This window comes from Rhinoraja longicauda, chromosome 16 (assembly GCF_053455715.1).
Source record: "Rhinoraja longicauda isolate Sanriku21f chromosome 16, sRhiLon1.1, whole genome shotgun sequence".
Classification (NCBI taxonomy): Eukaryota; Metazoa; Chordata; class Chondrichthyes; order Rajiformes; family Arhynchobatidae; genus Rhinoraja; species Rhinoraja longicauda.
In genome coordinates, this window is record NC_135968.1 from 44,838,119 (window position 1) to 44,910,207 (window position 72,089).

Here is a 72,089-nt window from a genome sequence, read left to right on the forward strand (position 1 = left end):
AGGGGGGCGGGACAAAGGAAGGATATAGGTGGAGACAGGAAGATAGAGGGAGATCTGGGAAGGAGGAGGGGAAGAGAGGGACAGAGGAACTATCTAAAGTTGGAGAAGTCGCTGTTCATACCACTGGGCTGCAAGCTGCCAAAGCGAAATATGAGGTGCTGTTCCTCCAATTTCCGGTGGGCCTCACTATGGCACTGGAGGAGGCCCATGACAGAAAGGTCAGAATGGGAGGGGGAGTTGAAGTGCTCGGAGATTCTCAATCTTGAGCAATGCACAGAATGCTGGAGGAACGCGGCATGTCAGGCAGCATCTGTGGAGGGAATAGACAGACAATGTTTTGGGTTGGGATGCTTCTTCAACCCAAAGCGTCACCTATCCCTTCCCTCCACAGATGCTGCCTGACCCACTGAGTTCCATTAACACTTCGTATTGAGATCACTTTGTATAGTGTCGATCAGTGCTTATGGTGTGATAGGTGTTCAACATTAAGTGTGAAGCAGAGGACGGATATCAGAGCTATCTGACTAAACCTTTGGGAGAGGGAACATTGGGAAGCTGATCTTTATACTCCTAACATGACATGCTACCGCAAGTTGTACTTTTGAACATCATTTCTCCTGCTTTGGATGCTGTGGTCTTTTGTTGATGGATTAATGTGGTAACATTTGTCTCAATTTATTTAGCAGATATGAAACACTAAAAATGTGGTTCATTTATTTTGCAGAATCAAAGATACCAACAAAAAAAACATTATATTTTCTCAGTTCAGAAAAAATGACCGTGATAAACAGAAACTAATCGAGACAGTCGTGAAGCAACTACGCAGTTTGGTCAATGGCATGTCCCAACACACATAGCCTGTTGCCCTGGTTATTTTGTTCCTGCCCTGTGATTCTTCAGCCAGCATTTGTGTACAACAGAATGTAAAAGAATGTCAAGTACCAACAGAGCAAACCAATTAGGAATGTAAAGGGTGTACTGGTATAAAATAAAAGGGAAATATTTTGTATGTATTTTTCAAATCATGCAGAATTTGGTGTTTTGAGACTTTCTGAATATGTGCAATGGTCTGTACTCCACGCTGCAGATGTTCATAGTTAATTTGTTTAAGGACACTGGAAAACTAAATACATTACAAAATCGAATGATGGATAGGCAGTCGATATGAAGTTAGGTGTGCGTGTTAAAACATTTCACAGATTTGCAAGTTACAGTTGCAATGTAATTTTTTTGTTTAGTCGTTGCACTGCTAACTTTTGTGGAGTGACTGTGACATAACTTTGTAAATAAAAAAAGAAAGGCATGATGTTCCAATCTTGCATAGAGTTGGCTGTTGTTTAATTTTCACTTTATCGACCACAGTTTGGTATGTGTTGCCTGCTTTGTTCCGTCTAATTTTGTTTTCGCTATTCTTGTTCTGGAGGAGATGTTTGGGAATGTTTTACCTTCACGTTACAGATATGATTGCACGTACATTTGTATTTTTTTATGTTTTTACTCAGGGCTGCACTATTGTGAATTTTGATTTTTTGCTAAAATATTAAAACTAACTAGAAGCACTTCTCACTCATCAGAAGGAATATAACTTTTGGTCTACTTCAACCCATTTTCTCCTTTCAGATACAGTTTTCACCTTGATTCAAAAACAATTGGAGAAAAATGATAGTAGTTTCATTCTGATTTTCAGATCGGATCTTTCTTTGCACAATCAATAGGAAATGTGGTGTATAGTTCCATTATCTTACTGTTTGACCTCCCAGTTTGTTGACTCTTGTTTATAAGACAGACATTAATGAAGGATATTAAATTCTGTACATTGATGTATTGCAGTACTTTATTTCTACTCTGCAATAAAAGTAACCCTGAGCACTTTTTAATTGTTACTTTCAATGTCTTGATTTTATTTTGCTGGATAATGTTTATCAATGGCTATAATTTTGCATGAGATTTAGAAATGATTGTTGTATTTTGGAATTATACATTTCATATTAGTATCTTTCAAGGTACTATCAATATCTATTATTCCAATTTAAGATTTCCCAAAAGGTTACTCATTAATGTTTTAATTTGTATCATTCATTAATTCTTCATTATGTGAGTCACCTTCATTATTGCACTAATGAGGGTCACTCCCAATAATGTTTCAACATGAAGGTTTCTGTCATTAATCTTTCCGAGTGAAGTCATTAATGTTTTAATATGAGAATAACTCTTTATCCTTCCACGTGAATGCCACTCTCGTTAATCTCTCCTTAAATCTTCAATTTATGGGTCATTCATGAAGCCTTCATGCAAACATATTCACTTCTATAAAGTACCACATTGACAGCGGGTATTGGAATAAAACCGACAGGTTTTAGCACATTTTATAACAATAAAAGGATATTACAGCATGATCATAAGATGGAAAATTAAGACCAAGATTCATGACTGAGGTGCCAAAGAGAATGATGTCTTTCTGAAGGGGAGACATTAGAGCCTTCTTAATGGTTTAATGGGTCAAAGCAACTCCTGATGTGAGCCATTTGCTATGCTAGATCAACGAAGCATTGGTTTTGCTGCTTGATACCATCAAATATTTTGATTGTTATTATATTAGTCACTCTCTGGCATTCTTTACACTCCAAAAATATTTTTCATTGCTGACGTTATTTTGGCCATTTTCACCTGACTCATCAATTTTCTCTAATTGAGATATTGTATATTGACTTCCCAAAAGGTCTGATTGTATTGTCATATTTGTAACTAGTGCAGGATTATTATTTTTAAATGACTTTTGCACTACTTGCCTTGGTTTGGGACACAGTGCTGGAGTAACTCGGTGGGTCAGGTAGCACATCTTGAGAACATAGATAGGTGATGTTTTGCATTGGGACCCTTCTTCAGACTGAATGTGGTGGGGGGAAAGAGGGGAAGAAAGCTGGAAGAGAGGAGGAACTGGTCAAAGCCTGGCAAGTAAGAGGTAGGTACTGGTGAGGGGTAAGGGTCTGATAGGCAGATGGTTGAACAAAGGCTAGAGATGAAAAGATAGGTGTGAGACAAAAGGATTGAAGAGCTGCAAATTGTGAAGCAAGATGAAGGAATGTAGATGGATGGGGAAGGGAGTAATAAGTGCGAGACCAGGTGGGACATAGGTTGGAGGGGGAGGGGAAGAGATAGGTGCAGAGAATGAAGGTGGGCGGGAGCAGGGGGGCTTGAAGTGATCTAAAATTGGAGAATTCAATATTCATGCTGTTGGATTGCAAGCTACCCGAGCAGAATATGAGGTGCTGTGCGTCCAGTTTGTGTGTGGTGGCCTTCTGGCTTTGGAGGAGGCCCAAGACAGGAAGGTCAGTATGGAAATGGGATGAGCAGTTAAAGTGGTTAGCAACCGGGAGATCCAGTAGGCCTTGGTTGCTGAAATGGTCGCAGAGTTGATGCTTGGCCTCACTGCTGGACATGTGGCCACACCGGGAACACTGGATGCAGTAAATCAGGTTAGACGAGGTCAACGTAAACCTCTGTCTCACCTGGAAGGAATGCGGGGGTCCCTGGATGGAGGTGAGAATAAAGGTAGGGGGACACTCCTCTTCCAAGTGCACATGGGAACTATCCCCCAACTCCACTACATCGACGACTGCATTGGGGCTGCCTCCTGCACTCACACATTGATTTCATTTACTGGACCACTAACTCTTCCACCCGGCCCTCGCATTAATTTGGATCATCTCTGACATCGCCCTCCTCTTTCTTGTTCTCACGGTCTCCCTCAGGGGAAAACTAGGGACTGATGTTTACTGCAAACAAACCTATCGACTCCCTGTTATCTGGACTACACTTCTTCCCACCCAGTATTTTGTAAAAATGCTATTCCCTACTCTGAATCTCTCCTCCTCCACTGCACCTGTTCCCAAGATGAGGCTTCGCATTCTAGGGCACCCGAGATGTCCTCTGTCGTTTGTAAACATGGTTTTCCTCCACTGCTGTCATAGATGAATCCCTCACCTATTACTTGCCAATGCTTTGTCCTGCCCCTTCTCGTCCAGCTTTTTTCTCCCCCCTTCCACCCTCCCCCCCCCAAACAGTCTGAAGAAGGGTCCCTACCCAAACTGCCACCTAACTGTTCTCCAGAGATGCTGCCTAATCCGCTGAGTTACTCCAGCACTTTTCTTTCTTTTTCCATAAACCAGCAGTTCTTTGTTCCTACATTGCCTTGTTTTGATTTGACAATTTTACTATCTACATCTAAATATTTCATGTCCCTTTGCCCAAAATCTCATTCCTTTGGAAAATAATCACTGACCATGGGCAAAAACAGAACACTGGAAAAAATCGTTTTTGTGCGTTCAATTATATGGTGGCGTTTATTTGTTCCACATTTCAACTTTACTGAAGTGATGAGGGTGCAGACAATGTTAGAACCTGCAGGAAAGTAGGTGAAGGTGGCAATAGTATTGGGCAAGGAACACAGGAAGCTCTTCAAGCTCTTGAAAAGTGGGCAGCAGTCGTACATGAAAAGCAAGTACAGGAATAGCTTGAGTCAGCGGCAGCACCACAACACAACAATGGGGAAAATAAATGGCTTCCCCTTCCTACTCTCGACGCGGGGGCCCCTCTCGCCACTCCAGACACTTATTTTGAACAGTATTCAATAGAGCACTATTACCAAAATGTCGTCCCCCCCCCACCTATCCCTTTATGACAGATTAGATTATGGGTTTTATGCTTTAATTTTCTTTAACTCTGAATGGCATTATTGGCAACGGGAGATTTATACAGATTTCAAGGAGTTTCAATCTACAATTTGCCTCATGGAGAATTTAGTGTGGCTGCAGCGTTTACATTATGTAAATATTAACATTATTAGTTTTTAAAATGTACATTTTCTGTTATAAAGAAGCAAAACCAATGAAAAAAGTTCAAGATGAAAGCCTTTTACATTATCACCATTTCGGGAGTTATTTCTGAATAAAGTAACTAAGTTATTGTTTACTGATTATTTTTACATTTTCTTTCTGACAAATCACTGCAGCAACAAAAGACCCACTCGGTTGATTGCCAGTATTTATTTATTTTTAATTTAGTTGTGAAGAGATTAAACTTTAAAGGTGCCCACGATTAGTTTTATTTGCATCACCACTAAAAATCAGTAGTTTCCTCTCCTTCCTGTTTGTTTGTTTGTTTTTTTTGTTTTCTTTATTGTTCAACTAAATGTGATGTTGGTTTCATGTGAATTGTCTTTACACTGGTTCAATGGTTGTTTCCCTAAAGTAGCTCTTTGACTTAAAAGCTTATAAGCATCTATTTTCGGCTAAGCTTATACGAATGCACCAAAAAAAAATCAACTATGAAGCAAAAGTAGCCTTATATTAAGCACCAGAAGAAAAAAAAGTACAAGCTGAAATAACTCTTTGGCAATGAGTTTTGAAAGCATTGACTGGGAAGAACATGCGTTTTGGAACGCGGATAGTTTCATTTGCACGACACATAAACCTACATTAGAAAACAATCTAGACGCTCCGTGCACACTAATACTCCTATCGTGCCGGCCTTTGGGTTTCTCTATAACCCACACAAAACAAAACTGACAGATGTCTTCGGATGTGTGCTCCTACATTACCGATTAAAAAGGCTGCCTTCGGATGTGCGATTGAACGAAGGATGGGTTTGTTTTTTTAATAACACGAGGTTTTGTCTACAAAACTGCTCAGAACCTTGATGAAAGGACTGATTTTGTTTCCGTAAACAAGTTTTAAATGTCTCCCAGAAAGCAGAGAATCGTATGATGTGTTCCGTCTCACTCCGGGCGAATCCGTGTTGTGTTTCTCCTGCGGACGCGGGGCATGTGTCGGTGTGTGTGGCCCGAATCATATCGGGGAGAGGTTTGCTGCAAAGGACAAACTCCATAAAGAAAACACCCAATGAACACTCGTGGACTGTTTGTTGTTGTCGAATTACAACTCATGTCCGGTAGATATCGAGAGAAACGGGGGAGTGCGGACGAGCCGGTCTTTAAAATTCGGATTATGAAATGGGGGTGAATGAATTTCTGATGCAGAGACCCTAGTGGTTTATCAAAAGATGAAACAAACCGTCCCCTAATTGTGTTGAAAGGAAACCTGGAAAGAAGCGGTATTTCTCAACTAGCGAGATCGAATGCAATAAAGGCATTTCACTTATCCCTCTCCTAGCGCTCTGCCTCTGCTTGTAAACTAAGCCTCTTCTGCCGCAGTGGATTAGGCTGAAAAAGCCTTGATCTTTGCCATTTTTCAGACCACGGCGTGCTGCTTTGTGAAGAAGCACACGGGGTTTTTGTTGCCCTTCGTAACTTTTAAGCAATATCTTTTATTGTTAAAGTTGTTTCTAAAAATACACTTGCATTGCAAAAACAAGTAATCAAAACAAGACACCAAACTAAAGAATATAAACAAGTTTGCACCTTGAAAATTCTTAAAGGTAAAAGCAATCTTCTTAAAGATTGTGTTTGTAGTCATTAACATGTAAGGATGTTCACATCTAAATTTCGCCTCAAAAGTAGAACAGCCTTTGTACCTGACTGCCTCGTAAACTCCTGTTAAACTCTGAAAGACTCAATCTCACTCTTTTTAGAATTTCACCACGTGGAATATAATTCCAGTGAAGTGCCAGACCGACTTTAAGAAGTCCTTAACAGTAAGAATCCTGTACAGATCCGGGCACTGCTTGTTCTTGGAGATGGCGTTTCTACAGTCAGGACTTACCGTGCCTCCATTTCCAAAGATCGATGCTTTGGAGAATGCAGGCAGGCGGAAACAAGCGGGTCATGTTTACAGGTAGGCATGCGCAAAAAGCTAACCCCGAGGACCGTGGGTGTTTGAATAGAAGACCGACCCGAGTTAAAAGCAAGGCGATGCTTGGCTGGAGATTCCACCATGGCTTTTGTCAAAATGATTCCACTGGAAGATTTAAAACCACCTGACGTAATGGGGCATAAAGTGGTCAAACCTGAAATTGTGCACATGACGTTTTGTGTGCTGACTTGCACGTTTTTTTTCTGCCTTTTCTGCAAATGCTTTCCTGGGTAACGATCACGAAATCTTGGATGCATGCGCGAATTTCAAAATATTTTGCTTATAGTAAGAAACAGGTTAAGATGGCGTCGGCCAAGTCATGCCTCTGAATAGAAAGTTGGGGATTCAAGATTCACTTGATCACCAAATAAAAAATTAGGTGAATTCTCCAAAGTGGTAATTCTCCAAATCGCTACTCATTGAGACCATATTATAAACCAAGGTAGTAGCATCGAGTGCCATGGATCCTGCGACATTCGTTGAGTGTGTGTGTTATCCCCAATGTCCTGGCTAATTTCTATCCCTAACGAAACAGCACACACGAAACGAAACAGATTATCTGGTCGTTACCGCACTGTGGAAGCTGTCAAATTTGCTGCCGCATTCCTACACAAGGGAACACCATCAAAAAGTGTAATGAAGAACTTCAAAAACATTCTCACGGGAGTGCCAAAAAATGCTATGTAAACGCAAGTGTTTTTAAATTGCCAGTTAACTCGAGAATGTATTCATATTTTAATGTACATTTACTGCCATTTTAATCCCCAGGACAATGTATATCAATCAATTGTGTTATATAGCGTGAAGTTGTAAAATCTCTTCGTATGCAATATTTCAAATGTTAATGTGAACATATATTTTCAATATTGAAGCAGAGAAGTAAAATATATATATTTCACGATTGGGCTAAATGTTTCAAGTTGCCGCGAGAGTCGTGCAACTATGATATCTGGTCACATCAGGTACAAGAAAGCCAGGTATAACTTCGAGCCTTGGAAGGAGATTGATTCCATATTGAGGCGAAGCACATTTCCTAGCGACATTCAAAGAAACGGAATGACAGCAACTTCAATAGTCTTAATTGATTTGGGAAAAAGCTGACCAAGCAAAACAAAAAACACAAGAGGATTGTCAGGATGGGCTTCTGGAGCCGAGTGCGAAAGACCCCTTCCCTCGGGAGACTGGATGTTTCTTGTTACTGGTAAAGGGGACACACACAATTATAAACCACACCAACAAATTCCAACAGGTGTTTTCAATAACTGGCGGCTGGAAATGAGACAATGCACCTGGAACTGGGCGATGAACTGCAGATGATAAATTCAAAATGAGATATGAAGGGACAAAATCAGCTAAGTGAAGATTGATCACCTCTTTGGGAAAGAAAAAGCCGAATGTAACACAGAACTAAAACCAGAAAATACTCGAACGCCCACACTCTGAGCTTTATATAACCACGTATGTTTAAAGGTAAAAACAAATGAAAAAGGAATTGAATGAGAATTTGACTTTTAAAAATCCGTCGTAAGAAAATAACCTTCTCCCCCCCCCCCCAATAGCAACCAGCTTTCAAGTGGTGTTTTTTCTTTCTCTGCTTTCAAGTGGTATTTTCAAGGATTCGAATGAAGCATCCTCTCACAGTTGGTGGTCTGCGTTAAGGAGGAAAGACAAACCCCATTGCGGATAATTAAATCCAAAACCACTCAAATCTCTGCTGAGAGGAAAATAAATATGGAGGAGAGGAACTATTTTAAAGGCGTCCAGAGTATTCTGGTGACCGGGAAACCTTGGGCATACGTTAAAAAAATATCGACTGCATCAGAGACCAGGTTAGTAATATTGTGTTGTGGACCGTAAAGCGCGTTGGAGAAAAATCGAGGTTGGACAGAAAATGCAGCGAATGCGAGAAGGGACTATCACATTACAGTGTCCGGCAGCGAGCAGCAAGTTACTCAACCAGCAATTCGGTATCATATGTGATAAGCATCTGCTTTTAGGATTTGCACGTTGAAGCATTAATAGACTGTAAATTATCAAACAATCTATTACTCCGATTTGCACTCGCGGTGTTTCTGCATCCTTCCCGATTGCCAACGTGTTAAAACTGATTGTCAGATTGGTTTAGATCTCTCCACCTGTAAGTGTTCATCATATTCTCGTTTCAATTTAATTAAGGTGAGACATACACAATCAAACATTTATATACCTTGTGTCTGCTAATAATTTATCTTGGGGTGTTTTGAAATGTAAAGTTAAAACTGCATATTTGATGCTGGTATTAATTATTTAAAGTCGTTAATAATTTTTAGTTCTGATTACTTTTGAGCAGCATAATTATCTGTTTCAGCGGTAGAGAAGACATTACAGCTGTGTGAGTGGTTAGGGAACAGCCCTCACTAAAAGTGAAGGCTGACAAACAACGTACGGCTTGAAAGGTTAACTGTGCGGCTGTGTACGAGTCAACGCCGCACATAATTGTTTCAAATCAATTGTCATTCTTATTGTTGAGTTTTTTTGGGGGGGAAATTAAGTGGATACTTTATTTGTGGACCTCAAAATAAGGCGCCCTACTTTGAGTCAACTTTGCGCGCCCGATAACTCAGGGTGATTCTGGCTGGGGTGGAGTGTCCAGGTCATACATAGCGAGAGACACATGCACCGATGATACATAAACCCCTGGTGTAGGGAGCTCTGTCTCAATGGCTTGTACTCGGTACCTCATGGTTGAAAAGGTGCGGAGAGACTGCGCGAATCTCTTGAAACAGGCGTTCGTTCACCCAGCGCAGAGCACCGGCCACGAAAAAGGAGCCTCTCTTAATCGGCATCGTAGATTTTTGATAAAACAGGTGTCCTCTCCTCCCAGATATTAAACAGATGCAGATTTACAGAAAAGACTGGTTGTGTTTCTGCCCGGCGTTCGTTCAATCAGTGAATCGATTTCCTTTTTTTGTGAACCATCTTAAAATTGACATGGATTGGGATCGCCTCCAGCTGCCGACTTTACTCCAGGGTTAAACTGTCTGGTTAAGATTACCAAGTGTTCAACCTTCGGCACAACAGCAGAAAAAAAAGTAGGCGATCGGGTTGCCTTTGGGACGGAGGGAGAGGGGAGGAGGGGAGGGGGTGAGGAGGAGGAGGAGGAGGAGGAGGAGGAGGGTGGGGGAGGAGGGGGGCTGAGGGGAGAAGGGGGGGTGAAGAGGGGAGGTGAGGAGGAGGTGGGGGTGGTGAGGGGGGGTGAAGAGGGGAGGTGGGGGGGAGGAGAGGGGGAGGAGGAGGAGGAGGGGGGGGGGGGGGGGGAGGAGGAGGGGAGGTGAGGAGGGGGGGAGGGGGAGGAGGAGGAGGAGGGGGGGGGGGTGAGGAGGAGGGGGGGTGAGGAGGGGAGGTGAGGAGGAGGAGGGTGGGGGATGAGGGGGGTGAGGGGAGGAGGGGGTGGTGAGGGGAGTGAAGAGGGGAGGTGAGGAGGAGGAGGGGGGGAGGAGAGGGGGGAGGAGGAGGGGGGGAGGAGAGGGGGGAGGAGGGGGGGAGGAGGAGGGGGTGGGGAGGTGAGGAGGAGGGGAGGGGAGGAGGGGGGGGGAGACAAGGGGGGGGGGGGGAGGGGTGAGGGCGTGGCCCAGTTTTCTTTGGGGGTTACTGACTGGACTCTGTTGGAATCTGTAGCAGCGGCTGCCTGTGCAGATATGGAGTTGGCAATTCCTGCGACTGGTTACCTGTTCTCTCATTGAGTCACCCGCGAGTCCCGACAGCTTCAGTCATCTGATACACTGTCTGCTCTCCCCACTCGGTCTTTCTCGCCTCCTTCCATTGTAATCACTGCGATCAATTCCACCCAAACCCCTCTCATTCGCCATGGATAATCACAACCTGGTTGTTGCAACTTTACAAAGTATTTAAATTGTCCAACGACGTCACCCGAGGACGTGGATGGCGAATATCTACAAAACCGCTGTCCACAGAAACACGCCGATACTCACGCGGAACAGGGTTATGGTGGGATTGTAATGGAGAACTACTGCGCTATCTGGTAAAGCCGACCGACTCACCCGAGCTCCTAGTTTGCACGATCATCAACAGAGTAAGTTTTTTTTCCCCCCAGATGGTTTCTCTCGTTAGCGAATCTATTATTTGTTTCCACTCTTTCGCTGACACGTGTGAAATAAGGACTGCAAACGTGTTGCCGCCGGAATTGGAGCAAGGTCTTGTCTGGGATTGAGCGAAGATGTAGGTGATCGTGGAGAACTGGCCGGCAGGTCCACACGGCCCCATTCACTCAAAACACTATCATATTCACTCCATTTGCAAATGTCAATGTCCAAATTAAACCAAAATATTAGAATTAAACCAACTAATAACGAATCTGTTAATGGAAGAACTGTTTCAACACACGGTCTTTTTGGTAATCATCTCTTTAACACGTATTGTTATCCCATGTTAACCACCCTCCTGCCCAGCTTAGATAAGTGAGCGTTTGTTCACTGTTTTGTATAAAGCATCTTGCGTATGTGCGTTGAATTGTTGAATTATATAACGCGCGGCGCCGTTGTCATTAGTGGTAATGGGTTAATCCTACTCCCAAAATGACCGGGACAAACAGAAGATGATTTCCAACAATAATATCCAGTCTTTAAAAAATATTACATCCCTGCGCTTCACTGAATCAAATAAACCTCGTGTAGTTGCTCTGTTGAACAAATTCTGGGATACGTGTGGGTCACCAGATTTTATTATTGCATTCTAATGTTCTGGAATCATAGCTATAAAGTGAGTTGTTTCTGTAAATGTTGATAGAGAACATACGAGCTGTGGATTCTCATTGGCAATCGCCACCCAATTGAACCGTAGCACAAAGTGAATGTATTCTTTAAAATAATTGTCTTTATAAAACTTGTTTTCCAGTTTTTCTCCTTTAAAGGTCAAACAAACAATTAAAACAGTTCCAACGGATTGTATTTGTTTGCAGGGTAAGTTTTAATAAACAACCATTTCAATCTCTGTCATTCTAATGGACATTTTCAGGAACGTTCTTCGGCGGTTCTGGTAGTTGATACTTTTCTGAGAGTAATTAATCTTCTGTGTGTAGGATACAAGAGGAGGTTGCAGTTCGGCAGAAGGTAGCCCCACTCGTTGCTTGTCACCAACGTTGCCTTGATACTGGGAGAGAAAGAAGCGTCGTTTTAATAATAAAACCTTGTTGCAGACACTAAGTTCTCGAGGACGAGACAGAGACAGACATTTGCACAGTGTGAAACTATGTTTCTGTTGGGGATTGACTACCTCTCGGCGCTGGCTACGGCTGTCGCCTCGTTGCTCTCCGCCCTGCTTCTGCTCGCCGTGTCCAGACAGATATGGACCCTCGCCTGGAATGTGACCCGAGACAGGGACAGCAAGCTGCCGCTTCCCAAAGGCTCCATGGGCTGGCCGCTACTCGGAGAGACGCTGCACTGGATGGTACAGGTATGGAGGAGGAGGCACTAGAGTCGGCAGCGAAGCGGATAAAATCCTGCCAGAGAGGGGTGGGGCAGCTAACGCGTCCGCCCTGCTCAATTACTGTTCGCTTTTGGTGGTTTCACTTGTACTTTTATATTGTAAATGCAGCGAGATGAAATCGCCAGTGTTGCCTTCCGCGCGTCCCGTCCACATTGGCAGGTTTGTATCGCCCTGGCACAGTTACTGCTCCCGAGAAAGTCCCCAGAAAGTCCAAACACCGCAGTGTCACAATGTGACCATAACATCGCTCCAAAAAATTTGCCCATTTTAAATAAAAATCTTAATAAACTCGTGGGAGAATCCGTTTAGTTGAGTTTCCTTCAGTGTCGAGCTTGGCTTCCGAAAGGAAAAGATCCCATCTCCACGGCCACTCGTAGACTGGAGCTGGGATCTATGTCGGCAGATTATTCGCACAGATATTATACAGTAATCAATGTGTAGGAAAGAACTGCAGACGCAGGTTTACACTGAAGACAGACACAAAATGCTGGAGTAACTTAGCGGGTCAGGCAGCATCTCTGGAGAGAAGGAATGAAGAAGGGTCTCGACCCCAAACGTCACTCCAGAGACGATGCCTGTCCCGCTGAGTTACTCCAGCATTTTATGTCTGTTTAGAGAGAAGTGAAAGGGATTGATTTGGAATATTGAAGGTGAGGGGAGGGCAAGGAAGTGGCGAATAGCAAGGAAGTCACAACGTGCAGACGGGGTACACCTGTGTCTGGGTTTGTGAACCGTCGCACGCAGAGTCCGCCCGGTAAAGCGAGCGATTACGGGGAGAAATAACAAGTAAACTGTGCTAAATAACAAGTAAACTGTGCTAAATGCAGCTGCGGCAGACTATAGTGCCCTCGCTGCCGACTGGGACCGAGAATGGGGTTTGTTTTCTCAGCGGCGAGGAGTGATTGAAGGTTGAGTCCCAAGCATTCGGAAGCACTCAGTGCTAATTACAGGTGTCTTCAGACGTCGGAAGCAGCTCAGATAGGGGCAGTTAGACTTATTCCCAGCCCTCGATCCCCGGTGACTTCTCTCTCCCTTGCGGGCAGGGTGCCAACTTCCACGCTTCCAGGAGAGAGAAGTACGGGAACGTGTTCAAGACCCATCTGCTGGGCAGGCCGGTGATCCGAGTGACGGGGGCGGAGAATGTGCGCAAGATCCTAATGGGAGAGCACATTCTGGTGAGCGCACAGTGGCCGCTCAGCACTAGGATCCTGCTGGGTACCAACACGCTAGCCAACTCCAGCGGGGAGCTGCACCGCCACAGGAGGAGGGTAAGTAACTGTACTGGCGCCGAGCAACCCCCTCACCTCCCTCACTTACACCCCGCCGGCTGGTAGTGGCCACAACACAAGCACATGCTGGCATCTGGGGCAAAAACAAAACGCAAACTGCTGGAACAACTCAGCATCTAGATACAGTGTGTGTCTCCACCCAAATCCGCAACCTCGTCTATTTAGCAGAAACAGCGAATACTACATCAATCCAGGGCCATGGTATAAATCCGTTTCAAGCTCATCATCAGCTGTTTACATTTATTGCACTGAACAACAATTTTCTAGAAACTGCTGGAAATGGAGAGGGGTATAGTTTCACTTCAATAGTTGCCCACCGTATATTTCTGATTGGGAAACATATAAAAGGTACTGCAGCGTAGGAAGGAACTGCAGATGCTGGTTTAAATCGAAGATACGCACACGCACACAGCACACACACCACACATACAGCCACACACACACACACACACACACACACACACACGGGGACACACACACACGGACACACACACGGGGACACACACACACGCACACATACAGACACGCACACATACAGACACACACCACACATACAGACACACACGCACACACACACACACGGGGACACACACACACCACACACATACAGACACATACACACCACACAAAAACACGCACACACACACGGACATGCACACACACACACACACACACACACAAAATGCTGGAGTAACTCAGCGGGACAGGCAGCATCTCTGAGGACAAGGGTAATGATGTTTCGGGTCGCGATGCTTCTTCAAGTCTCGACCCGAAACATCATCCGTTCCTGATCTCCAGAGACGCTGCCTGTCCCGCTGAGTTACTCCAGCATTGTGGACGTCAGTCAGCATCTGCAGTCAATAGACAATAGGTGCAGGAGGAGGCCATTCGGCCCTTCGAGCCAGCACCGCCATTCAATGTGATCATGGCTGATCATTCTCAATCAGTACCCCGTTCCTGCCTTCTCCCCATACCCCCTGACCCCGCTATCCTTAAAAGCTCTATCTAGCTCTCTCTTGAATGCATTCAGTTCCTCCCCAATCCCTTTCCTTCCACGGACTCTGCTCAACTCGCTAAGTTCCTCCAGTAATTCGAGTGGGGGGTTGTTTTGCACGAAGTGGCGGGGAGGGCTCTTGCATGTTTTTTAACCAGCCTGGATTAATTGAATGGATGTAGACGGCAGGCCGGTGGGTGGGTGGATGGATGGTTGTCTGGTTCATGATGTTTGAGCCTGTGACCAGGTGTCTGACTGACTGCGGACTGCTCTCTGTGGCTGACTGCTCTCTGTGTTTGCAGATGCTGGCCGGTGGGTGGGTGGATGGATGGATGGTTGTCTGGGTCTTGTTTGGTTCATGATGTTTGAGCCTGTGACCAGGTCTCGGGGCGGCTGTGTGCCGTGCCTGGCTGCTCTCTGTGCCTGACTGCTCTCTCTGTGTCTGCAGATGCTGGCCCGGGTGTTCAGTCACACTGCACTGGACAGCTACATCCCCGGCACCCAGCGCCTGGTCCGCTCCCGGGTACAGGCATGGTGCCAACAACGCGCCCCGCTCGCTGTCTACCCCGCCGCCAAGGCGCTGACCTTCGGCATCGCCATCCGCATCCTGCTCGGGCTGCGGGCGGCCGACCAGCAGCTCGACCATCTCTCCTGTATATTCGAGCAGCTGATGGAAAATATCTTCTCGCTGCCTTTGGACATTCCCTTCAGCGGCCTGCGTAAGGTACCCACCCAGTTTGTGCAACGACGCCATCCCATTCCTTCGCTGCAGTTTGCTCCTGTTAAGCGGGCCTCAACATATGATCTGTTTGTGTAGACAAGACTACAGACAATAGGTGCAGGAGCAGGCCATTCGGCCCTTCGAGCCAGCACCGTGATCAATGTGATCATGGCTGATCATTCTCAATCAGTACCCCGTTCCTGCCTTCTCCCCATACCCCCTGACTCCGCTATCCTTAAGAGCTCTATCCAGCTCTCTCTCTTGAATGCATTCAGAGAATTGGCCTCCACTGCCTTCTGAGGCAGAGAATTCCACAGATTTACAACTCTCTGACTGAAAAAGTTTTTCCTCATCTCCGTTCTAAATGGCCTACCCCTTATTCTTAAACTGTGGCCCCTGGTTCTGGACTCCCCCAACATTGGGAACATGTTTCCTGCCTCTAACGTGTCCAACCCCTTAATAATCTTATAAGTTTCGATAAGATCCCCTCTCATCCTTCTAAATCCTGTAGTTCTGTAGTTGGGGTGCTCAGTCAGCACTGTGTTTATTTTCCACCAGTCTGCCTTCTAACCCGGCCCAATAATCTGCCCCGCAAACCAGTCCAGGGTTCCTATTAACCCCGACGTGAATGCGGATCACGCTCCCCTGCCTTCCTATTTTCCACAGAGGTGCTGCACTGCGTTATCAGGATGGACACAAGATGCTGGAGTGACTCAGCGGGTCAGGCAACATCTCTGGAGAGGAGGAATGGGATGACATTTCGGGTCGAGACCCTTCTCCAGGGTTTGGCCGCTTCACTACAGAGAGGAGCAGAATTGATGTTTACAATTCTTAAATGCTGCAACCCTTTCTCCGCCGGTTTTATGTTTCTATATAATTGTGTGAGCCGCAACATATTAAATGGCAGTGGAGTTTTAAAGAAGCGGGTCCTGTTAAGTAGCCTGTGTGTTGCACAGAGCATTCATTCTGTTTGTAAGTGCTGTCATTGAAAGCGAGAAGGTATCAGGTTTAAACTGGTGTTATCTCATGGTGTAGCATCTTTTACAATCCGCGACTAAAAGCCGCATTCATTGTCGTGTCCAGACAGCCCCATCTCGATAAGCCTTCGCTCCAAAGCGAACTCAAATTCGGAGCAATCTGATTGCAATATTGGGGGGTTATTATTATTATTTTTTTTTAAAAGGGCATCAAAGCGAGGAACGCGTTGCACGACTACCTGGAAAAAGCGATCACTGAAAAGCTGCAAGAGACCAACCCCAGCGCCTGTCCCGACGCCTTGGATCTCATGCTGACTGGTGCCAGGGAGAACGGGAAGGAGCCGAGTCTCCAGGAACTCAAGGTAATCTGATCCCCGGCCTGGCAATCACATTAATCCCCCCACCCACCCACCCACTCTCTGCTGCCCCTTGTTTTCACAATGTTAGTTTCCATTCACCGGCTTTTCCGAACTGGTCCTGAACAAATAAAGTGATAAAAGCTAACGCGGTGAACCTTAATGTGGAGGACATAATTGTGCAGGTGCTGGTTTAAAGTCTCGACCCGAATCGTCACCCATTCCTTCACTCCCGAGATGCTGCCTGGCCCGCTGGGTTACTCTGGCATTTTGTGTCTGTCTGTCTGCAGTAAAGGTTTAAACCTGCCAACGACCTGCAAGCGAAGGCAGTCGGCAACAGCATGAAAGCAAGTGGTGAGCGGGCACTGACCCGGGCATTGCTTGTGCGGTACAATGCTGCTCACCGACCAAGAGTAACAACACTCACCGCCTTTAGGGCCACAGCAAAGGCAAGCGCTCTGCGTCCTCTGGGCATAGTTGGGACGGGAGTGTAAACACCGCATCACACCGGCTCAGTCCATCTGCAGCCGCGATAGTTGGCTGTCTGCAGCACAGCTGTGCAGTAAAGCTGCTCCTTCTTCTACACTCCACATCTCCCAAGGGCAAATGAAGCAGGACTTATTCCCACGTCTTTATCCAATTGACCGCCCCCCTCCTGGTAATGACACTAAAACCGTCGCTAGTTACTCGAAAAGCAATCGTAGGGTTGGACGCGGTCGTTGCGAGTCTTTCTGAATTGGCCTCCACCCCAAAAGTAGAAATGGGTTAGAAATATAGAAACATGGAAACATATAAAGAGCGGAACATGGAAACATATAAACATAGAAAACAGGCGCAGGAGTAGGCTATTCGTCCTTTCGAGCCAGCACCGCCATTCATTGTGATCATAGAAACATAGAAAATAGGTGCAGGAGTAGGCCATTCGGCCCTTCGAGCCTGCACCGCCATTCAATATGATCATGGCTGATCATCCAACTCAGTATCCCGTACCTGCCTTCTCTCCATACCCCCTGATCCCTTTAGCCACAAGGGCCACATCCAACTCCCTCTTAAATATAGCCAATGAACTGGCCTCAACTGATCATTCACAATCAAAACTCCGTTCCTGCTTTCTCCCCACACCCATTGATTCCGTTAGCCCTAAGAGCTCTATCTAACTCTCTCTTGAATACATCCAGCGAATTGTCCTCCACTGCCTTCTGTGGCAGAGAATTCCACAGATTCACAACTCTCTGGGTGAAAAGGGTTTTCCTCATCTCAGTCCTAACTGACCTACCCCTTATTCTTAAACTGTGACCCCTGGTTCTGGACTCCCCCAACATGGGGAACACTTTTCCTGTATCTAGGCTGTCCAATCTCTTAAGAATTTTATATGTTTCTGTAAGATCCCCTCTCATCCTTCCAAAATCCAGTGAATACAAGCCCAGTCCATCCATTCTTTCAGCATATGTCAGTCCAGTCTTTCCGGAAATTAACTTGGTGAACCTATGCTGCACTCCCTCAATAGCAAGAATGTCCTTCTTCAAATTTTTGGAAGCATCATACCTGCTAGTCTTTTCTGATGTTGCTTTCTGTCAGATAATACCAAGCCCCTTTTATACTCGCTGACTGGAACTCATCTGGTCAGGAGAGAGCTCTATTCACCACTCACCACACTAAATGGTGACAGCATCGAAGGATTGCCCCAGAGAGTCTGTACTGGTTTCAAGTAAGAACAATATTTTTGGAGCCGTGTCTTTGCCTATTCCCCACCCCCACCCCTAACATTTTATTTTCCTTTCAGTTATTTTTCGAGCTCCTTTATGAATGCTACAATAAACTCCCCACCCCCACCAACAGCCAAGCAGGGCAATCCTGATGCTAACCAGATGAGTCTCGACCAAACACATCGGCAATCCGTTTCATTCCACAGGTGCTGCCTGACCTGCTCACTCCCTGTAGCTCTTCTTTGATTGCTGGTCATTGATGTGTGGAGGGGTGGGACAGAATTGTTTCAGTGCTTTGTACAGATAGCTCTTCCCAGAGAGCAGTGTGCCACTGGATCTGTCCAAACACTATTTAACTGAATTCCTTACATGTAAAGCACGTTTGATGGGCCAATGGAATTATGGACTGTTCAGTCAAATCCAAAGTATGTTGTGGGTTTCCCCGTACCCCGGACCCCACCCCATCTTCACTAGCTGAGTTCACAGACTGGTCTCCCATTCTAAGGTATTTATTCACAAAATGCTGGAGTAACTCAGCAGGTCAGGCAGCATCTCAGGAGAGAAGGAATGGGTGACGTTTCGGGTTGAGACCCTTCTTCAGATTGACCTACACTAGTCTCCCATTCTGGATCTGTAACTATTTAGCGGTTGGTAAAAAGGCAAAAACTAAATCAACCAAGGCCATTGTATAAATAGTTGAATGCAATCATTAGCAATATAAATTTATTGCACAGGAACCTAACAACATTGACAATTTTCTAGAAACTGCTGAAAAATGGAGGGGGGTATAGTTTCACATCAATAGTTGTCTACAGTATATTCTGATTGGGAAAAATATATAAAAGATTATGTTGCTGTTTACACCATGTATTTTAGTGACTATTTTAGTGACCCAGATGGTGGGACTGTCATATGAGGAAAGATTGAAAAGACTAGGCTTGTATTCACTGGAGTTTAGAAGGATGAGAGGGGATCTTACAGAAACATATAAAATTATAAAAGGACTGGACAGGCGAGATGCAGGAAAAATGTTCCCAATGTTGGGCAAGTCCAGAACCGGGGGCCACAGTCTGAGAATAAAGGGGAGGCCATTTAAAACTGAGATGAGAAAAAACTTTTTCACCCAGAGAGTTGTGAATTTGTGGAATTCTTTGCCACAGAGGGCAGTGGAAGCCAAATCACTGGATGGATTTAAGAGAGAGTTAGATCGAGCTCTAGGGGCTAGTGGAATCAAGGGATATGGGGAGAAGGCAGGCACGGGTTATTGATTGGGGACGATCAGCCATGATCACAATGAATGGCGGTGCTGGCTCAAAGGGCCGAATGGCCTCCTCCTGCACCTATTTTCTATGTTTCTATGCAGCTAATTTATTCATGCCAATGTAGAATGCGTAGGAAGGAAATGCAGATGCTGGTTTACACCGAAGACAGACACAAAATGCAGGGGTAACTCAGCGGGACAGACTGCATCTCTGGAGAGAAGGAATAGGTGACGTTTCAGGTCAAGACCCTTCTTCAGACTCAAAGAGTACGAGTGTAGAATAAGAGGTAGTAGAAATGACCTAGAGGTATGGTAGCCTATTCTGGGAAATTGCCTGAAATAGAATCGGACAATGCTGGAAACACTCAACAGGTCAGGTAGCATCTGTGGAAAAAAAACACAGTTAACATTCCGGATCTGAATCCCTGTTTCGTTCACTGATATGATTTGATCTACTGAATGTTTCCAGCATTTTCTATTTTGATTTCCAATTTTTAGAATATTGTATGATACTTCAATTATCAGGGATTTGCCTGATTTGGGCTGAACAGCCAGCATTTCAGACCACCTTCTTTCTTTCATATGTCAACGGGCAGCACGGTGGCGCAGCGGTAGAGTTGCTGCCTTACAGCGAATGCAGCGCCGGAGACTCAGGTTCGATCCTGACTACGGGCGCCGTCTGTACAGAGTTTGTACGTTCTCCCCGTGACCCGCGTGGGTTTTCTCCGAGATCTTCGGTTTCCTCCCACACTCCAAAGACGTACAGGTTTGTAGGTTAATTGGCTGGGCAAATGTTTAAAAAAAATTGTCCCTAGTGGGTGTAGGATAGTGTTAGTGTGCGGGGATCGCTGGGCGGCACGGACCTGGTGGGCCGAAGGGCCTGTTTCTGCGCTGTATCTATAAATCTAAAAATCTAAACTACACCAATCAAAAGTGGCAATTGGTGCTTCAGAGTACGTAGTTGACGCTTTGCTGCAAATGTTGCCAGTACCCAGGGTGAACGACGAGGATGTAAAGCAGCTCCCACCCCAAGCATTTCAGGTGACAAGCAGTAACCTATCTCACGTTTAACATCAGACTAACCATGCTGTGAAAAATTCCAAAGTGTAAAAACACACATATGATTCATTGCTGCACCCATGTGTCATGGTGGTTATTTTTATTCTTTGCACATTTAATTGTCAATTTATTGGCAATCCCATTAAAACCACTTGCAAATAAAATTGACACCATTTGTCAACGGACTCGCAATGATCTTCTAAAGATGTATAGAATCATGGGGGGATGGGTGGGGTGAATGCACAGAGTCTTTTATCCCCAGGGTGGGATATCGAGAAGCCCCAGAGGACATAAGTTTAATGGTGAGAGGGGGGAAAGTTTTGGTGGGAACCTGAGGGCTAACCTTTTTGCACAGAGGGTGGTGTGTGTGTGGAGTGGGCTGCCCGAGGAGGTAGTTGGGGCAGGGACTATGGTAACATTTGTCAGGTACATGGATAGCACAGGTTTAGAGGGATATGGGCTGGGCACGGGCAGGTTAGACTAATGTGGATGGGGCTTGTTGGTTGGCGTAGGCGTGTTGGGTCGGGGGGGAGGGGCCTGTTTCCGTGCTGTATGACACGATGATACTTGGATAGGTGCATAGATGGAGATGGTTTAGGGGGATATGGGTCGCGCAGAGGCAAGTGGCACTGGTGTGGGCGGGCCATGTTGGTCGGCATGGGTGCGTTGGGCCAAATGGCCTCTATCCGTGCTGTGTGACTTTGGTTCCATGGAGTTCAATAAATGGTCCTTAATGCCTGGTAAACATGTTGCTTGGTGCATATCATTCCACTTGATATTACAAATGTATTTTCCATTATATTTTACTGAACCTAAAGAAGCCTTTATAGTGCTAACCCAGTTTTGATGTTAATGGTTTTCCACCTTGCTGTAACATTAAATTCACACACTGAATTGGGATCTCTGGCTGTGGGGGTGAGCAAGGACCTCCTTGTGTGGCTAGGTTTAATGGTCTAATTCCAGTGTGATTCTTTGATTCAAACCTTCTTCCATTTTAACAACACTTCTCACTGAATTTATGAAAGGGATCTCTGTGTATACATCAGGAGAGAATAGAAATGACCTCTGAGAAGATAGAATAATAGATCCTGGCCACACGGGTAATGGAAGCACAATTTACCATGGATTGTTACTTTTCCAATGGTCCAATACTGGAATTCTTTCAAACATCCTCAAAGGTTTTCCAGTAGCTTTCTTTTGACATCTGATGCAGTTTAACTGAAGCTCGCTAAGCTGTATTTGAGAAATGTTTCTGGGTCTTTAGGTCATAGAAACATAGAAAATAGGTGCAGGAGGAGGCCATTTGGCCCTTCGAGCCAGCACTGCCATTCATTGTGATCATGGCTGATCCTCCACAATCAGTAACCCGTGCCTGCCTTCTCCCCATATCTCTTCATCCCACTAGCCCCTAGAGCTCTATCTAAGTCTCTTTTAAATTCATCCAGTGAATTGGCCTCCACTGCCTTCTGTGGCAGAGAATTCTACAAATTCACAACTCTCTGGGTGAAAAGTTTTCTTCTTACCTCAGTTTTAAATGGCCTCCACTTTATTCTTAGACTGTGGCCCCTGGTTCTGGACTCCCCCAATATTGGGAACATTTTTCCTGCATCGAGCTTGTCCTGTCCTTTTATAATTTCATATGTCTCCATAAGATCCCCTCTCATCCTTCTAAACACCGGTGAATATCCAGGTCGGCTTTGATATTTTATTAACTTGAGCTGGCTTTACTTTGTAATAGTTTGATAAAGTCAACCCTCCTTCTGGACAGCTATAAAACTCTTTGCATGTTATAAATATCCTCATAGAGAGATCTTTCTTGGCTGTCAGAGTTCAATTCAAAGCCAGCGACTGCAAACAAGATACTGCTTGGCTGGAAGCAATTCTGTAGCCGCCAATCTTAGATGTTAACAGTATTAAGTTAATTATTTTCTTAAAGTCAACACCAAGAACAATAGCAGCAACTGAATTGCAGACTCTGTAACATAGGTTTGGGTCAGTGCTTTCTGTCTTCACGGCTCTTTGCTCTGATGATAGAGACTCCTGCAATGAAAATAAAACTCGGGCGCTGACCCTAATGGAATGATTATAGCAAATACTTTTTACTGTGCAACTTCATTAATCACCTACCATAATTTGGTACAAATAATCACACTGTCATTTTAATACAATTAACATGTGAACAATGTCACTTTGATTTTTTTGCTTCCTCCACTCGTGAAAGTGAACAGTAAATTAGAGACTTTACAATTGATGCAGTCCAAAGACCATTTCTACTATTAATATAGATTCAATTTCTTGAGGCCAGCTACACTTAGATTGGTTGGAATGGGGTGACAATAGTGAGCATTTCTTTTAGATTGTCCAGTCTGCTGCAGTATTGTTACTTTTGTTATACTGGGCTCTCCTGGTACAGAATATTCACATTTGCCTCAATCAGATGTGAATTACTAGCTATTGGTATTGGATGATTATTGTCACGTTTTATAATATACCGTGAGCAACCTAGTCAAAGATAGATGGAGCTCCAGGAGCTAGTGGAATCAAGGGATATGTGGAGAAGGCAGGCACGGGTTACTGATTGTGAATGATCAGCCATGATCACAACGAATGGTGATGCTGGCTCGTAGGGCCAAATGGCCTCCTCCTGCATCTATTCTCTATGTTTCAATGCATGCTATCAGGTCATCTCTTACCACGCATGGGTACATTCAAGCCATACACAAGTCCAAGTTGTGCAAAGGGAAAAATAACCAGTGCAGGATATAGCGTTACAGCATTATGGTGTGAGTTGAGTTGAGTTTAGTTTAGTGTCACGTGTACAGTGAAAGGCCTTTGTTGCGTGCTAACCAGTCAGCAGAATGACACTACATGATTACAATGGAGCCATTCACAGTGTGCAGATACATGATAAAGGGAATAACGTTTAGTGCAAGGTGAAGCCAGTGACAGCTATAGAGAAAGTGCGGATGAAAAAAAAACTTGAAAGGGTCACAAGAGGTAGGTTGGATGATCGGGACTATACCCTTAGCTTATGAGAGATCGGTTCAGTTGTCTGGTAGCAGTTAGGGAGACATGGGTTTCTGAATCTGGTATGTGCTTTCATGCATTTGTATATTCTGCCTGATGGGAGAGGGACTGGAGTGGAAGTGGTCCTTGATTATGTTGTCCACATTTCTGAAGCAGCATGAGTGCAGATGGAGTTGATTTGTGGGAATGGGGGTGCCGGGGGGGGGGGGGGGGGGGGGAGGGGAGGGGAGGGGGGGGGATGTTAGTTTGCGTGATGGCTTTGGCTGCATCTGGAATTTCTTGCAGTCTTGGGCAGAGCAGTTGCCAATACACATCATGATACTTCCCAATAGGATGCTTTTCAGGCTGCATCTATGGAAATTGGAAGCATTGCTGAAGACATGTTGAATTTCCTTCTGAGGGAGGAAAGGCTTTGGTGTGCTTTTAGCGGGTGGCACGGTGGCGCAGCGGTAGAGTTGCTGCCTTACAGTGAATGCAGCGCCAGAGACCCGGGTTCCATCCTGACTACGGGTGCTGTCTGTACGGGGTTTGTACGTTCTCCCCGTGACCTGCATGAGTTTTCTCCGAGATCGTTGGTTTCCTCCCACGCTCCAAAGACGTACAGGTTTGTAGGTTAATTGGCTTGGTTAATGTGTAGTGGGTGTAGGATAGTGTTAATGTGCGGGGATCGCTGGTCGGTGCGGACCCGGTGGGCCAAAAGGGCCTGTTTCCGCGCTGTATCTCTAAACTAAATTAAATCTAAACATTTTAGGCCATGGTGTCAATGTGGTTGGACCAGGATAATGCCTATACTTAAAACATGAAGCTCTCGACCATCTCCACTTCAGCACCAGAGATGTTGACTGAGGCTTGCATGCATACCATCACATTTCCTGAAGTCAATGACTAGCTCCTTAACCCTGATGACATTTAGGGAGAGGTTGTTGCCTCAACGCCATGTTACCAAGCTGTCTCCTTCCTATACTCCGTGTGATCATTGTTCATGATCTATAGCCCACTATGGTGGTGTTCTCTGCAAACTTGTAAATATAGTTGGACCAGAATTTGGCCACACAGTCATGAGTGTGCAGGGAGTAGAGTAAGGGGCTGAGAACAGATCCTTGCATGGCACCCATGGTGGGAATGATCATTGTGGATGTTTTGTTGCCTACCCTTTGCAAATAGTGGTCCATGCAACGGGAATCAAGGATCCACATATAGTATCAGCCACATATAGTATCAGCCACATATAGTATCAGCCACATATAGTATCAGCCACACATACTGGAAAACCTGTATTCCTCACTTTTTTCATACACTGTTGGGACATGGGCTTGATCAGTGCTGATATTTGTGAGATCTTTAAGCAGCCCTTAGAAAGTGAGAGTGGGCCACCTTCCTGGATAACTGTGATGGTGTAGTCGTAGCATGGAAACAGGCCCTTTGGAGCAACTCGTCCATAGATTTAATTTAAATCACAGTGACACAGCTTATCGAGCAGCAGCCTCACAGCGCCAGAGATCCAGGTTCGATCCTGACCTTGGGCGCTGCCTGTATGGAGTGTGTACGTTCTTCCTGTGACCGCGTGGATTTCCTATGGGAACTCCCACATTCCAAATGTGTTTTGGAATGTTTTCTCCCACATTCCAAAGGCGTTTGTGTTTGTAAGTTAATTGACCCTAGTGTGAGGGTGTGGATGGGAAAGTGGGATAGCATAGAACCAGTGTGAATGGGTAATTGATGGTTGGTGTGGACAGTCGGCCGAAGGGCCTGTTTCCATACTGTATATCTAAACTTTGCTTATCTCTGCAGCTTGCTAAGACACTTTGGAAGATGGTTGAGCATTGGAACTGGGATTGAGAGGGGATCTTATAGAGATGTATAAAATTATAACAGGACTGGACAAGCTAGATGCAGGAAAAATGTTCCCAATGTTGGGGGAGTTCAAAACCAGGGGCCACAGTCTAAGAATAAAGGGGAGGCCATTTAAAACTGAGGTGAGAAGAAACTTTTTCACCCAGAGAATCGTGAATTTGTGGAATTCTCTCCCACAGAAGGCAGTGGAGGCCAATTCACTGGATTCATTCAAAAGATAGTTAGAGCTCTAGGAGGCTAGTGGAATCATGGGATATGGGGAGAAGGCAGGCACGGGTTACTGATTGTGGATGATCAGCCATGATCACAATGAATGGCGGTGCTGGCTCGAAGGGCCAAATGGCTTCCTCCTGCACCTTGTTTCTATGTATTCAGGTGTTCATAACTTCATAAGTGATAGGAGCAGAATTAGGCCATTTGTCCAATGAAGTCTACTCCGCCATTCAGTCATGGCTGATCTATCATTTCCTCTCAACCCCATTCTCCTGCCTTCTCCCCATAACTCCTGACACCCCTGGTGTGTTCCAGTAAAGATGACATTTACTTCCCAGAGCGACATTAGTGAATCATCTGCCGACTGCTTTGTGACTTTCACTGATGTTGGTCTTATTCCCTCTTCCAGTCTCCAGTGGGCAGGTTCCTTCATTTTCACTACTTTATTCAATTCATTTGTTCTTGAATTCTCTCGGACTCAAAAAGCTAAAATGGGTTGTTCATAAGATCAGAAGATCAGAAACGATAGGAGCAGAATTTGGCCATTTGGCCCATCAAGTGTACTCTGACATTCAATCATTGCACGGTGGCGCAGCGGTAGAGTTGCTGCCTTACAGCGAATGCAGTGCCGGAGACTCAGGTTCGATCCTGACTATGGGTGCTGTCTGTACGGAGTTTGTACGTTCTCCCCGTGACCTGCGCGGGTTTTCTCCGAGATCTTCGGTTTCCTCCCACACTCCAAAGACGTACAGGTTTGTAGGTTAATTGGCTGGGCAAATGTAAAAATTGTCCCTAGTGCGTGTAGGATAGTGTTAATGTGCGGGGATCGCTGGGCGGCGCGGACCCAGTGGGCCGAAGGGCCTGTTTCTGCGCTGTATCTCTGAATCTAAATCTAAATGGCTGATCTATCTCTCCCTCCTAACCCCATTCTCCTGCCTTCTCCCCATCTCTGACACCCGTACTAATCAAAAATCTATCTATCTCTGCTTTAAATATATCCACTGACTTTGCCTCCTCAGCCTTCTGTGGCAAAGAATTCTACAGATTCATCACCTTCTGAATTCACTTGAAATTCTTCCTCATCTCCTTCCTAAAGGAACACCCTTTAATTCTGAGGCTGCGATCTCTAGTCCTAGACTCTCCTATGACCTCATGCTATGGGCACTTGTCCTAGAAGGAGGTTGTTATACATCCTCCATTTTGAGAAAAGCAGGTGCAGAAACAATAAGGTTGAAATGGGCAGGCAATTTTAGACAAGACGATTAAGGGACAAGCTTTGGGTTGTACTAAACCTTCCATCAGTAACTGGATAATGAAAAGCCTGTGGCCAATTCCGAACCTTAGCTCTGATTATAGTAACTTCACATATGCATCTTATAATGTCTGATAACAGGAGGCTAATAGTAGAGGCGGCACGGTGGCGCAGCGGTAGAGTTGCTGCCTTACAGCAAATGCAGGGCCGGAGACACAGGTTCGATCTTGACTACGGGTGCTGTTTGTACGGAGTTTGTACGTTCTCCCCGTGACCTGCGTGGGTTTTCTCTCAGATCTTCGGTTTCCTCCCACACTCCAAAGACGTACAGGTTTGTAGGTTAATTGGCTTGGTAAATGCACAAATTGTCCATAGTGGGTGTAGGACAGTGTTAGTGTGCAGGAATCGCTGGTTGGCGCGGACCCGGTGGGCCGAAAGGGCCTGTTTCCGCGCTGTATCTCTAAACTTTATTCCAGTGCTTTGTGATCTAGGGTTTACACTCGAGCTGGATCAGTGATTTATCTTCAACCATCAAAAATAATATTGATCACACTTTTTTTTTGATTTTCACATTCCTTAATGTATGTCCCATATATCAATTAGTTGACTAGTTCTGACTTACCTAGCTGGATTCTTGTATCCACCACTTCAAATTCCACCCCTGATCAGAACAAGAGATCAGAAAATATTTTTCCTAATATAGTAAAATTATATGATTTTAATAAGGGGACCTCATTGAAATTTACCAACTAGTGAAAGGCCAGGATGGAGGAACTGTGGAGAGGATGTTTCCACTTGTGGGAGAGTCTAGGACTAGAGGCCATAGCCTTCGAATAAAAGGACGCACCTTCAGAAAGGAGATGAGGAGGAATTTCTTTAGTCAGAGAGTGGCGAATCTGTGGAATTCATTGCCATGGACAGCTGTGGAGGCCAAGCCAATGAATATTTTTAAGGCGGCGATTAACAGATGTTTGATTGGTAGAGGATGTCAGGGGTGATGAGGTGAACGCAGGAGAATGGGGTTGAGGGGGAAAGATAGATCAGCCACGATTGAATGGCAGAATGGAATTGATGGGCCGAATGGCCTAATTCTGCTCCTAGAACATACAGTATGACCTTATGAACTTATGATTCCATTTCTTCATGAAGTACTTGTTTAATCGTCTAAAAAATGTTGGACTCACACAACAAACAAGGCTCCTGTCTCCAAACCAATCTGGCCCAGATTACAGAGATCTCTCATTTCATCTTTTGCTTGTGATTTCATGCCTTCCATGAGATCATGTGGACATCCACAGGTCTTTATGTGATAATCCTAAAAACATTTGCCTGTTCTGAAATGTATCCTTGTTATTGATCTTCTCGCCAAGGGAACTTGATCCTTCCTGTCCAGCCTCATCTATACTTAATGCATTTTGATTGCACCTCCTGTCAGCCTCGTGTTGCCAAGCAAACAACGCTGAGCTGATTGTTCTCATCTCATAAATAAAATTATCCAGCCCTCGGAACATCCTCATAAATCTCCTGTCTGCACTTCCCGTTCTATAACATCTTTCCAGTAATACGTGTAAAATGTCAATAGACAGCATTCAACCCGGGACCTCATTCACGTTCTGTGTTTTTGTCCATGACCTTCTTCTCCTGGGTCCTATATTTCTGCCAGCAAAGGCCAGTACCTACACATCCTGCCTACATTTTATAAAACCCGGGCATGATTCTTTACACTTGAGCATTTTGCCATTTAGTACATAATCTGTTAAATCTCTGTAAATGGGCGATATTGTATTTTCTGGATTGAATTCTATCTGTCACTTCATGGTGACATACTCCAATCAAAAACCTTCTGCCTTATTTTATTCTTATTTTTAACTCCCTTTGATGGATACCCTGTGCTTTCTGACACTGAGCCAATTTTAGATATAATTTGCCACATTTGCTTTAATCACACGTGGTTTTAATTACTCTCTTTAATCAGTTTACCATGTAGGACTTGGCCTGAGATCCATAGATTACATGATACATGCTCCCCTTGACACCCCCCCTATGTGCCCTTGCTACATAGTCAAACATTAGCCAGCTAACAAATGTTAGTCAAATGTTGCAACGGTTCTTCAGCCTGAATGATGCTGGGTTTATCCCACTTTCCAGTTGCTGCAATTCCTCAGCATCATGGATGACATATATGCCACATATAATAGCCCTTCCTTTCCCTCTCTCTCCATCCCCTCCCCTTTCCCATTTCTCCCACCAGTCTTACTGTCTATGATTACATTCTAAACCCGTCCCGCCCACTCCCCTGACATCAGACTGAAGATGGTGGCGCAGCGGTAGAGTTGCCGCCTCACAGTGAATGCAGCGCCGGAGACCCAGGTTCGATCCCGACTACGGGTGCTGTCTGTACGGAGTTTGTACGTTCTCCCCGTGACCTGCATGGGTTTTCACTGAGATCTTCGGTTTTCTCCCACACTCCAAAGACGTACAGGTCTGTAGGTTAATTGGCTTGGTAAATGTAAAAAAAAATTGTCCATAGTGGGTGTAGGATAGTGTTAATGTGTGGGGATTGCTGGTCAACGGGCCTGTTTCCACGCTGTATCTCTAAACTAAACTAAACTTTAAAAAAAGGGTCTCGACCCAAAACATCACCCATTCCTTCTCTCCAGAGATGCTGCCTGTCCCACAGAGTTACTCCAGCATTTTGTGTCCATCTTTGGTGTAAACCAGCATCTGCAGTTCCTTCGTACACATGTTCTGAGGGTGTTGACTTCACTGCTCTATCAGGGAGTGGGTTTCAGACAACTACCACTCTTTGCCTTTTGTTAAAACTCTACACTAATACTCCTAAATCCATTCCTTTCTGCTGTCTGGAGTTAGCATATGAATATGTTTGTCTTTAGCTTTTCACAAGTGTATGTGTCTCAGTTAAATCTTACCTCATAGAACACAGAACATAAAACATTACAGCACTCAAACAGGCCTTTCAGCCCACAATGCCTGTGCTGTACATGATGCCAAAGTAAACTAATCTCATCTGGCTGCAGATGATTCATATCTCTCCATCTGCTGTATATTTACGTGCCTTTCTAAAAGCCTATGTAAATTCATTTGTAAATATAAACCCCAAGATCCTGCTTTTTCTAAGTATTCCCCTATTTATTTTATAATCTGTTGGCACCATTGCCTTACTCAAATGCAATTGTTTACTAATTTATTCCTAAACTGACATTTAAATTTACCGTGTAGGAAGGAACTGCAGATGCTTAAGTCTGAAGAAGGGTCTCGACCCGAAACGTCACCTATTCCTTTGAATCAGTGATGCTGTCTGACCCATTGTGTTACTCCAGCTTTTTGTGTTAAATTTACTGTCGTCTTCAGCATTTTTCTCCATAATAGCCACAAGACTTTGCTCACAAATAGAGTGCCGGGTTCCTTGTTTGTGTTCATTAGTTGCAAAGAACGTTGAATCATTCTCGACCGGTGAGAGGTGCCAGTTTTATTGCAATTCTTCATTCCTGTTCCGAATGCCCAATAGAACAACACCTGGTTTTAAAGTTAATTTCAGGAAGTCTTCACAGGGAGAACCGGTCTGAATCATGAATCATCACAGATTTCTATTTAAATAATGCCATATTGTACACCTGCTAGGTCGCTCTCTATACTTCCAAAAACCTCCTGCTAGGCATCATCTAGGTCAGACCTTGGCTTCATTACATTTTTATTCTATCGTCTGTACCAAATATTTCCGGTATAAAAATATTTTATAAAGAATATGTGATATGGGTGCAGTGTAGTTATGTTCGTGAAGCTATCAACCGTGGCTTGATTGTTCAGAGATTGGAGCTTTGGGTGCTAAATATTCTGTAGTTAAACAAGGTAACTGCATTATTATATTGTGTGTAGGAAAGAACTGCAGATACTGGTTTACACCGAAGATAGGCAGGAAATGCTGGAGTAACTCAGCGGGTCAGGCGGCATCTCTGGAGAGAAGGAATGGGTGACGTTTCGGGTCGAGACCCTTCAAAGTCTCGACCCGAAACCTCACCCATTCCTTCTCTCCAGAGATGCTGCCTGTCCCACTGAGTTAATCCAGCATTTTGTGTCTGCCTCATTATATACCCAGAGCCATTATTAATAAGTTAAAGTCTGAGAATCAGACAGGCTTGGCAGCTTTTCTGAACTGTTTAGTATTAAACCCCTTTACTTAATATTTGTTTTTAATGTTACACCGTACAATAGCTTTTCCAGTGAGCCACTTGCGTTGAAAGGGAGTGCAGGAATCGGGGCTCTCATGAGCTGGAAATGAGCATGAAAAACAGGGACCTAGTGAATGGGAAGGGAGCGCAGGTACCAGGATACTAGTGTGTTAGAGTAAGCACGGGAACTGGGGTACGAATGAGTGAGAATGGGGCATGAGATTCAGTGCCGTGGGGTGTTAGAGGGAGTGAGTACAGGAGCCGGGTCCCCGTGAAGCTGACAATGAGTGCAGCAAACATTACCAAATTAGCTGGTAATGTTAGCTGTTAGACATCATCCAACAATCGGGTTTTCTAAACCATTAGGTGGTTGAATACTGGAGATTTACTGCATTGGTCAATAAGAATACAAAGAGTCTTTGACTCGGAGTAGGGGAATCTAGAGGACATAGGTTTAAGGTGAGAGAGGAAAGATTTAATAGGAACCTGACGGGCAACTTTTTTCACGCAGAGGATGCTGGGTATATCGAACGAGCTGCCAGGGAAGGTAGTTGAGAGAAGCACGACAACAACATTGAAACAACGTTTGGACAGGGAGATGGATAGGGAAGGTTTAGATGGTCATGGGCCAAACATGGACAAGTGGGGCTAGTGTAGATGGGGTATCTTGGTTGGCACGGGCAAGTTGGGCCAGTGGACATGTTTCTGTGCTGTATGACTACAACTCTATGACTCTAAGAATTATTGGCCACCCAGCTGAACTTCTATTTTACATAGTATACAGCTTCTGAACTTGCCCTTATTTGGAGAGAAACTCTGGAGAATGTAACAGAGGAGCTCATTAAAAGTTGCAGCACCCGTAGTCTGATGGCATTAAGCTGGGTGGTGCGCCACTGGCATCTAAATGTTCCAATCGACATGATGCCAAGTGACACATAAATAAATTCACAAATGCTAAGGTTTTCTCACAAAATAAATAGGATTCTATTACTGAACAAATGCTTAAAGGTTGCATATGACATGCCTTCATTCATAATTTACTGTCAAGAATGAGTCCAGATTTTAAATAAGAATAATAGTATATCATGTAGCTACCGAAGCATTCTCAACTATTCAGTATGGTGTGGTTGATCGGTGACTTATTTCCACTTGAATGCGTTTACTCTCTGTACTACTCTTAATGACGTGTCATTTGATACTTGATGCAGCATCAGGTGTTATTTGCAGATCATTTCCAAATCCCACCACTGGCCACATCTTCCCATCCCCTCCCCTTTCTGCTTCCCGCAGAGACCGTTCCCCCCGAAACTCCTTGGTCTACTCGTCCCTTCCCACCCAAACCACCCCCTCCCCAGGTACCTTCCCCTGCAACATCTGTCCCTTTACCTCCCCCCTCGACTCCATCCAAGGACCCAAACAGTCTTTCCAGGTGAGGCAGAGGTTCACCTGCACCTCCTCCAACCTCATCCATTGTATCCGCTGTTTGAGATGTTAATTTCTCTACATCGGCGAGACCAAGCACAGGCTCGGCCATCGTTTCACAAAACACCTCCGCTCAGTCCGACTCAACCAACCTGATCTCCCGGTGGCTCAGCACTTCAACTCCCCCTCCCATTCCCAATCTGACCTTTCTGTCCTGGGCCTCCTCCATTGTCAGAGTGAGGCCCAGTGCAAATTGGAGGAACAGCACCTCATATTTTGCTTGGGCAGTTTACACCCCAGCGGTATGAACATTGACTTCTCTAACTTCAGCTAGTCCCTGCTTTCCCTCTCTTCCTGTCTCCGACTACATCCTATCTTTGTCCCGCCCCCTCCCCTGACATCAGTCTGAAGAAGGGTCTCGACCCGAAACGTCACCCATTCCTTCTCTCCCGAGATGCTGCCTGACCCACTGAGTTTTAGTGTCTACCTCCAAATTTCTAGCCATCCCTTTTACCTGGAATCATTTCCTAACTTCCTCTTAAATGTGGAGTTCTAAACCATCAGAAGCAGATTTTCTCGCTTTGTGAAGTAACTTCTCGTCGTGTCTGAAATCAATGAAATCACTTCTGAATTTTCCAACTGTCAACGAATATAACTCTAGTTTGTGTAATCTCCCCTCATACTTTATCTGTTGGAACTTGGGTATCACTAAATCTGACGAAAAACCTTTTCACCCAGAGAGTTGTGAATCTGTGGAATTCTCTGCCGCAGAGGGCAGTGGAGGCCAATTCACTGGATGTATTCAAGAGAGAGTTAGATAGAGCTCTTAGGGCTACTGGAATCGATATGGGGAGAAAGCAGGGACGGGGTACTGATTTTGGATGATCAGCCGTGATCATATTGAATGGCAGTGCTGGCTTGAAGGGCTGAATGGCCTCCTCCTGCACCTGTTTTCTATGTTTCTATGTAAACGTTTGGTTTCTAAATGCTGCCAAGACGGTTCACACTGTTCCAAGGTGTTGTATTACAGCAACATGACTTCTGTATCCTTTCATTCTTGCCTGGGTGTAAAGGGCAACATTACATTCACCTCTTTCATTATTTTGTATACTTGTCCTCCTTTCGTCTTAATCCACACGGACCCATAAATCTCTGTCACTGCTTAAGATTTTAAATCTTCTCAATGCCACACCTGCCTACATTTGCTCAACGAGTTAACATCTCTGTAATTCTATCCATCCATCCACATTCATTATTGAGCTGCCTTTCCCTGTGTCATTAGCAAGCTTGAATAGTGGCTTCTGACCACAGCATCATGCTGTTACCCCAGTGACTGGCTCCAGTTGATATATGCTTATAGAATCCCCAGTTAAACCCTGCTAACTTAAACACCTGCCTCCTGCCATTCAGCCAATTTCTTAACTCTGTCAATTTTGATACATATTCATGAAATTTAGCAAACAAATTCTTGATAGATGTTTTATCAGATGACCTCTGGAAGCCACCTTTAACAGGCATTGACATCCACCATCCACTAATATAGTCTTTAAAAACATTTTTTTTTTAGAGATACAGTGTGGAAACAGGCCCTTCAGCCCACCAGGTCCGCGCCACCCAGCGATCCCCGCACATTAACACTATTCTACACCCACTAGGGACAATTTAAAAAAAAACATTTGCCCAGCCAATTAATCTACATACCTGTACGTCTTTGGAATGTGGGAGGAAACCGAAGATCTCGGAGAAAACCCACGCAGGTCACGGGGAGAACGTACAGACGGCGCCCGTAGTCAGGATCGAACCTGAGTCTCCGGCGCTGCATTCGCTGTAAGGCAGCAACTCTACCGCTGCGCCACCGTGCCGCCCTTCTCTTCATCTTCATCTCTTCAAAAAAATACAATCAATGTTGTGAGGCATGACCTGTCCTTTATGGGTCTATCCTACCACTCTCCAATCAATTTCCAGTTGATTTAGGTATTCAATCCTTAACCACCAAATCTTATAATTCCCGAGCACTCTTGTTATCTGTTCAACAAGTCCCTTGATTTGCCATTTTATATTAAATAGCAAAGCAAGAGTTTCCAATCAAAAAGAAAATATTCAGACTCAGATAACAGAACTATGCGGATGCTCTAAATATTGTCATCCAATATTCTAGTTCTCCCTGCTCAACCTATCACTCAGACCATCGAGTCCTGGCAAAATCCTCGTCGGTCTTCTCTGCGCCTTTTCCAGCTTAAGAACATCTTTCCTATAACAGGGTGACCAAAACTCAACACAGTACTCTAAATGTGGCTTGACCGTTTGGGTTGTACAACTGTAAGATGATCTCCCAATTTCTATACTCAATACTCTGACTGATGAATGCCAATGTGGTGATAGCCTTCGTGACTATCCTGTCTACCCGTGAGACCACTTTCAAGGAACTATGTACCTGAACTCCTAGATCCCTCTACTTCTACAACACTTAGACCCCTGCCATTCGCTGTGTAGGCCCTGCCTGCCCTGGTTAAACTTCCCTACATCCAGCACCCCGCACTTCTCTGTATTAAACTGTCAACCTTTCCTCAGCCCCCCTACCCAACCAATTAAGATCCTGCTACAGATTGTGACAACCATCCTCACCGTCTACAATACCACCCACTTCAGTATCATTTGCAAACTTACTAATCATGCCTTCTACATTCTCATCCAGATCATTGATATACTTGACAAACAGCAATGGAGAGAAGGGATAGACAATAGACAATAGGTGCAGGAGGAGGTCATTCGGCCCTTCGAGCCAGCACCGAATTCCACAGATTCACAACTCTCTGACTGAATGGGTGACGTGTTGCGTCGAGACCCGAAGCAGGGTCTGAGGAAGGGTCTCGACGCAACACGTCACCCATTCCTCCTCTCCAGAGATGCTGCCCGACCCGCTGAGTTACTCCACCAGCATTTTGTGCCCATCTTCAGTGGAGATAACTGCTTGGTGGTCTGGAGGAAAACAAATGCCCATTGACTGCAATAATCGAAGGGATTTCCATGAGATTGAATTTAATTGTATAAAAATGAACATATTGGGTCTGAGCGCCTGGGTCGCTAAGGTTCTGGCTGTTTTCCAAAGAGGGGTGAATTTGAAGCGGCTTTGATTGCTCCAGTGTTTGGTGGGTGTGTGCGGTGGTGTGATATCAGCTTCGTCCCTGTATCCGCCAGCGATCATTCCTTCTCTCCTGAGATGCTGCCTGACCTGCTGAGTTACTCCAGCATTTTGTGAATAAACACCTTCGATTTGTACCAGCATCTGCAGTTATTTTCTTAAACTACCTGTTGCTCCACTGCGACTTTGCCTCAACGCTTGTGCTCTCTCTCTCTCCCTCTCCCTCTCCCTCTCTCTCTCCAGGAATCTGCGGTGGAGTTGATCTTCGCCGCTTTCTCCACCACGGCGAGCGCCAGCACGTCGCTGGTGTTACTCCTCCTGCAGCACTCGCAGGTGCTGGCCAAAGCCAGGCAGGAGCTGAGGCAACACGGTCTCATCCGCAGCTGCCAGTGCGACCTGCTGCCCGATCGGCAGGGAAACGGCCCGAGCGAGCAGCCGCAGCAGCAGCAGCAGCAGCACCAGCAGCAGCAGCAGCAGCAGCAGCAGCAGCAGCAGCAGGAGCAGCAGGAGCAGCAGCAGCAGCAGCAGCAGCAGCAGCAGCAGCAGCAGCAGCAGCAGCAGCAGCAGCAGCAGCAGCACCAGCAGCAGCACCAGCAGCAGCAGGAGCAGCAACAACGGCTTGTGGCCCGAGAGGATGTCGCCAGGGACAGCAGCTGCCCTCCTGCACTGGACAACACCGTCCGCAGTCACGAGTGCCCACAAATCCGCACTGACCAACAGCCCGGCCTCGCCCACGAACAGCTTCACTCCCCGCCCTCTGGGAGCCGGCAAGCGGCGGGTCCAGAGGCGGCAGCAGGACGCGGCTGCAAGGATTGCCAGCGCTCGCTGAGTCTGGAGGTGCTGCTCCGCCTGCGCTACCTCGACTGTATCATCAAAGAGGTGCTGAGGCTGCTCCCCCCCGTGTCCGGAGGCTACAGGACCGCGCTGCAGACCTTTGAACTGAACGTAAGTAAACCTCTACAGAAAAAAAAACTGCAGATGCTGGTTTAAATGGAAGGTAGGCACAAAATGCTGGAGTAATTCAGCGGGTCAGGCAGCGTCTCTGGAGAGAAGGAACTACCTAAAGTTAGAGAAGTCAATGTTCAAACCGCTGGGGTGTAATAGTTTCGCTACCCAAACGAAACAGTTTACACCCCAGCGGTATGAACATTGACATCTCTAACTTCAGATAGTCCCTGCTTTCCCTCTCTATCCCCTCCCCCTTCCCAGTTCTCCCACTAGTCTTCTTGTCTCCGACTACATCCTATCTTTGTCCCGCCCGCTCCCCTGACATCAGTCTGAAGAAGGGTCTCGACCCGAAACGTCACCCATTCCTTCTCTCCCGAGATGCTGCCTGACCCGCAGAGTTACTCCAGCATTTTGTATCTACTGTAAGTAAACCTCTAGTACTTGCCTCTAATACTAAGCTAGAGCTGTATAAGGCTACCCAGTCAAGGGCATGGAGTAGATCAGGGCACTGAGCTCACAGGACTGAAGTGCTCCTATGTTGAAGGTTGTCAGGGAGGAAGTGTTCCAATTGTGGGCTGCTGACAAGACAGTGGGGGGATCCAATTACTTGGGATGAGCAGAGACGCAGTTCTCTGAGTTTGATGATAGGTTTGGACGGGACAATGGTGTTGAACACAAGACTGCATTCAAGGAACAACATTCTAAGGCACAGTAAGTGTTCTTATTGAGAGCAGACACAAAAAGCTGAAGTAACTCAACGGGTCAGGCAGAAGAAAAGGAATAGATGACGTTTTGGATCAAGACCCTTCTTCAGGGGCAGGGGAACGGGAAGTGAGAGATATAGACAGTGATGTAAAGAGATATAGATCAAATGAATGAAAGATATGCAAAACAGAATGAATGAATAAGTTTATTGGCCAAGTATGTACACATACAAGAAATGTGCCTTGGTGCTCCGCTCGCAAGGAACAACACGAACATACAGTAAACAATTAAGAATAAAGCATAAAACATTAAAACATTGAGAATATATCGTTACGGTTTAAACATGTGAGTGAAATAAACCAGAGCAAAAAGAGACTACAGACTTTGGTTATTGAGTAGAGCTACGACTCGCAGAACAATAAGGATGATTGTTTGCTGTGGGCTAGGTGAAAACGAGTTACAGACAATGTAGTAAATCACTGCTGGGAAAGGCAGGCGGTGATTGTTTATATTTTTGGAATTCATCTGTTTAAGGGTGACTATTCCCCCACCGTGTGTGTGTGCCGACTTTGCCAGAGACCAGTTTGATTAGTCCCTTTCCCCACAACCTTGCAAACGATCTTCTATCTTGCATTTATCCAATTTCCTTTCAAAAGTTTTTTTGTCATTACATCCATTAACCGATCTGGCAGTGTTATAACCAGGTTATAATAATTCACTTATTTTGTAATAGTTCATCTTTAGTCAATTAGTTGAATTGTAGTTCCTTATTTGGCAGCATTTTGTTTCTAAACTCACTACACCAGCCTTAAATATCAAGATCAATTCTTCCAGAGCATTAGTTGGCATTAGAGCATTAGTGTGCGCGGATGGGGGGGGGGGGGGGGGGGGGGAGAGAGGTGACCGAACAAAATAGATCTTCTGTTTGGGCCGATGCCTTTAATACATTGAATTATTTCTCAGCATTTCATTGTATATGGGGACTTGAGAGGGCAGATATACTCTGAATTGTATTCCCACATGCACACATTCATAGTGGGTTTGGCCCACTGGTTCAAGAATATTTGTTGACAAAAACACAAGAACTTCCTTACCTATAGAAGCGGAAAGGAGCAAACTTCCTAGCTGGTAAGACCGATTGAACTTTGACCAGTAACACCTCTACTGGCTCAAAGGGACCCAAAGTGCTGGAGTAACTCAGTGGGTCAAGCAGCATCTCTGGAGAAGATGGACAGGTGACATTTGGATGTGGAGCCTTCTTTCACCTACCCCATGTTCTCCGGAGATGCTGCTTGACCCGCTACTCCAGCAGTGTAGCAGGTCAGCCAGCATCTCTGGAGAACATGGGTAGGTGAAAGAAGGGTCCACGTCCAAATGCCACCTGTCCATGAGAAGGGCTAACAACTGGGGCAAAGCGATGGTGGTGCGATTCACGATGGCTAATAATCCCGAGGCAGCCCATGTGGTAGAGTTTAGAGCTGGAGTTTAGAGCTCCTGTAACGAACCACTAGATAAGAAATCAGGGGTTCATGAGAAAACGTGTTATGAAGACGGTGGTCTCCAGAGCACCACTGAAGTTGACCTGTGCCCAACTACTTGCAAAGAATTGCTGCTATCAAAACATTTAAATAAAGGAAGAACTTTCTGGAAATACTGAGTTCTGAAAAACACTCATGCACACAATATATTAACTCTTCAACGACGTAGTATGTCCCTTGGCAGGCAGGTAGAGGCAAGGATCTGCATATACTGGTTTACACAAAAGGGCCCAAAGTGCTGGAGTAGCGGGTCAAGCAGCATCTCTGGAGAACATGGGTAGGTGAAAGAAGGCTCCACATCCAAACGTCACCTATCCATGTTCTCCACAGATGCTGCCTGACCCGCTGAGTTACTCCAGCACTCTGTGAAACATCACCTATCCATGTTCTCAACAGATGTTGCCTGACCCGCTGAGTTACTCCAGCACTCTGTGAAATGTCACCTATCCATGTTCTCTACAGATGCTGCCTGACCCGCTGAGTTACTCCAGCACTCTGTGAAACGTCACCTATCCATGTTCTCCAGAGATGCTGCCTGACCCGCTGAGTTACTCCAGCACTCTGTGAAACGTCACCTATCCATGTTCTCCAGAGATGCTGCCTGACCCATTGAGTTACTTCAGCACTTTGGGTCCTTTTGAGCTGGTAGAGGTGTTACTGGGGTTCAGACACATTCTCATGGGCTCTCGAAACTCTTCAAGCCAAACTCATTAGTAAGATATTGGTAATGGTTTCCCATTGTCATGTGTATTGAGATGCAATGGAAGGGTTTGTACACGTGCCATCCATTCAAATCATACTAAACATGAGTACAATCAAGCCACAAACATGTGTAGCATGAAGCGAAAAACACCAGAGGGCAAAATATAGTGTTGCAGCATAATAGCATTACAGTTCAGAACAAGTGCAGATTAAAAAAAAGAGCAAGGTCTGCAATGAGGTAGATTGGAAGATCAGGACTGCACCCGTAGCTTATGAAAGGACGTTGAGTATCTGAAAACGGCAGGGCAAAGCTATCTGTGAATTGGTGGTACATGCTTTCAACATTGTGTGTCTTCTGCCCAATGCGAGAGGGGACAAACCCTGTGTATCTTCTGCCTGATGGGAGGAGAGGGAGGATAGGTAATGACTGAGGTGGAAATTGTGCTTTATGATGTTGGCTGCTTTCCCAAGGCAGCATGAAGTGTAAAGAGTATTACTGCTGGTCAAGCATGTCAATATTCAGAGCTGCTGATGCTCAAATCCAGCAGAATGTTTGTGCCTGCAGGGAATCACGGATCCTTGACGTTGCCAACCACTCCCCAGGCTTCTTGGGCTTAAGTACTTAGATATAAATATGTGAGAAGAACATGTGCTGCCAATCAAAGCTAAATCCTGGCTTTGGAGATTGTGATCATAGTGAACAGAAACAGGCCATTTGACTTTACACTCTATTCCACCATTCAATACGATCATGCAGGTTCATCCTATCTTTCTATCTCACTGAATGCCCCTATCCTTTATTCCTAGTTTATATCATTTGCAAATGTGCTTAATGCCTTAGCAGCTACATCATCGTGGTAGAAAATTCCAAATATTTATAGGCATCAGAGTAAAAATCCTTCTCAACATCCATATGTTTTCAATTAGAAGGCTGCTTGTGCTTCTGAATTTCAGTGAGAATAGACCAGTTATATTCAACTCCTCCTCAGAAGGTAATCCCTTCATGATAGAAATTAGTTTAACAACTCTACATAGCACCAACTCCAGGGCAAATATGTTGCCTTCATTAATTTCTCCTTACAAAGTGAATAATTTAATTTCCCATGTTATGCTGTTTGCCACTTCTGCAGTTGACCTCAATACGCCACTGCAGAATCACTGCATCGGTTTGAAGAAGGGTCTCGACCCGAAACATCACCCATTCCCTCTCTCCTAGATGCTGCCTGACCTGCTGAGTTACTCCAGCATTTTGTGATACCTTCGATTTGTTCCAGCATCTGCAGTTATTTTCCTACGCATCGGTCTTCCTGTTCACTTTCCCACCTTGCTTTACATTGTCAGCAAAGCCAGATACATTCTATTCTGTCCTTTACCTTGGTGATTAATACTACTCCAACTAGCTGATGCTCAACTCTGACCTTTGGCACCTGTCAACTTGTTTATTTCTGTTCTTTCCCATTTATTTATTCTATTAAATATTCTTATTATTAAAAATTAAATATTGTTATTTATAATTTATATTTATAATTTATAAATTGACCTATTTATTTCTATTATTTTTCAATCAATTCTGTGCATTCTGGTATAATATCCTCAACGCCATCTTACTTATAAATCTGCCATTTGAACAATCATAAATACTACATCCACTGAATTACTCATAGCTATCCAGTTAGTTGCATATTCAACAAAACTTGCATTTATCCAATGCATTTTCTTTTTCAAAAATCTATATTCATTCTAGCTAAACGACTTGGTTGTGGAGATGTGTAGGAAGGTACTGCAGATAGCTCAGCGAGACTGGCAGCATATGTATAGAGAAGGAATTGGTGACATTTTGGGTCACCTGACTCAGTCTGAATAGACAATAGACAATAGGTGCAGGAGTAGGCAGGAACGGCGTACTGATCGTGGATGATCAGCCATGATCACATTGAATGGCGGTGCTGGCTCGAAGGGCCAAATGGCCTCCTCCTGCACCTATTTTCGATGTTTCTATATCCAATTTTATTCTTTCCACATTCCCTTTAGCAGCCCACAAACCCTACCATTCCCCCACACACTCTGGGCACGTTGCAGTGACCAGTTACCTAGCAGCACATCTCTGGGATGTGAGATGAAACCAGAGCATCCAAAACAAACAAACATGGTCATAGACAGAATATACAAATTCCACATGGACAACTGCATCTCTTGTTTCCCTTATCCATAACCAGTCTGAAGAAGGATCTCGACCCGAAACATCACCCATTCCTTCTCTCCTGAGATGCTGCCTGACCTGCTGAGTTACTCCAGCATTTTGTGAATAAATACCTTCGATTTGTACCAGCATCTGCTGTTATTTTCTTATACAACCTTTTGTGATCGGTAAACTGAGACAAAATTATTTTAGTTATCCTGACTTCTCACCTGAAATGGACCTATGCATTTCCCCTTCGCCTCTGTCCCACAACCAGCCTCGACAGGGTGCGACGTTTAACGGTTGAGGTGAATGTTACCTTTTATTCGCAGATCAGCACAAAACTAAACTGACTGCTAGTAAGCAGAATTGGTCAGTGCGTGCGTTGTTGATACTTAGAGAGGCTGGGGGCAGGTGCAGGCAGATGGGTCTTTGGCGACATCCCACTTTGCAAGGGATCGCTAATAGTTATCGGCTCAGTTCGACAGCATCCTGTCTGTCCCTCCCTGGACTGGGGGCTGCGTCCTGACAAACTGCCTGGACGTGGCCTTGACCACGGCAGAGAAGCCATCGCGGGGAAGGATCCGTCAAGATTGGAATCGCCTTTCCCCGAGACATTTTCCATTGACGCGGCCGGCCGGCCGGCGGGCGGGCATTTATAGACCACCCTTTAATGTCCCCATTCGGCGGAGGCAGGTAGAAGTCAACCGCAGTGGCGGTTCTTGCGTCCTACATAGGCTACTCCAAGTAAGGAGGGGATGTTTTTCCCTGAAGGACGTGGGTGAATCTCAAAGGGTTTTGCTTACAACCATCTGGTAGTTTCACGGACACGATCACTGACCATTTTTAAAAGTCCATGTTGGTTCAGATACCCCACTGTTATAGAAACATAGAAACATAGAAAATAGGTGCAGGAGTAGGCCATTCGGCCCTTCGAGCCTGCACCGCCATTCAATATGATCATGGCTGATCATCCAACTCAGTAACCTGTACCTGCCTTCTCTCCATACCCCCGATCCCTTTAGCCACAAGGGCCACATCTAACTCCCTCTTAAATATAGCCTAAGAACTGGCCTCAACTACCTTCTGTGGCAGAGAATTCCACAGATTCACCACTCTCTGTGTGAAAAAAAACGTTCTCATCTCGGTCCTAAAAGACTTCCCCCTTATCCTTAAACTGGACTTGTTCTGGACTTCCCCAACATCGGGAACAATCTTCCTGCATCTAGCCTGTCCAACCCCTTAAGAAATTTGTAAGTTTCTATAAGATCTCCCCTCAGTCTTCTAAATTCCAGCGAGTACAAGCCCAGTCTATCCAGTCTTTCTTCATATGAAAGTCCTGCCATCCCAGGAATCATAGTGTATGTCCAGTGGTAGCTCGGCGTGGGTGTAAGTGTGCACTGGCCTTGCCTTTCCTCGGTGTGGATGAGCCGGCATTCAGCTTCCGTCCATCCACAATTCACCACATGCAGCCCACCCTACTTGGAACAGGCACCAACGACGGAGCAAGGCGACCTTGTCGAGTACCATTTAGAGTGGCGCTCCCCGCAGTGGTGAAAGGTTCGGACGTTGAGTACCAGTCGGCGTTTTGCCATCATTTTTCATCACCATCATTTTCCTTTGGGCTCGGCGATTGACTGCAAATGTGATTAATAGTATTGTTTTACATTATTGATTTACAATATGTATTTAGGAATCGAGAGGCAATAGTGTTTAATTGTTATTTGTCCGACAACGGAACAATGAAATTCAACTGGCCTGCAAAAGGAAATGACACACAGATAACATATAATGATTAAAAAAACAATTAATCATATTACTAATTGTAATAGAACAAGGACCCAATTGCGGGCAAAGGCTCGGTTCATAGAAGATCATAGTTTTTGAGGTTATTTGTTGTGTGGTGTTCAAGAACCTGATGGTTGTTGGGAAGAAGCTGTTCTTAGAAACATAGAAAATAGGTGCAGGAGGAGGCCATTTGGCCCTACGAGCCAGCACCGCCATCCATTGTGATCATGGCTGATCATCCACAATCAGTAACCCGTGCCTGCCTTCTCCCCATATCCCTTGATTCCACTAGCCCCAAGAGCTCTATCTAACTCTCTTTTAAATCCATCCAGTGAATTGGCCTCCACTGCCTTCCGTGGTAGAGAATTCCACAAATTCACAACTCTATGGGTGAAAAAGTTTTTTTCTCACCTCAGTTTTAAATGGCCCCGTTATTCTTAGACTGTGTGTGGCCCCTGGTTCTGGACTCCCCGACATTGGGAACATTTTTCCTGCATCTTGAACCAGGTGGTCATCGTTTTCATGTTCCTGAGCCTTCTTCCGAATTCCATAGGAAAATGAGAGCGTGGCCAGGGTGGTGTGGGTCTGCGGTGATATTGGCTGGCCTTTTGAGGAAGCCCTTCGATGGTGGGGAGGCCAGTACCCGTGATGGGCCGAGTTATGTCTGGCATTCTCTGTCCTCTCCTCCGGTCTGGCCATTCAACCCAATCAGTACGCTCTCCACTATTCACCTGTAGAAGTTCGTACCTAAATATATCCAAATATACAATGAATCTATTTATTTATTTATTTATTTATTTCTGAGAGGCGTTAAATTCTACGAGGCTAATTTTAAATGATCAGATTGCACAATGAACCTTGACCACCGCGTCTCTCATTTATATTTATGTGGTTTATTTAAGCTGAAAAAGAAAATCAAAGACAGTCATTTCTCTGCATTTCTAACTGCACACACAAATGTATCTGAGGGTCTTACCAACCCTAACTTTGTCTCTTCCCACAGATGGTTCTCCACCTGCTGAATGTTTCGAACGCTTTCAGTTTTCATTTTTATATTTCCATCAGCTGCATTCTTTTTGCTATGGAAACTTTATTTATTCTGTGAACATTTCCCCTCGGGTTTATCCTTTATTTCAAGGGTGCTAATACATCAGATAAAACATGAAAAAAATGTTTGTGTCCATTTGGCCACCTGATGGAAGGAACTGCGGATGCTGAAGTCTTGAGCAAAAGACAAAATGCTGGAAGAACTCGGCGGGTTAGGCCTTCCCTCCATGGGTGGAGCGAATGGACAGACGGCCTTTCACCCATCCACCTGTCACCCGCCTCACCTGTGTGCACTATCACTTGCCAGGCTTTGTTCCGCGCCCACTTTTCTTTTCCATCTTTCTCCACGTCCCCCCACCCCCCCCCCCCCCCCCCCACCCCCGAACTCCACTACAATCAGTCTGAAGAAGGATCCCGATAAATACGTCGTCTGCCCATTCCCTCCACAGATGCTGCCTTCCCAATAGACAATAGACAATAGGTGCAGGAGGAGGTCATTCGGCCCTTCGAGCCAGCACCGCCATTCAATGTGATCATGGCTGATCATTCTCAATCAGTACCCCGTTCCTGCCTTCTCCCCATACCCCCTGACTCCGTTATCCTTAAGAGCTCGATCCAGCTCTCTCTTGAATGCATTCAGAGAATTGGCCTCCACTGCCTTCTGAGGCAGAGAATTCCACAGATTCACAACTCTCTGACTGAAAAAGTTTTTCCTCATCTCAGTTCTAAATGGCCTACCCCTTATTCTTAAACTGTGGCCCCTTGTTCTGGACTCCCCCAACATTGGGAACATGTTTCCTGCCTCTAACGTGTCCGACCCTTTAATAATCTTATACGTTTCGATAAGATCTCCTCTCATCCTTCTAAATTCCCCACCGAGTTCCTGCAGCCCTTTGTGTTTTGACTGTTCACGGAACCTGTCTCCAATGAGTTCTATCCTGAAGTCTAAAGGTTATTTTGCCCTTTGAAACAAATCAAATTTTCTTCGATCAGTGTCATGGCAGAGGTGTCCCAAGGTATGTGGAGCATCCCCAAACTAGGACGTCTTGCTCCAGTGCCCAGTCTGTAGCAACACGCAGTCTCCAAGCAGAGTGGAACTTCGGTGTGCTAATCTACAGTGTATTGTCAAATCACTTGTTAATCGCCTCTGTGCAGAGTCACGTATGTACAAGTGTCACACTCAGTCTGTGGCACGCCGAGTGTGTCTCATAGCATAGTTCCCAAACGCATGTGCATGGAGTGTAAAGAGGAACGCGTTTATAAAGAACGATAGATTACAGGTGCAGGAGGAGGCCATTCGGCCCTTCGAGCCAGCACCGCCATTCAATATGATCATGGCTGATCATTCTCAATCAGTACCCCGTTCCTGCCTTCTCCCCAAACCCCCTGACTCCGCTATCTTTAAGAGCTCTATCTAGCTCTCTCTTGAATGCATTCAGAGAATTGGCCTCCACTGCCTTCTGAGGCAGAGAATTCCACAGATTCACAACTCTCTGGCTGAAAAAGTTTTTCCTCATCTCAGTTCTAAATGGCCTACCCCTTATTCTTAAACTGTGGCCCCTTGTTCTGGACTCCCCCAACATTGGGAACATGTTTCCTGCCTCTAGCGTGTCCAACCCCCTCAATCGTCGCCATTAGAACACTGGAGTGAAAGCTGATGGTTGTTCCCACGACCGATCGCTTGGAAAACCCCAGGTTGATTCACTCCTGAGCCGCTGTGGGTCTCGGCGCTGACTAGTGCTGCAAGTGTCACCAGTATCCTCAAGCTTGCCCCCGTCGCTAATACCCTTGAAGATGTCCGTTCTTGCCACGCATTCAGACAGCCATCCGCACTGCTCGATTCCACACAGTCCTGCACTCCCCTAAACACTTTGCTTTTATGGCTTTGCTCCCCATTCTCCAACAGATCCAGATCGAAGAAAAGACGCAAAGTGAAAGGAACTGCCGATGCGAGTTTACACCGAAGATAGACACTGAATGCTGGAGTAACTCAGCGGGACAGGCAGCGTCTCTGGAGAGAAGGAATAGGTGACGTTTCGGGTCGAGACCCTTCTTTAGACTCAGTACTGGCCAGGCAACGGATCAGACAACATATCCGAACCCTTGTTCCCGACCCGAAACGTCATGTATCAATGTTCTGCAGAGATGCTGCCTGGCCCGCTGAGGTACGCCAGCACTTTGTTATTTTTTTTTAAGCCAGCATTTGCAGTTCCTTGTTTCTGGAATGAGATGGAGATTCCTCCGCCGATCCGGCACACGTTCCCGGCTAATTATTGATCGTTCCCCGCGCCCACTCCGTCCACTCCACTCCGGCTCCTTCCTCAAATATTGTTCCCTACATTGTTGGTGTTCCTATAGCTAACGTGCGCCTACAAGTTAGAAGGCACTCTTTAAACCATTAACCCCCTTTCCATTTTCCTTGTTAAAAAAAACCCGAACTGTTCTTGTGTCTCTACACTTGTTCCCTCTTTCAGAAAGCAAAATGCTACCAACCTTTCTTATCCGACGGGAACATTCAGAGATGTGACGTGTAGGAAAGAACTGCAGATGCTGATTTAAAATGAAGATAGAACCAAAATGCCGGAGTAACTCAGCGGGACAGGCAGCATCTCTGCACAGAAGGAATGGGTGATAATCTGCAGAAGGGTCTCGACCTGAAACGTCACCTATTCCTTTTCTCCAGAGATGCCGTCTGACCCGCTGAGTTACTCCAGCATTTTGTGTCTATCTTCGGTTTAAACCAGGGATGTAAATGCTTAATCCTGCCTGCCTGGTGCACAGTGTTAGCAGCGGTTGGCGTTGGTTACCGGGTTCGGCTGAACACTTTCGGGGTTTTTAAGGAAAAAGTGGATGAAAAGTGACGGGCTATTGGTAACTAATTTGAGGAAGGACATCCTTGCTATTGAGGCAGTGCAGCGTAGGTTCACGAGGTTAATCCCCGGGATGGAGGGACTGTCATATGAGGAAAGGTTGGAAAGACTGGGCTTGTAAACACTGGACAATAGACAATAGGTGCAGGATTAGGTCATTCGGCCCTTCGAGCGTGGAACCACCATTCAATGTGATCATGGCTGATCATTCTCAATCAGTACCCCGTTCCTGCCTTCTCCCCATACCCCCTGACTCCGCTATCCTTAAGAGCTCTATCTATCTCTCTCTTGAATGCATTCAGAGAATTGGCCTCCACTGCCTTCTGAGGCAGAGAATTCCACAGTTGAGAAGGATGAGAGACGTATAGAATTATAAAAGGACTGTACAAGCTAGATGCAGGAAAAATGTTCCCAATGTTGGGGGAGTCCAGAACCAGGGGCCACAGTCTAAGAATAAAGGGGAGGCCATTTAAAACTGAGGTGCGAAGAAAGTTTTTTCACCCAGAGAGTTGTGAATTTGTGGAATTCTCTGCCACAGAAGGCAGTGGAAGCCAATTCACTGGATGAATTTAAAAGAGAGTTAGATAGAGCTCTAGTGGAATCAAGGGATATGGGGAGAAGGCAGGCACGGGTCACTGATTGTGGATGATCAGCCATGATCACAATGAATGGCGGTGTTGGCTCCAAGGGCCAAATGGCCTCCTCCTGCACCTATTTCTGTATTTCTAAGGCGTGAGGCCGCGTTGGAGAGGCAGGGTTGTGCGAGGTATGAACGGGTGTGTGGGGAATGGTGGGAGTGGGGATCACGGGGGTGGATCTTAGACTGTGGGCTGAGACGTGTGACAGGAGTCTATCTATCGCGGCGGTGTAGAATTGCCCCAGTGGCCAGTGAGTTGAGCTGCAGCTTGCAGACGGTGGAAGAGCGAAAGCCTGCAGGAAATCTGGCGAAGGAATGCAGCATAATATTTTGAATGAATGGCCTATGACACCATTTTGAATAACGTACCTCTAGCACTGCTTGCAGTTACTTGCTGTGTCTCATTCGCAGGGCTGTCAAATACCCAAAGGCTGGAATATTATATACAGCATTCGCGATACGCAAGAAACTGCCACTGTCTACCTGAATCCAGACAGATTCGACCCCGATCGTTTTGGACCCGAGCGAGATGAGAGCAAAGCGGGCAGATTTAATTACTTGCCCTTTGGAGGTGGTGTCCGGAGCTGCATCGGGAAAGAGCTGGCACGAGTTATCCTCAAAACACTGGCCATTGAATTGATCAGCAGCGCGCACTGGGAGCTGGCCAGTGCCGACTACCCCACCATGCAGACCGTGCCAGTGGTGCACCCGGTGGATGGGCTGAAGGTCCGCTTTCGCCGCTTGAACGATAAGGAAAAGGGCAACTCCGTGAAAGAATAGCCGGGACGGCGCGGAGTGTATGGGGGGCGAGGGCGAGTTTACCAACGCTCAACTACTGTGGCATCAGGAGTCGCGGGTCTAACCTATCTATGCCAAACCGTGTTGTAAATGCAAGTCGGCGTCTGGCATGGACTGGCATCAGAGCTCGGCTGAGGGGCCATTTCCTGGCAGCCAATGATCGATATCTCAGCGTCTCCATACCGAAGTGTCTGTTGAAACTCGCGTTGGTTTCTCTCGACAATTCACCACTATGTAAACGCGTTTGAACAGTGGACACCAACCACTCCCATCGTAAGGCACAGTACTTCATTTACGCACTTATACATTCATGTACTATATTTTTCTGAGCGTGCAGCTACGAACTGAAGGCTGGAGTATCCCGACATAACTGTCGCGGGTTGGCATTAAAATATGGTCCATCGGCGAGTTCCTCCGACCGTAGGAAAGGCGAGGGCTTCAATCACCAACTGTATCACTTTGTCATTTTATTCACATTTTTATTTCCAGAATGTACCTCGTTTGATTCTTCAATCGGCAGAAACGGGGGCCAAAGGGATTAATGTATATTGTAAATAAAATAAAATATCAGTAGGTTTTTCTTTTCCACACTGGCGGTCACTCTGGGTCGGTTATAAATACAACAGCATCGCTTTCTTTCCGATCTCGCACCTCGTTGTCCGTCCTCGCTGCCCTTCCACGGTCTTCGCAGTCTGCCATGATGGTGGACTGGGAGGGTGGGGAATGTGGAGAGAGGAGAGGGTAGACTGGGGATTGTGAATGGGGTGTTGGATGGAGAGGGTGGAATGAAGATTATGAAGGGGGAGCAGGTAGATTGGTTGTGAACTGGGAGCAGGGTGGCATGTAGACCGTGAATGGGGAAAGACGGAAAGTCCTGAAGATTGATTATGGAGACCAAAGAGGAGAGGCTTCACATTTACAGCTGGCCTGAGCCTTGGCTGGAACTTGGGTTTTAAATATATTATTATCTTTGTTCTTTTAAAGCAATGAACATTTACGTTTGCTTTGTTGGTATCTTCTCCCAGCTAACAATGATCCATTCGACATTTCCATGAACCATTTTCACATCTTACACTTGCTTATCCATGTGTCCCCTGACATCAGTCTGAAGAAGGGTCTCGACCCGAAACGTCACCAATTCCTTCTCTCCAGAGATGCTGCCTGACTCCAGCGTTTTGTGTCTACCTTCGGTGTAAACCAGCATCTGCAGTTCCTCCTTGGACAATATTCAACTCATTAAGCTTATGGACACGCCGGGCATCCTTCCACGAGGTCACTCGGGATCCTGAGCTATAGTGTTCTATAATAGTGTTTAATAATAGTGTTTTATTTTTAGCGAGGCATTTGCTTTGTGCTACCTGGTTACCACGTTCCCCATTAAAAAAATATGGCTGAAATATCTGTACCTTGAAAGTAGATTGCATTCGATTTTAAGTGCAAATTATGCAAAATTCAATTTTAAGTGTAGCTTATTGCAAAAGCAGACTTCCATGTACGACCCATATTTTGGGTCATAAAGGTCTGGACTTTTCTTGGAAACAGACATGAAGCTAATTATGTTATTTTTCAGATAATACTTTTTTTTCTATCCGTACACGACATGAATTGGAGCCCCTCCGCCAATACCTACTGGATCTCGCGGTTGCTGATCATTTTAACTCCCCTTCCCATTCCCCCGTTTACCTTTCTGTCCTGGTCCTCCTCCAGTGCCAGAGCGATGCGACACGCAAACTGGAGGAACAGCGCCTCACCCTCCGCTTGGGTGGTTTATAACGCTACGGTGTGAACGTTGAATACTCCAATTTAAAATAACCTCTCCCCCGCAGTCCCACCCCTTCCCTCCCCTGGACTCCCACCTATTTTACCCCTCAACCGCCCCTCCCTCCTGCTTTTCTTCCCCTTGCTTCATAATCTACAACTCTTGAGGAAGGACATTCTTGCTATTGAGGCAGTGCGGCGTAGATTCACTAGGTTAATCCCTGAGATGGAGGGACTGTCATATAAGGAAAGATTGGAAAGACTGGGCTTGTATTCACTGGAGTTTAGAAGGATGAGAGGGAATCTTATAGAAACGTATAAAATTATAAAAGGACTAGATAAGCTAGATGCAGGAAACATGTTCGCAATGTTGGGGGAGTCCAGAACCAGGGGCCACACAGTATAAGAATTAAGGGGAGTCCATTTAAAACTGAGGTGAGAAGAAACTTTTTCACCCAGAGAGTTGTGATTCTGTGGAATTCTCTGCCACAGAGGGCAGTGGAGGCCAATTCACTGGATGAATTTAAAAGAGAGTTAGATAGAGCTCCAGGGGCTAGTGGAATCAAGGGATATGGGGAGAAGGCAGGCACGGGTTACTGATTGTGGATGATCAGCCATGATCACAATGAATGGCGGTGCTGGCTCGAAGGGCCAAATGGCCTCCTACTGCACCTATTTTCTATGTTCTATGCTCAAAGCTGTCTCACACCTACTGTTCTTATCTCTGGCCTTTATTCCAACCATTTACTTGTCAAAATAAACCCTCGCCCGTGTTGCCCTATTACCTGTCATGCTTTGTCCTGATTCTTCCCTTTTCCAGCTTTCTTCTCCCCCCCCACCCCCCCTCAGCCGTACAGTCAGTCTGAAGAAGGGTCTCGACCCGAAACGTCACCTATCCATGTTCTCCAGAGAAGCTGCCTGACCCGCTGAGATACACAGCACTTTGTTTCATTTTGTGTATTAGCCAGCATCTCCAGTTCTTTGTGTCTACTCATTAAAATTGGAGCTCAAACTGCACACAATGGCCATTCTGGAAGAATCGACCAAAAACCAGGAACACAACTTTGCAGTTCGTTGCTTTACTCCATATTTATAATTAATCATGCTGACAGTAGTCGACCTAATAGGATAACTTCTGATCTGGCTCTTGGCTGCTGAAAGTCGTCAAGTCAACAACGTGCAGCAACTAGCAGAGACTGTTTACTACAACGTTGAGCTGCTGAGACACTCGTTCCGTGTGTGTGTGTGTCACAAGTGAGATTGTACGGTGCAGTTCAACGCTGGGGGCGTTATTGTAGTTGTGACTAATGTATCAGCGTGAGCCAAGCATCATACGCTACGACAAAGGACATCCTCCTCACAAAGAGACGCCAAGGTCACTGCATCGTGTCAAGAACAACTCCAACATACAGCGTACCGGCGTCCTCCGTCGCCCAGAGATCCGCTCTTCCTCCTGTTTGCGTGTTGCCTCGCTGACACGTGTGAAAGTCCGCAGGGCAGGTTTCATACTTGGACAGGTCTCCCCATGGAGGACAAGGTCTTCTTGACTCTCAGCCTCCTCGCTGTAGTCTCTTTGCTGATGGCCACGTTGGGCCTGACTGTTTCCCACGTTGTTGCTCCTATGGGAGATAATACGATATCATTTTGAACACCGGTAACCACGACACTCCGTGCAACAGAGAGGCCACAAGGACACCGCATTCACAAGAAGCTTAATGCAACTGCTTTGACCGCAACGAGGAACATCCAGCATTTTGGGCATTGAGATTTTCCAGCACTGCTGGTCTTTCACAAAAATGGGCATCTTTCGGCCGCAACAGGGACATTTTTTAGTTGTACAGTGTGCATTATGCGAAATTCTTCATATTTCTGATGACTAGACGTCTTCTTTATCAAAGGGAGACAAATTAGCCGGAGATGTTCAGTGGTCAGATCTATCTTAGGTAAATATCTATCTTAGGTATCTATCTTCCAGTCTGAAGAAGGGTCTTGACCCGAAACGTCACCCATTCCTTCTCTCCCGAGATGCTGCCTGACCTGCTGAGTTACTCCAGCATTTTGTGAATAAATACCTTCGAGTTGTACCAGCATCTGCAGTTATTTTCTTATATCTATCTTAGGTAAGCCCTGCCTAGCAAGTCCTGCCCTGTATTTTTATAACTGCTTGCATTAGTGTGCACTCTAATCACTACCACAGCAACTGGGGGCAGATATATAGAGCATGCAAGTACCAAGGTGGTAGTGGATTCCTTCTCTCCTGAGATGCTGTCTAACCCGCTGCGTTACTCCAGCATTTTGTGATACCCTCGATTTGTACCAGCATCTGCAGTTATTTTCTTACACAAGGTGGTAGTGGAAATTGCCGCGTGTACTCTCAGGAGGAGAGTGAATTGGTTGCATTAACCCATGCATACACTGCATTGCAGAGCAGGCTCGTGTGGAGACTCACTCGTCCTCTGACCAAAGCCACCAGCCTATGCCAGAGGAAGAGCAAGATAAATACTCGGAGCAATAAGAAGATGACGAAAGCTATCAGAGAGTGCGTCTGTTTGCCAGCCACTGCCTTATCTCTCAGCTGGACAGAGGAGAGTCTAAAATGGACTCTCGTATATTGGGCTATGGTGCGAGCCACGTGGCCATCAGGGGCTATGGGGAGAAGGCAGGAGAATAGGGTTAGGAGGGAGAGATAGATCAGCCATGATTGAATGGCGGAGTAGACTTGATGGGCCGAATGGTGCAATTCTGCTCCTATCACTTATGACCTTATGACCATCTCCATTCACCATCATTTACCAGCAATCATCAGGCACCTGAAATCTGGAAGACCCAAACTTTCCTCACACGCTGCTGTGCCGGTCCACTGCTACTGAATGTAATCTGATTGCATTAGCCCCAGCTCCGAGTACCCTATAAAGGGTTGCTCCAACATCTATGTTTTTACCGAATGTAGATACGAAATCCAACATCTATGTTTTTACTGTGGATTGACACCCAAATAACTAAATCCAGTATAAAATTAAAGAAAAAACAAACACGTTCTCTAGTAACTCAGAGAACTCAGAGGGCAGCATCTCTGGAGGACATGGATAGTCGACGGGTCGGAACCCTTTTCACACACAATACGCCACCCCCGAAACGTCACCCATCCATGTCTTCCAGAGATGCTGCCTGACCCGCTGAGTTCCTCCGCCACTGTTATTGTAACCAGCATCGGCAGTTGCTCGTGTTTACAGTGTATAACATACATGTCAGGACAGTGGTCCAGCATTATGGAATTCTTATTTCCTTTTGGTGAGACCACAGTAAGTAACTTCACCATGTCCCTTCTTATGGAGGGACGAACAGGCTTCCAACACACCTCCTGCCTTTCAAAAGGCCACGCACCCCACCACCGGCAGGCATCTCAATGACTGTGCTGGCTTGGGTGAGCGTGGGAGCGACCCCACCCCGCTGCTTTGCAGCAGAATAGTGTTGTTGACATACGGCCGTCATGTCGAGTATGTCTTTGAGCTCCCAACTATGTTACAGAGTAAGATGCCGGGAGCAACGCTAAAGTGAACCGGTTGCTCCAGGACTGGTGCAAATTTAGTTTTATCCAATGCTTTTTTATTCGAAATTGTAACCAATTCTGCATTTTTCCCCCCGGAGCACCGAATTAGCCCCATTGCATTGATATGGAGCAAACGTTGACACGAAACCTGTTACTGCCATTTCCTTTGTTGCACCTACTTTCTCTTTTACTTCTTTCCCCTCTTTGTCAGTTCTGATGAAGGGCCTTCGACCTGAAACTTCAACTGGTTTATTTGTCTGCAGATGCTGCAGACAGAGTTCTTCCAGTAGTTTCATGTAGCATGGAACTGCAGATGCCAGTTTAAAAGGAAGATAGACATAAAAAGCTGGAGTTACTCAGCGGGTCAGGCAGCATCTCTGGAGAAAAGATAATAGGCGACGTTTCGGGTCGAGACTCTTCTCCAGTGGTTTTGTTTCGTCTCAAAATAGGCGTAATCGAATTTCTCGGCGCGCCTGTGGCAGTTCGCAGACGGAAGCTATAATTCGCTGATAAAAATGATAAATGCTTGGAACATTCAGCAAGTGAAGCAGGAACGATGACCCAGAATTAACTACACCTCCCTGACTGATATGAACATCGACTTATCCAACTTTAGATAGTTCCTCTGTCCCTCTCTTCCCCTCCCCCTTCCCAGATCTCCCACTGTCTTCCTGTCTCCACCTATATCCTTCCTTTGTCCCGCCCCCCTGACATCAGTCTGAAGAAGGGTCTCGACCCGAAACGTCACCCATTCCTTCTCTCCTGAGATGCTGCCTGACCTGCTGAGTTACTCCAGCATTTTGTGAGACAACTGCAGATGCGCGCTTAAGTGTTCTATGTAGGATATCCGTCGCGTTATTAGTTTCTTCTATTCGTATTTTGTGGATGTGATGTCGCAAAGGTTGTCCATGTGTGCTGTGATATTTGAAGAATACATGTAAAAGAATCGGAACATTAAAAAAAATGCAACTGGTGTTATAGTTTTAAATAATATATGTAGATTTTTTAATGGAAGCGGATGTTTGTTCAATTGACAAAATGGAGAGTGATTTTATTACACACAAAAAAAGAATTAATTGTGCCGTGTGAATTTCCAGGGGAATATTAAAACCAATGAATGTCAATGACAGTGTGCGGCAGTTTTTCTTTTCGTACCAGAAAGGCGATGAGTTTATAACACTCACCTTCTTCGCCCATTCTCTTGGTTGTGAATTGCGAAATTCTTTACCGAAATAAACCAGCCCCACTTCTCAGGGGAGGCGCGAACGACCAGCGTTTTCCCACCCCGTGGTTCAGTTTAGTTTAGAGGTACAGCGCGGAAACAGGCCCTTCGGCCCACCGGGTCCGCTCCCACCACCCACGAGGGGCAATTGTTTACATTTACCAAGTCAATTAACCTACAAACCTGTACGTCTTTGGAATGTGGGAGGAAACCGAAGATCTGGGAGGAAACTCACGCAGGTCACGGGGAGAACGTACAAACTCCGTACAGACAGCTCCCGTAGTCGGGATCGAACCCGGGTCTCCGGCGCTGCATTCGCTGTAAGGCAGCAACTCTACCGCCGCGCCACCGTGACCGCAGGGTGCAACATTCCCGAGCGGTCCATCGTGATGTGGCTTAATCGCACAAAGCACACACACCACCACCAAGGAGCCAGTGCCCATTCCGTTCAATGCAACCAAAACAAGTCTGAACCATGAACCAAAAAGTTATTCCGAATCTAACGCGCTACTAAAAGAGTTCAGAAGGAGGGCATATTTCGCAAATTCATTGGATTGCAAAAACATGAAGTCAAACAGTTCTTTTGCCCACCCAATCCGCCCTATTTGTACACATCCATTTTTGTTTTCCCTATATTCTCATCACTTTCCAACGTAATTATACTGTGGGTTGTAATTTACACCGTACATTTCCCTATCACCAGTACGTCTTTAGGGATGTGGGGGGAAACCAGAGCACCTGGTTGTGAAATATTGCAGCAGGATCTTGATCGATTGGCCAGGTGGGCTGAGGAATGGTTGAGCGAATTTAATACAGAGAAATGTGAAGTGCTGCATTTTGGGAAGTCCAATGTGGACAGGACCTACACAGTGAATGGTAGGGCTCTGGGGAGTGTTGTATAGCAGTGCAGGTACACGGTTTGTTGAAAGTGGCGTCGCGGGTAGATAGGATTGCTTTCGGCACTTTGGCCATCATCAGTCAGGAGTTGGAGGGTCATGTTGCAGTTGAAGAAGACGTTGGAGTATTGTGTTCAGTTTTGCGAACCATGTTATAGGAAAGATGTTGTCAAGTTGGAAAATGTGTAGAGAAGATTTCCAAGGATGTTGCAATAGGAGCGGCTGAACAAGCGAGGACTCTACTCCTTGGAGCGCAGGAAGGTGAGGGTGATCTTATAGAGGTGTATAAAATCGTGAGAGGAATAGACGCAGAGACTAGTCTCTTGCCCAGAGTAGGGGAATCGAGAACCAGAAGACATAGGTTTAAGGTGAGGGGGGAAAGATTTAATAGGAACCTGGGAGGTATCTTTTTTTACACAAAGGGTGGTTGGTGGGTGTATGAAACGAGCTGGCGGAGGATGTAATTGAGGCTGGGACTATCGCAATGCTTACGAAACATTTAGACAGGTACCTTTAATAGGACAGGTTTGGAGGGATGTGGGCCAAACGCAGGCAGGTGGCACTAGTGTAGATGGGACATGTTGGTCGGCGTGGGCAGGTTGTGCCGAAGGGTCTGATTCCACGCTGTATCACTCTCTGACACCCGAAGAAAACCCACGCGATCACGGCCAGAACGTGCAAACTGCACACGGACGCCGCCGGAGGTCAGGACTAAACAGAGTTGCTGGAGCTGGGAAGCAGCAGGAGGAATGAACAACTGCCGAGTAAGGGTCTCGACCGGTAACGTCACCCATTCCTTCTACCCAGTGATCTTCGCTGTGAGACAGCAGCTCTACCCACTGCGCCTCTGTAAGTGTCCCATTTTATTCTTGCATCATAAAAAAACGCATTCACATTAGGCCGCTGAGTAAATCAGCCCCTTACTCGACTGTTCAAGTACATTTTAGTGGGGAAAAGGGCGGAGTTGCTAATTAATGATCAATAAGTCAGTCTGAAGAAGGGTCTCGACCCGAAACGTCGCCCATTCCTTCTCTCCTGAGATGCTGCCTGACCTGCTGAGTTACTCCAGCATTTTGTGAATAAATACCTTCGATTTGTACCAGCATCTGCAGTTATTGTCTTATAATAAACAGCAATAATCCTAATTGATTTTTCGCCTCCCAAGACCCGGGTCCTGAGCCCCATTGAGTTCGCCAGTTGCCTCGCCGACACCAATTGAACGCCACAATTGCCTTCCATTGCTCCGGTCAGTATAAAGCCAGAGCATACAAAGATGTGGAGGACCAAGGCGTTCAATCCTCGCCGCAACTGTAAAGGTGACCACGTACGAAATAACCGTCCTCGTCAATAGACAATAGACAACAGGTGCAGGAGGAGGCCCTTCGAGCCAGCACCGCCATTCAATGTGATCATGGCTGATCATTCTCAATCAGTACCCGTTCCTGCCTTCTCCCCATACCCCCTGACTCCGATATCCCTAAGAGCTCTATCTAGCTCTCTCTTGAATGCATTCAGAGAATTGGCCTCCACTGCCTTCTGAGGCAGAAAATTCCACAGATTCACAACTCTCTGACTGAAAAAGTTTGTCCTCATCTCAGTTCTAAATGGCCTACCCCTTATTCTTAAACTGCGGCCCCTGGTTCTGGACTCCCCCAACATTGGGAACATGTTTCCTGCCATTTTCCCATCCAAGCAGCGGCGATAACTAACCAGTTACGTCAATGTGAATCGCTCTCAGGCTATCAGCTAAATAAGTCCAGAGCCTCGTGTTTCAACCGAGTGCCTCGCAATATACCCCCGTGTAAACTTCTAGACACCCAACGAGTACAGGCGCGTTGTGGCTGTGCAGATCAAATCAACGGGTATGAACGTTTTAGGGGGATGTGAGGCAAACGCGGGCAAATGGGATTAGTTTAGATTAGGTATTTTGGTCGGCATGGACGAGTGGGCCGAAAGGCCGCTCTCTATGCTTCTATCGTGCGATCTTTTTTCCCCCAGATTTGGTCTAAAAGTAATAGGCGATTTTTCAGTTTGTTATATTTGACTAGAATGTTTGCAAATGTGACAACATTTTTGACGTGATCTTACAGATATTGTTCACTTAATGTATTTTAAGAGACCGTGGAGTTTAATGTGTAAAGATAGACACAAATTGCTGGAGTAACTCCGCGGGACAGGCGGCATCTCTGGAATCGGTGACGTTTCGGGTCGAGACCCTTCTTCAGATCCAGACCTGCAATGGACCCCAACTTTACTCCATTCTACGCCAGGTCCACGCTCCCTTGTTCCCTCACATATACGTTTGACGACCACTTCGCTGATTTGCAACAAACATATTCACTTATGTGTTGTAAGCCTTTAAAATCAGTGTAGATTAACAACTATGATTTGCCGCATTCGCTGTCTTCTAAAGGTCCTATTGGGCATTAGCTACTGGGACATTGCTTTCCTTTGATAAAACTTTCAAAAGAATAAAATGTTGATTTCGCATCAGGCAGTGATATGAAATCTCCTTACCATTGAAATGGGTGGTCACGGTGGCGCAGCGGTAGAGTTGCTGCCTTACAGCGAATGCAGCGCCGGAGACCCGGGTTCCATCCCGACTACGGGTGCTGTCTGTATGTTCACCCCGTGACCTGCGTGGGTTTTCTCTGAGATCTTCGGTTTCCTTCCAAAGCCGTAGACGTACAGGTATGTAAATGTTTAAAAAAATGGTCTCTAGTGGGTGTAGGATAGTGTTAATGCTGGTCGGCGCGGACCAGATGGACCGATATTAGTTTACTACCTCTAAACTAATATAGCTTTGGCTGATATTTATATTTATTTCGATCTTTATTTTGAAATATTTGGTATTCGAATCATCAGTTTGGTGTTAAACCTCGCAGATTATTCCTTCCTATTCCTTTCCTGCTTGCGTTAATACTTAGGTTTTTAGATGGTGGAGAATACATCTTTTAAACCCATCAGATCCAATGTATTTAAAACACTTTCCTCAGAATGTATCCCGCTATCTCTTTAGGCCACATGGGTTTTACATTTTATAATAAAGGTGAAATTAAAACACCATGCCATTATCACTTTTAGTCATTGAAACAAGCTGTTACATTCTTCTCTTGCACCTAACAGATTGTTTCCTTTGACTGGATAGCACGCGGACAAAAGCTTTTAATTGTACCTCACTACACGTGACAATAATCAACTAAACTAAACTTAGAGTCACAGAAACATACAGCAAAGAAACAGGCCCTTCGGCCCAACTCGTCCATGCCGACCAAGTTGTCCCATTTCAGCAAGTCCCAATGGGCCCACCTTTGCTCCGCCTCCCTCTAAAACTTCAAAAATAGATAACAGCAAACGGAGACGATTATTTATTGTACCATGGCTTCCGAACGTTCATCCAGGAATCATAGAAACATAGAAAATAGGCGCAGGAGTAGGCCATTCGGCCCTTCGATCCAGCACCGCCAATTAATATGATTATGGCTGATCATCCAAAATCAGTACCCCGTTCCTGCTTTCTCCCCATATCCCTTGATTCCGTTAGTCCCAAGAGCTAAATCTAACTCTCTCTTGAAAACATCCAGTGAATTGGCCTCCACTGCCTTCTTTGGCAGAGAATTCCAGATTCACAACTCTCTGGGTGAAAACGTTTTTTCTCATCTCAGTCAAAATTGGCCTACCCCTTATTCTTAAACTGTGATACCTGGTTCAGGACCCCCCCAACCAATGGCGTGGCTAATGGGGGAGCGACCGCTCCCCTTGAGCACATTTTTGAAAAGTGGCGCCTTTTCAACAATTTTTTAACTCTTTAGTTCACTTGTGCGATAAAAGTCGAATCTCATTAGTTTTTATTGATTTTTTTAATCGCATGGCCTTGGAAGAACTTTCTGGAGTCGTTACTTTATTCGACCAACCTCGCAGTGTTTCGAACTGTCTGCTCAATCTCCTGTGATACGTTGGTGGCCGCTGGCATCTGGGGATCCAAAACAGCCCGTAGCGTCATCACCTCCTCTCTGACTGGCAGTTTCCCTCGTCTTTCAGTACTAAAAGAACAACGCAGTCAGATCAAATCTTTCGCACTGACTCTAAAGAAACTTTGTGATACTAGATGGGCGTCCAGAACGTCAGCAGTAGAGGCAGTCTTGCAGAATTTTGCTCTACAAAGAATTCTGGATGGTGAGATTAAAAACTGTACTCCTAAGCAGCTCGCTGAGGCTAAGGGTATACTGGAAACACAGTACTTATGAATTCTTAGTTGTTCTTATATTCTGGAATCAAGTGCTAGACAAGGCTTTCAATTTATCCACATATTTACAGAAAAGTAGTCGAGATCTGGTAACGGCTTCTCGTTTGATTCAGCCTTTTGGAAAAGATATGAAAAATATACGAAATGAATATGAATCTCAATTCAAATCTTTTTTATTGTGTATTGATTTTAAATACAAAATAACAATTACGTACTTTTTTAAACTGTATCTTCCTTGTGTTTTGATTTTAAACACAAAATATAAATATATAATGAGTTTAAAATTGTTTGGTATGTGTCATGGCGCCTTTTTTATGTGCTCGCTCCCCTTAACTTTAGAACCTGCCCCCAACATTGGGAACAATTTTCCTGCATTTAGCCTGTCCAATCCTTTAAGAATTTGATATGTTTCTATAAGGTCCCCTCGCATCCTTCTAAATCCCAGTGAATACAAGCCCAGTCGATCCATTCTTTCATCATCTGTCATCCCGGGAATTAACCTGGTGAACCACTCCCTCAATAACAATAATGTCCTTCCTCAAATTAGGAGACCAAATCTGCACACAATACGCCAGGTGTGGTCTCACCAGCGCCCCGTACAACCGCAGTATCGACTGAATCGATTACCAAAATAAAAATATATACCAGCCAACAGGATCCGGGACTTATTATTGTGGCTCTGGATTCACAGATAATCAGGCGAAAATTGGTTAGTTCATCAGATGATTTTCAATAATCAACTAAAGGTAATTTAGTTCAATATTATCAGAATATTCAAGAACAATTATCAGACTGATCCCTATTTTGGTTTAAATATCATTCAAAATTGGAATAAAGTAAAGCGGGGTTTATAATCGAACCTTTTCTGATTAACGGTTACGAGTAAATTGTTTCCCGACTGACCAATTGTTACTTTAAAAGGCGCATTAAATGTATCCCTTACACTAAGGTTCATTATAGTTCAGGACAACGGATCGCACTGCTCAATACTTCAAAAAATAGAGGGGAGAAGCATAAGGGGAGAAGCTAAAATCGCATCCGTACGGTTAACCCCAGATTGTGTTTGGTACATGCATTTAAATGCCATGACCTCCAGCTTTCCAAAGAGGTTTAGAGCCACTCCTCTGCGGCACGGTGGCGCACCGGTAGAGTTGAGCCACCAGCGCCAGAGACCCGGGTTCGATCCCTACTACGGCCGCTGCCTGTACGGAGTTTGTACGTTCTCCCCGTGACCTGCGTGGGTTTACTCGGGTGCTCTGGTCCGCCCCCCCCCCAACACACACACACACACCAAAGGCGTACAGGTTTGTAGGTTACTTGACTTGGTAACATTGTGAATTGTCCCCAGTGTGTAGCATAGCGTTGCGGGGATCCGGTTTCCGCGCTGTATCTTTCAACTAAACTCAAGTCTCGGACGGCAAAGCGCAAGAGACAACAGAAATTACACGCAGTGCCGATGCAAGCGAATGGGATGACAGTATTTGTTTTAATTTACTGACGTCGGTTAGGATTTCATTTTAAACTCGCTGCTCTTCTTTCTGTGTTGTCATGAGATAATTGGCGTTCACAACTGAAAACTCGTCTTGCTCAGAAATGCCGTCTCAGGTTATGCGCGCAAGCGTCTGTGGAGTGAGGCAGAAACTCTGATCCGGGCGTAGAACGAGCTCCAGTTGGGAAGTTACTGTAATATTTGACCTTCCATTTACGACGCGGCACAATGTGAATCCGCCTGTGAATGCATAAATATAGTCAATCTAGCATTACAAGTCCCAGCGCAGACACTTGAAATTGAAAATATCGCGAACTTACCCAGAACAACATGTACTGTTGTAGATTGTAGATTGGAAAAAGCAAGCGGTTTGATCAGCGACTGTCATTTTCCGATTTGAAAAACCACTATGTAGTAAAATGAGGGGATAGAATGCTTGTTATTAACCATATTTCTCAATAACAAGGAGGTATTTTCTCGGGTATTATTTGATGTTTTTCTTGTCTCGGGTCGTGGCTGGCTTGAGTACTGCTGGCGTTGTTTGTCCGCTCAGTGTATATTACCCATATTATTGGCCGACCCTTGTGTGAACTAGAAACACGTGTCCCTGTGACCTTGCCAGTAAGGTGAATCGCTCGAGTCAGCATCGGCACCCGGTAGATGTGTGTGCAGTCGCCGGGATGTCGGGTTCTGAAACATTACGTTGTTGGGAATGATTCACACAGGAGTGATGAACGATACCAAGAAACATAAAGAGGATATCATCACACAGAGGGCAGTTGGTATTCACACAGAGGGTGGTGGGTATGTGGAATGAGCTGCCGGAGGGCAGAAATTATAACAACATTTAAAATACATTGTATTTACCGAAGAGAAAGACAGGAGGATGGAGGAACTTGGGGCAGTCAGTGGAAGTGTCGAAGAAGTATTGAAGGTACTGTCGTATATGAAGGTAGACAAATCTCCAGGGCCAGATCAGATATATCCGAGGACATCGCGGGAAACTAAAGAGGAAATTGCGGGAGCCCTAGTTGAAATTTACGAGTTGTCCTCAAATACAGGAGAGGTGTTGGAAGACTGGAGGGTGGCAAATGTTGTGCCTCTTTTCAAGAAGGGCTGCAGGGAAAATGCTTGGAATTATAGGCCGGTGAGCTTGGTAAGTTACCAGAGAGTATTCTGAGGGATAGGTTATACAGACATTTAGACGAACAAGGGTTGATTAGGGATAGTCAGCATGGTTTTGTACATGGGAGATCGTGTCTCACAAATCTGATTGAGTATTTTGAAGACTTGACCAAAAAGGTTGATGAGGGCAGAGCTGTAGATGTTGTGTACATGGACTTCAATAAGGCGTTCGACAAGGTTCCGCATGGTAGGCTGCTCTGGATGGTTAGATTGCATGGGATCCAAGGAGAGATAGCTGAATGGATAACAAATTGGCTCCTTGGAAGGAAGCAGAGGGTGATGGTGGAAGGTTGCTTCTTGGACTGGAGGCCTGTGATTAGTGGTGTGCCTCAGGGTTTGGTGCTGGGCCCATTACTGTTTGTCATCTACATCAATGATTTGGATGAGAACAAAGAGGGCAAGATTCGCAAGTTTGCAGATGATACAAAAGTGGGTGGTTTTGCAGATAGTGAAGATGGTTGTGAAAAATTGCAGCAGGATATTGATCAAGTGGGCTGAGGAATGGTTGATGGAATTTAATGCAGAAAAATGTGAGGTGTTGCATTTTTGAAAGTCTAACATGGGCGTTCTGCACCAGGAGTGCAGGTGCATAGCTCCCTGAAAGTGGAATCGCAGGTGCATCAGGTGGTCAAAAAGGCTTTTGGCACATTGGCCTTCATCAGCCAGAGTATTGAGTATAGAAGTTGGAAGGTCATGTTGCAGTTGTATACGATGTTGGTGAGGCCACATTTAGAGTACTGTGTTCGGTTCTGGGCACCGAGTTATAAGAAAGATGTTGTCAAGCTGGAAAGGGTACAGAGAAGATTTATGAGGATGTTGACAGAGGTTGAGTAGGCTGGGTCTCTATTCCTTGGAGTGCAGATGTGGGCTTATCTTATAGAGGTGTATAAGATCATGAGAGGAATAGATCGGCACAGAGTCTCTTGCCCAGAGTAGGTGAATCGTGGACCAGAGGACATAGGTTTAAGGTGAAGGGGAAAAGGTTTAATTGGAATCTAAGGGGTAGCTTTTTCGCACAAGGGGTGGTGGATGTATGGAACAAGCTGCCAGAGGAAGTAGTTGAGGCAGAGTCTATCCCTACATTTAAGAAGCAGTTAGACAGGTACAGTGCTGGGACAGGTTTGGAGGGATATGGACAAAATGCTGGCAGGTGGGACTAGTGTAGATGGAACATGTTGGCCGGTATGGGCAAGTTGGGCCAAAGGTGATATTTCTACACTGCCACACTCTATGACTCTATGACTATGACAATTGGACGTACATGGGAAGGAAATTTGGAGGGATACTGATGGGCAGTTGGGACTAGTGTAGATGGGTCACCTTAATAGGTAGGGCAAGCAGAGCTGTAGGGCCTTTTCTGTGCAGTATGACTGTGACTCTATGACTGAAATAACTGAGCATTTTGAATCAAAAAGCATATTCATGCATTGATTACTACCTTGATCATCGACTGCATCTGGTGTTGCTGATGTGGCCTCTTATATAAGAAAATAACTGCAGATGCTGGTACAAATCGAAGGTATTTATTCATAAAATGCTGGAGTAACTCAGCAGGTCAGGCAGCATCTCAGGAGAGAAGGAATGGGTGACGTTTCGGGTCGAGACCCTTTTTCAGACCTCTTGTACATCAGTTTAGATTCGGCACCCATTTTTGCTGAACACATGCACAATGTCCACCAAGGCCTACTGAATCTCCCATTTGCTAACCATTTTAACTGTTCTCCCCATTCCCATGTTGACCTTTCTGTCCTGGGCCTCCTCCATTGCCAGAGAGGCCACAGGCAAACTGGAGAAACAGCACCTCATATTGGGTATCTTACAACCCAACGGTATGAACATTGAATTTTCCAATTTTAGGTAACTAGCACCTCCTTCCTCCTCCTCATCTCCCATTCTCCACCCCTCTTATGTCCCACCTATTTTCCCCCTCCAATTCCTTCCCCTAGATTCACAATTTGCAATGTGCAATTTGCAATTTCCATTTGTCGCGGTCCTTCTGTCTTTTCATCTCTGGCCTTTGTCCAACCAATTGCCTATCACCCCCCCCCCCCCATCACCAATATCCATCTATTATTAGCCAGACTTTGTCCTGCACCTCCTCGCTTCATGGTTTCTTCACCCCCCCCCCCCACCACAATCAAGTTGAAGAAGGGTCCTGACCCAAAATGTCACCTCTCCATGTTCTCCAAAGATGCTGTCTGACCTGCTGAGTAACTCCAGCACTTTGTGACTATTTTTTTGTAAACCAGCATCTGCAGTTCCTCTTGTCAGAATGCACATGCATATTGGCCTGCTGACCACTGTCCCAAGTATATTTGCACGGGCACATGAATGGATACAATTTATGAAATGTTTTGTCATGCAGCACAGAAATAGACACGTTGGCCTACCATTAGGTGCTGATATATCCAAATCCGTTTTACCTGCACTTAGTCCATTACCCTTTATAATTGCTGCCCTTCCCTTTCTACCTGATGGCAATTTTGCGCCTGAACTCTATTTCTGCTTTGAGTAACTCCTACCTGACACGTTGCATTTTAACCTAAAAATCCTAATGCCTTTCCGAGCACAGCATCGAAACGGTTTCTGTTAGGGAATTTACATACTCACATCCGAACAGTAGAAAACCACGTATTTTAAACTCTATACAAAATGCAACGTGAAATGTAATATGAAATGTAATTGTTCAAAAAGGTGTTTGGAAATTCATCGGCTGTTCACCTGTATCTAGAGCAGATTGCCATCCTACTGCGGCTTCGTGTGTTTGTGACTTTAAGGCTGAATGACGACGATCCGGATGAATCATCGAAGAAGAAGTGATTTCAGATCAGCGCGATAATCAGGAATGTGTCGGCGTCGACTTGGCTCCAAATCCCCTCGCCATGGATCTGTCGAATAGACGGACAGTGAACTTGGCGAGGTTTCTGCTAAAGTTCACGCAAATGTCACGGTCCGTCTTTTGTAGGTCAGATTGCGGTCAGCTCTGTCTGAGAACTCGAACATGCCTTGTGGCCAAAAGAGTCATGTGTCCCCTAGATTTGGGGAGCACGGGGGGAACGGCCGTGTACTGGCAATCCACAGGAACCCCGGCATCAAACTGCACTTCACACATTATTGTAAAGTTTTATAGGCTGAGAAGTTACCCACCTCACCTCTAGGCTAACCCGGGTCAGAGGAGCAAACACATACATCATCGAGCTGAATTCAATAGGTTCACCTGCAACTAACTAATGGCCTCGCAGAATACACATCATCTGTCATTAATACAATCACATGAATCAAAATACTCTTTCTACTATGTGCAAGATTGCCACATTGTGTAAGAGTCTCTGCTAACACCGCACTATAAATATTCAAGTAACATTCAACAAATGTTACTCCGTGTCACTCCACCGAGAAACAACTGTCTTAAGAGATGATCATTGTTATGAATAGTCCCTGTAACCCATAATCACGCCATCTGCTGGGTCCCAACAAACAAATGACCATAACTGAATGAGCATAACATTGATTAATAAATAACAGGTCTATTCCACTCAGCAAAGAGAGCAGTCTTAGCCGTGAATGCCGAACAATGAAACGTCTGTATACTTTTTTTTTAAAGGCAGATTTGACTAACTATAGTTGGCAGACGTTTATAAATTACAGTTTGAGGTTCTGCAATTGAATCCCACCGAACCCATTATCAACTGCGATTGGTTTAAAATTGCCAAAGGAAGGTATATTAAAAAATGCAATCGTAATTTATAATCGATTATAAACGAAAAGACGTTTAAAAACATCACCAAAAATATCTAGTGTATGGCCGCAGGAAATCATCTGGTGTTGTACAAGGTTTTACTTGGATAAGAATCCTGCATTTAAAGTTTTAGTTTAGTTATGAAACGTGGGGAATCTGTGTTGCCATAGTTAACAGATCGTTTTGAAATAGACGTTTTTCAGTGACAGACCAATACCCTTGACTCCTTTTACTGCATGAACCGGCGTCTTGTGGCGGCATTGGTCTATGTATTACATCTACAACCCTGTTAGATTTCGAACAGACACTTTAACCTGGACCACGTCTCTATGATCACACACACGGTCGAGTGGTTTGTTGTTCTAATCAATTAAGCAAGATTAAATGTTTTTTTTTTTAAGTGCCACCCAAAAAATGCCAGTGATCTCCGCAACATCCACAGGTCTCCAGAAAGCACAAGACCAAAAAAAAAAAGACTATTGTGTGGGAAGGAACTGTAGGGCGGCACGGTAGCGCAGCGGTAGAGTTGCTGCTTTACAGCGAATGCAGCGCCGGAGACACAGGTTCGATCCTGACTACGGGTGCTGTACTGTACGGAGTTTGTACGTTCTCCCCGTGACCTGCGTGGGTTTTCTCCGAGATCTTCGGTTTCCTCCCACACTCCAAAGACGTACAGGTATGTAGGTTAATTGGCTGGGTAAATGTAAAAATTGTCCCTAGTGGGTGTAGGATAGTGTTAATGTACGGGGATCACTGGGCGGCACGGACTTGGAGGGCCGAAAAGGCCTGTTTCCGGCTGTAGATATATGATGATGATATGATATGCTGGTTTACACCGAAGATAGACACAAAATGCCGGAGTAACTCAGTGGGACAGGCAGCATCTCTGGAGAGAAGGAATGGGTGACGTTTCGGGTCGAGACCCTTCTTCAGACTTGAGTAAAAAAGAATATTACTCTGTAGACGGTAATGGAATAATTATAGTAAAAGTAAAACTGGTTCAACCGAATGTTCCAATTTCACGTTCCTTCCTGAGGCCCTGGAAATGAATTATTATTTTAGAAAAATATCTATATACTGTTTCCTTTAGAAAGTTACCACTGAATTAATTGAACATCGCGGTAGATCTTAAGAAGTTGTTGCATTAAAAAAAAATGTACCGAAGCTTCAAGCTTTTACAAAGCAGTTTGAAGTTGAGGTTTTTTTCTCGCTCCGAATACCTGACGGACTGCTTTTGGAGCCGTGAAGCCAGTAACAAATTGTGGATTGATGTTAAAACGAGATACATTGCATTGTGTTTCACCCCGAGTTGACTTTCAGTCATTTCAAGGGTGAGATTTCCTTTGGGCTGTGCGGCTTCCATATTTTTAGACCATCAGGAAACTCGGTGTGAATGAGAGGAGACGTGCTTATTGTAGAAGGCTTATCTTTCATACCATTCCCCAATGCTGAACATTTACACGATACAAACAACAATCCGTGTGACTGGCTCGGATACACCTTTCACAAAACCTGCACGTACTCACATTTAGCAATTAGTAAACATGTCAGTTTGATCAACTCGAAATGACCTAGAATGTGCTGCCGCCAAGATTATGTCCTGATTCATACGATAATGATTATTTTCTTCTTCTTCATTCTGCAATAAATGCTACGATTTCACAAACTTCACGCTGCAAGTGTTGTGATTTAAACCGGTCAGACCCACTCCCGTGTTCGTCGGACGCTTTGAGTGTCTGACAATTGCGATGCTATACCGCCTTTTCTGCGGTGATTAGATTTGCAGAACAATGAAGTATAACGATCTTTCATTGGATTTCTCAACGGATCGAATCGATGTTTAGAAATGTATAACTAGTGGGTTTAACTCAAGGATTAACTACAATGGGATGTTTACCAAAACGCTGCATCTGCAGCTCACATTCAAATGCCCTCGTCACCTCACTAAACACGGAACTCAGCCCGACAATTAGCAAATGAATGGCGTTTAAAGTTCACCTCCCTCGCCATCAGTGGTGCAGGTAGTTATATTCATTATTCTTGGTGTGCGCGTAATTATAATTTGCATTGCAATGCTACGAATGTGATGGCGAAATGAGGTGCCCCTGAATCCGGGGAGTGATTAGCAGTCACTGATCGAGACTTGAACTTCGCGAAGAGCAGCACTGGCTTGTGGATGTGGATGAACTGGAGAGAGCTGACCGTGTCATTCTCGATACATTGACTACTTCCACCTAAGAGTCCAGCTCTTAGAGGTATCATTTCATTCGATATTTATTGCATTCGATGGAAGAATTCTAAACAAAGTCAATATATTCCCAGTGTCGCAACGCAAAGTCCCTTCATGGCAAATTACCCATTTCCTGCAAATCGATTCCTCTTTTTGCCACTCGGTAGTAGAAATGCGTGCTCAAATATTGTCAGCTGAATATCAATAGCATTGGGTCGTTTAAATTTTTTTTTTTAATAACCTTTATTCACAAAAACACACATACATGTGGAAAATAGAGCGCATGGCCCTCTCTGCATTTGTCCTGTTGCCTAGTGTGTACATTCATTGTATCATTGGTGCTATACCTTGGTAATGTTAGCACATTCCGTGTAGGTAGCACTAATGCCATTCACTTGGCCTTCTGGGATGATACAAACTTCAAGTGTTTGAAAGGCCTTCTGCGTTGAACTGAGCTCATCGGTGTCTAATGGCAGAAGAACCATAGAATGCAGTCCTTCCACCAAAAAAAGCCTTCGCATCGGCTGTACCCCCAAGATTCAGTGCATCTCCCAGGAAGTGCCCCAGCAGACTGGAATGTTGCGCAGGGAGACCAAGGAGGATTGAGTTGTTGGTCTTCAATATCTGTCTAGGTATGCATCCCTGGGGACAACCCGTGGACTAAAGAGGCATCTGTTGTGCTGCTGATCAGGATGAACCTTGACAAGGACCATTGGCATCCTTCTCCAGGCCATCTTTCCAAATACACAATTGAGAAAGAAACAGGCGAGTGACCATCTAGTCCTCGTTGGCCCGCTGAGTTACTCCAGATTTTGGTGTTTATCTTCGGTGTAAATCAGCATCCAATGTACGTTGGGAGTGAGATCCCGAAAACACTATAGGGTTCTGACAGGGAGGACCCCTCTCACCTCCGGCAAGCAAAGTCATGTTTGTTTGGCCAGTTCTGGTAAGAGGCATTGTATCGGATGATTTGGACAGGTTGCTCAGGAAACTACCCCACAGAATCCATGGCGTCTTTATCCACATGGAATGCAGGGCATTCTGAGCTGACCACTGCCCGATGGATTTGTGGTCCGTGGTTTTTCTTATTTATTTCCCTGGAAGGATATGCAATGTAACCATGTCCAACCGACTGGGACTGGGAATGGCGGCAACCCTACGCGACGCAGGAGACAGGGAGAACCTCGGCACGTAGGAACACCCGTTAATGCGAGTTCGGTTAAAGTTGGGAGTTTTGTAGTCAGCAGAGATTTTGGCTTCAGTACGCCCCGGGAGATTTCAGGGCCTTGAGCAAAACACCAAACGGCTGGAGGAACTCAGCGGGTCAGGCAGCAACTGTGAAGGGAAATGGGCAGACGTCGTTTCGAGTTGGGACCCTTGTTTGAACTGCAATTGGAACAAATAACCTCGGATGCTGGAATCGCGGAACAAAAACATAAATTGCTGGAAGCACTTAACAGGTCAAACAGCATCAGCGGGGAAATAAACAGCCAAACTGTTCCAGCATTTTTTTTTTTTTCTCATTTGGATTGTATCAACTTGTAATCTTCAAGTCAAGTCAAGTCAAGTCTATTTGTCACATACACATACAAGATGTGCAGTGAAATGAAAGTGGCAATGCCTGCGGATTGTGCTAAAACTACAAAAGAGAATAGAATTTTTTTTAAAAGACACAACACAAAAAATAAATTAATACAGTAAATTAGTCCCTGGAGTTATAATAGTTAACAGTCCTGATGGCCTGTGGGAAGAAACTCCATCTCATCCTCTCCGTTTTCACAGCGTGACAGCGGAGGCGTTTGCCTGACCGTAGCAGCTGGAACAGTCCATTGCTGGGGTGGTAGGGGTCCCCCATAATGTTGCTGGCTCTGGATCTGCACCTCCTGATGTATAGGTCCTGCAGGGGGGCAAGTGTAGTTCCCATGGTGTGTTCTGCCGAACGCACTACTCTCCGCAGGGCCTTCCTGTCCTGGGCAGAGCTGTTCCCAAACCAGATTGAGATGTTCCCGGACAAGATGCTTTCTACAGCCCCAGAGTAGAAGCACTGAAGGATCCTCAGAGACACTCTGAATTTCCTCAACTGTCTAAGGTGTTAAAGGCGCTGCCTTGCCTTACCCAACAGTGCGGCAATGTGTGTTGTCAATGTCAGATCCTCTGTGATGTGGACTCCCAGGTATTTAAAGCTGCTCACCCTATCCACAGTAGACCCATTTATCTCCAGTGGCGTGTACGTCCACAGATGTTGAGCCCTTCTAAAGTCCACAATCAGCTCCTTAGTTTTTTTTGACATTCAAGAGGAGGCTATTGTCCTGACACCAGAGTGCCAGATCAGCCACCTCCTCCCGGTAGGCCTTCTCATCGTTGTTGGAGATCCGGCCCACCACCACAGTGTCATCAGCAAACTTGATGATGGAGTTTGAGCTGAACCTGGCCCCACAGTCATGTGTGTACAGGGAGTACAGTAGGGGGCTAAGGACGCAACCCTGGGGGGATCCTATGTTCAGGGTGAGGGAGCTAGATGTGTGTTCCCCTATCCTGACCACTTGGGGCCTGGCGGTGAGAAAGTCCAGGACCCAGGTACACAGAGGGGTGCTAAGCTCCAGTTCCAGCAGCTTCTCGGCCAGACTGGTGGGGGCTATTGTTTTGAAAGCTGAACTAAAGTCAATGAACAGCATCCTCACATAGCCCCCCTGGCTGTCCAGATGAGAGAGAGCGGTGTGCAGAACCTGGGAGAACGCATCATCCGTGGACCTGTTCGGACGGTATGCGAACTGTAGTGGGTCCATGTTGCGAGGAAGGAGGGCAC

At 45.5% G+C, this 72,089-nt stretch overlaps 2 protein-coding genes across 4 annotated transcripts in view; both read left to right on the forward strand.

Annotated features, from left to right (window-relative positions):
* LOC144601507 (exocyst complex component 6-like) overlaps positions 1–1,883 on the forward strand; it is a 161,371-nt gene extending 159,488 nt beyond the window's left edge. For both annotated transcript variants that reach the window (XM_078413722.1, XM_078413723.1), the window contains one exon: positions 725–1,883. In XM_078413722.1, coding sequence (XP_078269848.1) covers positions 725–857 — 133 coding nt within the window. In that variant the 3' untranslated portion in view covers positions 858–1,883. The remainder of the gene's footprint in view (positions 1–724) is intronic.
* Positions 1,884–10,498: 8,615 nt separating this feature from the next.
* Positions 10,499–49,715, forward strand: cyp26c1 (cytochrome P450, family 26, subfamily C, polypeptide 1). 2 transcript variants are annotated; one of them, XM_078413725.1, is made up of 8 exons: positions 10,499–10,881; positions 11,703–11,767; positions 11,887–12,260; positions 13,337–13,561; positions 15,025–15,300; positions 16,481–16,636; positions 36,000–36,701; positions 48,582–49,715. In XM_078413725.1, the coding sequence occupies exons 3-8, from the start codon at positions 12,057–12,059 to the stop codon at positions 48,948–48,950; spliced, it is 1,932 nt and encodes a 643-aa protein (XP_078269851.1). In that variant the 5' UTR covers positions 10,499–10,881; positions 11,703–11,767; positions 11,887–12,056; the 3' UTR covers positions 48,951–49,715. The 2 variants fall into 2 exon arrangements, with proteins under 2 accessions (XP_078269851.1, XP_078269852.1); XM_078413726.1 differs by lacking the exon at positions 11,703–11,767.
* The last annotated feature ends 22,374 nt before the right edge of the window (positions 49,716–72,089 follow it).

Excerpts from the sequence above, each read along its gene's own strand:
- cyp26c1 (XM_078413725.1), top strand. The coding sequence starts at position 12,057 with ATGTTTCTGTTGGGGATTGACTACCTCTCGGCGCTGGCTACGGCTGTC. Across the intron at positions 15,301-16,480 it reads CCTTCAGCGGCCTGCGTAAG|GGCATCAAAGCGAGGAACGC; the intron begins GTACCCACCCAG and ends TTTTTTTAAAAG. Across the intron at positions 16,637-35,999 it reads CGAGTCTCCAGGAACTCAAG|GAATCTGCGGTGGAGTTGAT; the intron begins GTAATCTGATCC and ends CTCTCTCTCCAG.